The sequence below is a fragment of the Erythrolamprus reginae genome, chromosome 2 (genome assembly GCF_031021105.1).
Source record: "Erythrolamprus reginae isolate rEryReg1 chromosome 2, rEryReg1.hap1, whole genome shotgun sequence".
Classification (NCBI taxonomy): Eukaryota; Metazoa; Chordata; class Lepidosauria; order Squamata; family Dipsadidae; genus Erythrolamprus; species Erythrolamprus reginae.
The window spans coordinates 187,447,139-187,519,227 of NC_091951.1; positions in this window are offsets into that span (position 1 = coordinate 187,447,139).

Genomic DNA, 72,089 nt, shown 5'->3' on the forward strand with positions numbered 1-72,089 from the left:
TTGAGAATCTAGTATACGGAAGTTCAACACTGAATTAGCAGCATATAAGAGTCAGTGGAATTCATGCAGGGCTGGACTTGGACTGCTTGTGGAAGTGCAATGATTCCCAGCTGATGATGTATTTAACTCCACTCCCATAGATCATCCAGCTCTATTCCTACAAAACTAGATTTATTTTCCATGGATGAGATTGGCCCCACCACAAGGGGCAGAGTGAAAGTAGCCCTGTTTCCCTCAATGAACATTAGGGCTAGAGAAGCTGGATTCCTCCAGATACTGTCCTTCACAGCCTCAAGTAAATGTAGAAGACTAAAAGCCCTGTAAAGTCCATTGGTCAAATGCCACAGTAGAGTGAAAATCAACACAATGGGCACTAGTGACCTTCCCACATGCTACGCTCCCTTTAATATTTTAAATAGATACATCTTCGCTCTCAGTCTAAATAAATGAACAAATAAATAATTCAGCATGTTTTCACCATTTCTTTTAATTTTTATTCTCTAGAAACAAGAGGAATATTCTGACAAAAAGTTTATTCAGACAAATCTGTTTTTTTTGGGGGGGGGGGGGGGTAGGCGGGAAATGGCATTGATTAAATCCCCATCAGTCTCCTGACACAATAAGAAAGGGATCAATCAGTCCAAAGCAGTGGTGGGTTGCTACCAGTTCGCACTGGTCCACCCATACCGGTAGCGGAAATTTGCTCCGCTCACCAAACTGGGAGCAATGGCTGAACGGCCATGCCCCCAAATTGGTCCTCTAGTCACTGCTCCTTGAAAGCAGAGGGCAAAGAACCCTCTGCACATTCAAAATGCACACTTCCAATGCGATACAAACTGATAGGAAAGGTAAGTATCTCCGGGATCGCCTTCTGACACATGAATCCCAGTGACCGGTTAGGTCCCACAGAGTTGGCCTTCTCCGGGTCCCATCGACTAAGCAATGTCGTTTGGAAGGAACCAGGAGAAGAGCCTTCTCTGTGGCAGCCCCGACCCTCTGGAACCAGCTCCCCCCAGATATCAGAGTTGCCCCCACCCTCCTTGCCTTTCGCAATCTCCTTAAAACCCACCTCTGTCATCAGGCATGGGGGAATTGAAATTTCCTTTCCCCCTAGGCTTATAGAATTTATACATGGTATGCTTGTATGCATGAGTGGTTCTTTAAATTGGGGGTTTTTAGATTATTTTTAATATTAGATTTGTTTACATTGTCTTTTTATATTGTTGTTAGCCGCCCCTTGTCTTCGGAGAGGGGCGGCATACAAATCTAATAAATAAGTAAGTAAGTAAGTAAGTAAGTAAGTAAGTAAGTAAGTAAGTAAGTAAGTAAGTAAGTAAGTAAGTGGAACCTATCCTGGTCCAAAGTGCTGGTCTTTTGTTTATTCCAAAGGTTCCATTTTAACCCAGGAACTTAACCTAACTGTCTCCATGCAGATTTTCTAAACGTTTTCTGTGATTTGGTTTCCCTAGGGGAGGCATCTCCTTGAGAAATGGCCACGTGGTTTCCTCTCTGAAAGGGGCACAGGCAGTCCCATGTTTCATTGGGTTGAGACCTCCCTTTAAAGCAATTCATATCTTGTTTGTCATATCTTTGTTTTGCAAAGAGATAAGGAGAAGAGGGGGAACCGTTGTGAATTGCTTTTTTTTTCTTGTTTTGTTTTAGAAGGGGAGGTAAAAGCATTCCCCCCTTCCCCGCATTCCTGACCAGATGTAGGAGGAGAGTGAGGTCTGTGAGTGGGTGTAAAGGACACTTCTCTATTGGATAGCTTGGAGGAAGCAAAGACAGAAATGGTGATGCCTACGTTAAGATTGCAAAAGTCACTGTCAAGAAACATCTGGAAGGATCAGATTTCCTGTCCCTACAGTAAATGAGTAAAAGATTCCCAGGATTGAAGCTATTCCGATGGTTCTCTTCCCCAGGAAATGAATTGAAGGTTCCCAGTTCAGGGTGGAACCTTGATTTTATTTATTTGTCATTTATTTGTCAAGTACATATTGGTAGTATACAAAAAAAAAAACCATGCTGTTTATATACATGATATTGGTACTAATAAGAGAGAAACATTAGGACAGGGAATGGAAGGCACACTGGTGCACTTATGCACGCCCCTTACTGACATCTTATGAATCGGGTGAGGTCAACAGTGGATAGTCTAAGGGTAACGTTTTGGGGGTTTGGTGATGAAACAACAGAGTACGGTAGTAAGTTTCATGCACTAACAACTCAGTGGCTGAAGTCATATTTTCTACAATTGAATTTGGAGCGGTTTAATTTGAGTTTGTAACTGTTATGTGCTCATGTATTGTTATGGTTGAAGCTGAAATAGTCATTGACAGAATGGACATTGTAGCAGATAATTTTATGGGCTATGCTTAGGTCAAACTTTCCTCAGTTCTGAAACAGACTTCTTCATCCTCAATTTTTAAAGCTCTCCCACTAGTTAATATATTTCATTCCTGGACATGCCCATAACCCTCGGGATGAGCACAACTGTTTGTTTGTTTGTTTGTTTGTTTGTTTGTTTGTTTGTTTGTTTATTTACTTACTTACTTACTTACTTACTTACTTACTTACTTACTTACTTACTTACTTACTTACTTACTTACTTACTTACTTACTTATTGGATTTGTATGCTGCCCCTCTCCGCAGACTTGGGGCGGCTAACAACAGCAATAAAAACAGTATGTAACAATCCAATATTAAAACAGTTAAAACCCTTATTATAAAACCAAACATACATACAGACATACTATGCATAAAATTGTAAAGGCCCAGGGGGAAAGAGTATCTCAGTTCCGCCATGCCTGGCGGCAGAGGTGGGTTTTAAGAAGCTTACAAAAGGCAAAAGGGTGGGGGCAATTCTAATCTCTGGGGGGAGTTGGTTCCAGAGGGCTGGGGCCGCCACAGAGAAGGCTCTTCCCCTGGGTCCCGCCAAGCGACATCAGTGCTGTAAGTAGAAAAAATAAAGGAAGGGAAATGCTTTGGTTCATTCCAGCTTTAGATCAGACTCCATTATGTCCACGGAGAAGTGGAGTGGTTTTACAGCTCCTGGAAAGAAGTGGGAAGGCATCTCCCTCTAGCCCCAGCCCCTCTGAATATGAATTATAGTGAAAATTAATTTACACTTAGAAACAAATGGGCAAGAACGGGCACATGAACCTTCACTGTATATATCTTTTCTGCTAACAGAAAAAGTAGGAGAGACCGCGGCATTAACTCACACCAAATGTAGATTGTGTGAATGTGTGTGCCGCACACCAATGTACATTTATTATTATTTTATGCCTTTGGAGAAATATAGGGCCTGACCTCTGCCTGCACCCTTAGCTGCAAATCTTCTGTTATGATGGCAACCAGTGTTCCCTTGGTGCTTGAGCTGCGAGATTACGGACCATAAGTAGCCACCAATTTGTTATGCTGCTTGGCATTCTTTATTTGCAAAGCATGGTATGGAGCATAACAAATTAGCCATTCCAACATGTATGTGAAGTTACCTCCAGGCTCCTCCGCCCAGATGGAGTCAAAGGAGAGGGTGCAAAGCAAGGCCAAAAACGGAGGCACAAAGCGAAAAGGGGGTTAAGCGAGCTGTTAAAATAAAGGATAGGTCTGCTCCAGGCAGTTGTGCTTCACCTCCACAAGGTGCTTTGTAGGGTAGAGGTGATGCTGTTCACCTTCCTGAGCCAAGCTGTGCACCTCTGAGCATCTTCTCCAGCATTTGCAGGATTCTTTCCCAATCACCGGAGCTGTGAGACAAGCAGTTCTGAATAGCACAAGGTGAAATTAAAGCAGCACCCTTTGCTTTTAGAATGGGAGAGGGGCATGTTGCAAAGTAACATCAATTTGCAAGGAAGTCCTTGTAATGTTGTATAGGAATGAGGTGGAAGAGAAAGGTGGAAGAGCTGCAGACTACTAGGCTGGGCTGGAAGGAACCTTAGAGGTCTTCTAGTCTAACCCCCTGCTGAAGCATACAATTTAAGACAAGTGGCGGTCCAGTCTCTTTTTTAAAAACTTCCCGTGACAAAGCACCTCGCAACCTCTGAAGGCAAAGCTGTTCCACTGGTTAATTTTTCTCACTTCTAGGAAGTTTCACCTTATTTCCAGGTTACTTATCTCTTTGATTAGTTTCTATCCATTGTTTCTTTGACCCTCCTCCTCTTTGTGGTAGCTCCTCAAATACTGGAACACTGCTGTTATGCCACCACTAGTCCTCCTTCTGTCTAGACTGGCCATGCCTAGTTCTTGCAACCGTTCTTCATATGTTTTAGTCTCTGGTCTTTAATCATCCTAAATTACAGGTGTCATTTTGCCATCACGTGCCGTTTCATGACATTTTTTCCTCCATTCATGGAGTTGGGTTCGGTGTGACCTGCCTGTCGCCCACTAGTTTCACACTCCTAGATGCTCTTCTCTGCACTTTCCCCCAAATCAACCACTAGCTTGTCCATGCGTTTGAATCGTATGAATTACTAGTATGTATGCTATTGAATTGTCTTCAGTTTTAATTCGGATTTTAGAAATTAGTTTTTCTCTTGACTTCTTTTTATTGTTGCTGTTATTGTAATTTTATACTGTTGTAAGCTGCCCTGAGTCCTTCGGGATTGGGCGGCATAGAAGTCTAAATGAATGAATGAATGAATGAATGATGAATGAATGAATGAATGAATGAATGAATGAATGAATGAATGAATTGATTTGATTTGATTTGATTTGATTTTGATTGGATTGGATTTGTATGCCGCCCCTCTGCGTAGACTCGGGGCGGCTAACAACAGTAGTAAAACAGCATATGACAATCCAATATTAAAACAGTTAAAAACCCTTATTGTAAAACCAAACATACATGCAGACATACCATGCATAAAATTGTAAAGCCCTAGGGGGAAAGAGTATCTCAGTTCCCCCATGCCTGGCGGCAGAGGTGGGTTTTAAGAAGCTTACGAAAGGCAAGGAGGGTGGGAGCAATTCTAATCTCTGGGGGGAGTTGGTTCCAGAGGGCTGGGGCCGCCAGAGAGAAGGCTCTTCCCTGGGTCCCGCCAAGCGACATTGTTTAGTTGACGGGACACGGAGAAAGCCCACTCTGTGGGACCTAACTGGTCGCTGGGATTCGTGCAGCGGAAGGCGGTCCCTGAGGTAATCTGGTCCAGTGCCATGAAGGGATTTATAGGTCATAACCAACACTTTGAATTGTGACTGGAAACTGATCGGCAACCAATGCAGACTGCATTGTTTGCGGAATGAATGAATGAATGAATGAATGTAGTGCAGAATAAGTAGTGCAAAGTGCAGAGGCATTTTGGAAAGAGGCAGCTGACCCTGCAAAAGGAATGGGATCACAGCTAACATTTCAGAAGGTGCCTCTAATTTCTATGACTCTAATAGAGAGGGAGGAAAGACACACATTTTCAGACTTGCAAGCGTCTGTTAACGAAACCTTACAATAAAGTTGGAGCTAATACTTCTGGCATGATTCTTGTCTGGACAACCTGGTTAAGGCTGACATCATCACTTAAATTTGCCCAAGCTCTAATAAAGAAACAAAAGTCACGTGACATCATCAATGTGCTCAGCTGGGTCTATACGAGCCTTGTTGGTTCAGGTTTTTCTGCTACTTCCTCTTTGCACACTCAGCACACATATACAACCTCTTAGTTTCAACCACTTTTTTAATACAAAGAATTCTAGTTGATTTATTTTCTTACTAAGCTGCACCACTCTTGAAGTTGCATTCAATGATTGGAAGCATTCCCTTTCTTTTCAGTAGAAGTTACTGCTGAGTTTTTCCTTGTACTTTTGCTCAGGTAACTGACTACAAACTAAAATAAAGCCACGATCCTAGCTTATTCAGTAACAAGGTCCAAAGATATTTCCCCAGAAGAGCACTTCATTCCTCCACTCGAAACAGAATATCCTACGAAAACAGACTAACAATCCTGGGTCTAGAAAGCCTAGAACTACGGCGCCTAAAACACGATCTAAGTATTGCCCACAAGATCATATGCTGCAACGTACTACCGGTCAATGACTACTTCAGCTTCAACCACAACAACACAAGAGCACGCAACAGATTCAAACTTAATACGAACTGCTCCAAACCTAACTGTAAAAAATATGACTTTAACAATCAAGTTGTCGAAGTGTGGAACTCATTACCGGACTCAATAGTGTAAACCCCTAACCCCCAACATTTCTCCCTTAGACTCTCCACGATTGACCTCTCCAGGTTCCTAAGAGGCCAGTAAGGGGCGTACATAAGTGCACCAGTGTGTCTTTCGTCCCCTGTCCAATTGTCTTTCCTTTATCTCATATATCATATATATTTTCTTCCTTTCATATATCTTCTCTTCTATTTTCACTTTTATCCTTATATATATTACTTCATGTTTATTTTCTTCCTATGTATTTGTGTATTGGACAGTTGAATAAATAAATAAAATAAATAAAAGGTGAAACCTCTCTTGACTGGGTTGGATTAGGGAGGATTTGGACATATCCAGCTCTTCTGGATCCATTTTCTCCAGGGAATTTGATCTTGAGGAAAGCAGCATCCTCTCTTTAATTCTGATCACTGTTGAGACCTATTGCTATTGAAACAAAATTCAGCTATCAAGCCATGTTAAATAACATAGCCAGGGATTTCCCAAACTGGTGGAAACCCGCTGATGACATCACTGAACTGGATTGGCTGGTGCCGGTCTGTAGGCGCCGCCATCTTTTTTTAAAAAAAATTGGTGAATTTTTTCCTGTTTTTCCTGTTCTGCTGCTTGTAAAAGGGCCCTCCAGCCCACCCCCATGTTTAAACTGACCTTTATTCCTTTGCCTGAAGCACAGCTGATCAGCTCCTCAGCTATATTTCGCGTTAATTCCAGCTTAATGAGCATGTGCGGGAGCCAAATTGCATGAGGGAATGCGTGTGTGCGCAAAATGTTGCATTGTGAACCAGTGGCGAAGGTAAGTGGAACCCACCCCTCAACATAGCCAAACACAATGTTCTGTCGGGCTCTCTGGTAGACTCCTCCCAAAAATTCACAGGTACAAATTTCAGACACATACACGTTTGAAAATTCAAAACAATGTTCTTTATAATGAAAATTCACATAAACTAAACCCTCTTTTGGAATAGCAAAGAGCACTGGTCTCCAAACAAACTGGTAATTTGTACAAGTCCCTTATCAGTTCTGTGATACTTAGCTTGCAGCTGTGAGGCAATTCACAGTCCTTCTTCTTTCACAAAGTGAAACACACTTTGCTCTGGTTTAGTTTCAAAGCGGGGAAAAATCAGCACACAAAAGGTCAAAGTCAGTAAAGCAGTCATGAAACACAACGATCAGATAATCCTCCACAATGGCCAAACCCACAGGCTGCTATTTATAGCAGCCTCACTAATTACCACAGCCCCACCCAATCACAGGTGGCCTCATTTTCTTTGATAATAATCTCTCAGTTGTAGTTGCCTATGCACCGCTCTCCACATGCGTGGCTGTATCATTAACTCTTGTTCTGAATCCAAGGAGGAGCTAGATAATGGATCTTCTTCTGAGCTGTCTGCCACACTCTCCTCCTCCCTGTCACTCATGTCTTTTTGGTCAGAGGAGCCTTCATCATCAGATTCCACCAGGGGCAAAACAGGCCTGCAGCATGTGGATGTCTCCCACACATCCACAGTCTTTGGGGCAGGAGCTGGGCCAGAGCTAACCACAACACACAAGAGGAGAACAACTATTCTATTCTCACTGTTTTTCGTTTTTTCATTGTGGGAGAAGCATCCACCTCAAACATCAATACCAAGTCTGGAAGGATCATTTCAATCCTTTTTGTTTACAGAGCCCCCTCTGTTCTTCTGAGACCTTGAAATATTATGCCGTGTGGGAAGAAATAGAGCAAAACAACATCCTATGCCAAATGTCCCAGAAAGACGTTGGATTTAACTGCAATTTGATCCTCTTTCTGTTCACCTATTTAACATCGCAGTCTGTCTGGATTCACCCTGGGTGGGCTAATAAATGGTAGGTTTCATGCTGGATTTGGCCAAAGCCATGGCTTAGATTTCCCTATGGGATGGGGATATTTGCAATTTCCATTTTGTATATTGGGGGGATACTGCATTTAGCTGTTCAGTGTGGAGAGATTATACAAAGATGGGAAAGGATTTTGCACCTTCTGTCCATGACCCTTAACCACTACATGTCTGCCCTAAAAAATACCTAAACATATTCAAACTCTTAATTTATTAGTACGGAGAATACTAGTTGATTTATTTTCTAACTAAGCATGGACAGAATTTCAGTTTTCATCCGAGATTCCTGTGAGGTTGCTTCTATAATTTTCTCTCCTCTAATTTTCCTGGAAATTAGAAACCAGAAGACGGAGTTCCAGCCCTGCCTTAGGCACAAAACCAGCTGGATGACCTTGGGCCATTCACTCTCTCTCAGTTCTCAGAAGACGACCAGGCCAAATCATTTCCAAGAATCTTGCAAATAAAACCACAAAAACTAGTCCAGTCACCGGCAGTCAAGGCTAACTATAAGGGGTGCATGTGCACACACCCACAAAAATACAATACAAATAATTGGTTATGATGTTATTTGCTCCTGTAATTTTTGTTTCTATATACAGTAATGTGATATTTTATAATATTTTATACGCTATTGGATTGTTTTTCACCTTCTTGTTTGGTGGACACCTTATAACAATGAAGCCGAACCTATGGCACATGCGGCACAGATGACCACATGGAGCCCTATCGGAGGGCACATAAGGCATTATCCTATGTCAGCTCCAGCACGTATTATTATTATTATTATTATTATTATTATTATTATTATTATTATTATTATTATTTATTGGATTTCTATGCCGCCCCTCTCTGCAGACTCGGGGCGGCTAACAACAGTGGTAAAACAACATGAACAATCCAATTAATAAAAACAACTAAAAAACCCTTATTATAAAAAAACAAACATACACACAAACATACGATGCATAACTTGTAATAGCCTAGGGGGAAAGGATAACTTAACTCCCCCATGCCTGGCGACAAAGGTGGGTCTTAAGTAATTTGCGAAAGACAAGGAGCGTGGGGGCCGTTCTAATCTCTGGGGGGAGTTGGTTCCAGAGGGCCGGGGCCGCCACAGAGAAGGCTCTTCCCCTGGGGCCCACCAAACGACATTGTTTGGTCGACGGGACCTGGAGAAGGCCAACTCTGTGGGACCTTATCGGCCGCTGGGATTCGTGCGGTAGAATGTGCACATTGCCCAGCTGCTTTTCTGTCTTGGGAAAGGCTGTTTTGCTTCCCTAAAGCTCTGGAGTGTGAAAAATCGTCCAACGGGAAAACCAGAAATTCAGAAAACAGACATCTTGTTTGCCCATTGTGCTGTTTTTTGCACTCCAGAGGCTTCAGGGAAGCTTCCTGAAGCCCCAGAGTGTGAAAAACAGCACAATGGGCCAACTGGAAGTCAATTTTTCCAAAATTAAAGTTTCCCCATTTTTTCACCCTTCCAGGCTTTAGTGAAGCCTGTGCACATGCACGGGTGTGTGTGTATGTGTGTGTTTGTGGAGGGTGTTGTGCACATGCACAGAGGCAATGCAGGGGGGGGTCTGCAGGCATTGGGGTAAGGGAATGGAGGTGGACACATGTGCATACGTTAGCATACCCACACACAAACTTTCAGCACACAAACTAAAAAATGTTCCCCATCACTACCTTATAAGTCAAAAAATGTGCATGTGCCATTTTAACAGCTGGATTTTCTATTTCCAAAAATGGGAAATTGCTAATTGTTTGTTCCTGTTTTGTGAAAGTCTCAAGAAAGTTTACAGCATTTAAAAATGAGACAGTACAGCTTCTCTACAAACTAATTGTACAAGACTATAAAAATGCCAGCTTGAAGACCTTCAGAGCAGGCTGTGTTTAAACACCAGCTGCATTCTTTCTCCAACACACATTACTTGTGTGTCCCGCCCCCCCCGCCTGATAAAAGATTCTTGAAAACTCCACTTCCATGATATCAAATTTGATGAATAAACATAACAGCATGAGGACCAGCCCAAAGTATCATACCATCTTTCCTGAGACCCAAGGTGTTATGGAAGGACATAGCAGAGATTTGCATAGCCACCACTGATTGGCTAATCTAATGGCAGGAGAAATGAACTACTGTCAGTGGCCGGCTTGGTTGCTGGCAAGCTCTTAAAAGCGGCTTCCCTGCAGCCATCCAGCAATTCGCATTGGAATCCAGCTAGTTCTGAGTAGAGTGCTAAATTGCTCTTACGTCCATGTTTTCTTTCCAGTGCTATCAAGCACTGGTGACAAAGGTGGTTGAAGAAGGACAATGGGACAAAGGCATGTCATGGCATCTGCAGCCATCTTAGAAGCGAACACTGACCTGTTCCAGCTAAGCTCAAGGATGGCAACTCAAATCTTTCCCATTCCTGCCTTTTACGACCTGAAGACAGAAGAATGGCAGACATATATGAGCTATAAAAATATTGTCTTTTTACTGTTGTTAGCTGCCCCGAGTCTACAGAGAGGGGCAGCATACAAATCTAATTAATAAAAAAATATTTTAAAAAAATATTTTGGCTGCAAGTGAACACTTTCCAGGATCTTCCCTATAATAGGAAGAGGGCCCTCTTCCTAACCTACTATGAGCCGAAAATCTACCAAATGGCTCAAACTTTGGTGTCTCCCTTGGACATCAAATCTGAAGAGTCCAGAGACAAGAGGCTAACAAGACGGTTCCTTTATTTCAGCTCTTTAAGACAAGTGACATTCAGCTGGAACGGTTAGGGTCTGGGCGAGATCGAATATCTCCGAGCCGCAGTAGTTCAGGAAGATTGCCCGCTTCCGTTCGGTGTCGGCGTCCCTCATCCCGGCAGCTTCAAGGAAGATCTCGAACTTGGCCATGTAGGCGTCCCAGGAGGATTTCTCCGGATCGAAGAACTCAGGAGCCCGGCCGACTGGCAGGTTGTTCATGGTGAGAGCATGGTTCTTCCGTCCAACGTTGCCAGTGAAGAGTCCAGAGACAAGAGGCTAACAAGACGGTTCCTTTATTTCAGCTCTTTAAGACAAGTGACATTCAGCTGGAACGCGTCTGACTTTAACAGAGAACAGGCACTCCTTTTATACTTTTGCGGCTCCCGCCAAAAGAGAACTGTCAGCGTCTGAGCCAATCAGGCGCAACTTCTATTTTTACACAGCTTGCATAGAGACAGCATTTTTTACATAGGAGCAACTATTTACATAGGATTCAACAAAATCCATCTCATGAATGACCTTGAAATCAATGGTAAAGGAACAATATGTTCTCTCAGCAACCCCGATCGTCAGTTGGAATGAATTTTATCATTGCTGGTAGCAAGAAGTAAATAAAGTGCTGAATTGCTCCTACATCCATGTTTTCAAAAGGCAAAATTGTGTGTGTGGGCCATTATGTATAGGCTGTATCTGAAGGCCTCTTTCTGTTATTCTGCTTAACATACAGCATCTGGACAGAATGAAGTTCAAAGCAGAAGAGAGGATTATTCTTCTGCTGGATATATTAAAATCATCCCTGTAAGTAGAAAAATTAAATCACAGGGAACATCTGCAACAGAACTGCTATATCTGATGGCTAATTGGTTTGTTTTAATCTAGAAGAGACAATAACAGCCCTCCCCTCAAACACTCTGAAGAAGCAATTACAGTAATATTGTGAGAGCTTCAAATTTTACAATCACATGCCATTCTCCAGAGTATAAAGACAAAGCCTTAGTCTCGTGTCAATTCTTATTGTTATTTGTACTGTAATAAAAACTGTGGCTAACTTTAGTCTAGGATGAAGAATTTATTTTGAGCTGAAAATTCTGAGGGCCTCAGGAAGCATTTCAGGGTATTTACTAGGAGAGTTAGGGTTGACCATTTCAGTTGTTTTTTTTAGTAATTAGCTGGTTTCTTCTTTTTTTTCTTATGTAAAATATAAATGCTTATGGACTTAAGGCCATGTGGCCTTCAAGATCATTACAAAAATTAGAAGATACATAGGTTGACTTGATTTGGCAATGTCCTCTCTATAGACTAGGGCAGTGATGGCGAACCTTTTTCTTCTTGTGTACTAAAAATGGGAGTATGTGCATGTACTAACATGCACCAGCACACAACCCAACCCCACGTGCATCATACTGTGTATCCATTGGGCCGTTTTTCACCCTCAGGTTTCCCTGTGGGCAAACCGGAAGTTTCCCCAACAGGCAAACTGGAAGTTCAGAACAACAGACTGCCAATTTGCCCATTGGGCCATTTTTCACACTCAGAAGGCTTCCCTAAAGCCTCCGGAGTGTGAAAAATGGCCCAACGGGATCACTTTGTTTTTCTGAACTTCCAGTTTGCCCGTTGGTCCATTTTTTGCAATCCTGAGGCACAGGAGCTGACATAAGGCAACATCTTGTATGCTCTCGGATGTTGTTCCATGTGCCACCTGTGGCACATGTACTATAGGTTCGCCATCACAGGACTAGGAATTAGACATCTGTATCCCTCCAGAAATCACACTTATCCCCCCCATTCAGTATGGCGACTAATTGGGGATGACAGGAGCTGGAATTCAATAACATTTGGAGAGCTATAAATCCTCAATCTGTACTGTATTGTGAATTGAAAACTGTCCAGGCCACAGTAGTTGGTGTAATTGTCCTCACCTGTAACAGTTGTTTTAGTGAATGTTCAAAGTTACAACAGAATTGAAAATAGTGACTTATGACCAATGTTCCCTCTAATTTTTTTTCCGGTGTGGGCGGAAAAGTATAGTGTCTGAGCGACTGGGTGGCATAGAAGTATAAATAAATAAATAAATGAATGAATGAATGAATGAATGAATGAATCTTTTCTTTTTTATTAAAAGAAATTAATAATTTAAAAAAACCAAAAATCCATTACTATTAAAACTAAAACAACCAGCAAAACTATTAATAAAAACAGGTGAGGGCTGGTTTTTTTCCTCTGTTATTATTTAAGTGCTTTTACCATATGCTTTAAATCAAGAGTCAGTTCTCTCTCTGTTTCTATCTCTTTCCTGTCATTCTCTGCCTCAATCATTTTCTCATTTCTCTTTTTTTCTCCCCTTTTTTCTATTATTTCTCTCTCTCTTCCTTCCACTCTTCTCTCTCTCTCTTTCTTCCTCTCTCTCACTCTCTTCCTTCCTTTCTCATCTTTCTTTCTTTCTCTCTCTTTCTCTCTCTTACTTTCTTCCTCTCTCTCACTCTCTTCCTTCCTCTCTCATCTCTTTCTTTCTTTCTCTCTCTCTCTCTTTCTCTATCTTGCTTTCTTCCTCTCTCTCACTCTCTTCCTTCCTCTCTCATTTCTTTCTTTCTTTCTTTCTCTCTCTTTCTCTCTCTTGCTTTCTTCCTCTCTCACACTCTCTTCCTTCCTCTCTCATCTCTTTCTTTCTTTCTCTCTTTCTCTATCTCTCCCCCTCTATCTATCTCTCTTTTTCTCACTTTCCCTCTCTTGTTTTCTTTCTCTCACTCTTTCTCTCTCTCATTCTCTCTCTCTTGCTACCTCTTTCTCTCCCCCCTCTTTCTCTCTCACTCTCTTTCTCACTTTCTCTCTATCTTGCTCTGTTGCTCTCACTCTCGTTCTCCAGAGGCTGGTGAAAGTGATTTACAATGTCGGGCGAGCTGGCCAGCGCGTGCTCTCCCCATCTCCCTGCCAGCCGGCGCAGAACATTCAAAATAAGAAAACCCGAGAAAAGCGCGAGAGGGCCGGAGGCACCATGGAGAGGCAGGGGCGGCCGCGGCTCCCTTCTACTGCCCACGCCTCCCCGCCTGCCCCCCCGCGGGCTGGCAGGGGGATGGGGAGTGCGTGACTGAGGAAAAGGGTGCGCGCGGGGGTATTTTGGAGTGCGCGCATGCTCACGCGCGCAGCTTACGGGGAACAGTGCTTATGACTGTTGTTCCCACTTATGACTGTTACAGTATCCCCATGGTCATGTAACTTACATTCAGACCCTTGGTTGTATTTATATGCAGTGTCCCAGGGTCATATAAATCCAATTAAATCTAAATCTAAATGTGGGGTCACCATTTTGCAACCTTCTGACAAGCAAAGCTATAATGGGGAAGACAGATTCACTTAACAACCATATTATTTACAACCATGTTAGACTTAACTGCAACAACTTTCATAAATATGCTGCTGAAAAAAATAAAGGGAACACTTAAACAACACAATATAACTCAAAGTAAATCAAACTTCTGTGAAATCAAACTGTCCACTTAGGAAGCAACACTGATTGACAATCAATTTCACATGCTGTTGTGCACTTTCAACATTGAACAGAACAAAGTATTCCATGAGAATATTTCATTCATTCAGATTTAGGATGTGTTGTTTGAGTGTTCCCTTTATTTATTTTTTGAGCAGTATACAAGAATAGTCATAAAATGGAGCAAAACTCAATTAACAACTGTCTCACTTAGGAACAGAAATTTTGGGCTCAATGGTAGCTGTTAAGTTGAGGACTACCTATATAGGATGGCTCAAGATGATACATAAACAGAACCATTCTCTTCTTGTCCAGTCGGCAAGAATGTGCATTCCTCCACCGCCAAGAGAAATGCTGGAAGCTAGTTTATTTTGCACGCAAGCAGGGGTGCCATGTTCACTTACAAACGGCTTTGCATTAAAAGTCAACCTTACTTAGTCTCTGGGAAATTAATGATTGCCAAATCCAAAAGGTCTCCTATATTTGAGTAGTCACTTGGCGTCTTGACAGGGCTGCATAGAAAAGAGAGGTAGTCAAATATGACAATTGGCTTGAAATATGTAGGCATCTAGCCTTCTGTAATATATGGGACTGCATTCCCTGTAAAAATTATTTATTAGGAACTTTTAGTTACTGAGTGGCGCTGTGATTTAGTGTACAATTGCAGCATTTGCCTCTGGGAGTCGAACCCAGGGTTCTAATGCAACTCGTGAGACTGAACTTAAGCGACGCTAAAAAAAGTTACCGAGGCTGTCTCAGCTCGCTTGATGATGAACCATAAAACTGTCATAACCAGCTTAAATCAAGACCTCTTGTGCAACGGGATTTCCATAGGACATCATCCCACCGTGTGTTTTAGAGGGTGAACCACAAGATGGAGAGGGGTGGGTGAGAAGCACTTAGGTCCGCGAGGGTGGGGAGGAGCAGAGGGAATTAATTCCACTCATTTGGAGTATCAGTTCAAGGGGCTGCAACCTCTAACCCAGCAAGGGAATCTGCTTACCTTCCCTACCAGTTTCGAAGCACCCCAGCCGCCCCGAGTCTTCGGAGAGGGGCGACATACAAATCTAATAAATTATTAAATTATTATTATTATTATTATTATTATTATTATTATTATTATTATGTGCATTTTCACCCTTTGCACTTGTGCAGAAGGCTTTGTGCATGCGCAGAGGGTTAAAAAAAAGAAAATGGTGACATCCAGGCAGGTGGGTGGAGCCTCGTGCTGCTGCCGCTACCGATTTTTCAAACCACCCGCCGTTGTCGCTATTGGTACGCCTGGATCAGGCCAAACTGGTAGCATTTCACCCGTGCTCTAACCCAATGGGGAAGTAGATCAACATGAATGTTTATATTGGGGTCTTAAATTGCATTTTTATTATTGTATTTTTTATAGTTGTATGCTGCCCTAAGTTTATTTGGAGAAGGGTAAATAAATAAATAAAAATAACATCTATGCCTGCAAAATAGCGGCAGTTCTTGACTTACCATGGCTTGTCTTGAAAAATGTGACTTAGGACCGCTTTTTATAGTTATGACATAGAAACATAGAAACATAGAAACATAGAAGATTGATGGCAGAAAAGAACTCATGGTCCATCTAGTCTGCCCTTACACTATTTCCTGTATTTTATCTTAGGATGGATATATGCTTACTCCAAGCATGTTTAAATTCAGTTACTGTGGATTTTCAGCAAAATAATATTTTCTCACGACCTTTGTGGCATCCGCACGATCATGTGATCAAAATTCAGAGGCTTGGTGACTAGTTCATATTTATGACCATTGCTGTGTCCCAAGATAGTGTGATCACCTTTTGACGACTTTCTAACAGTCAATGGTGAAGCCATATTCACTTAACACCTAGATTGCTAGATTATCAACTCCAGTGAATCGGTTAACAACTGTGGCAAGAGAGATCATAAAATGGGACAAAACTCACTTAACAAATGTTTTGCTTAACAATAGAAATGTTGGGTTCAATTGAGATTGTAAATCAAGGACTACCTGTCAATCCATGGGATTAAGGATAAAAAGTGCGAAACTGATCAACGACCTAACCCTTATAGACTTTACTGAAGACCAAGTTGAAAAAGCATTATGTGACCTTAAACCCTCTCTATCAGTTGGACCTGACAATCTATGTGCATACTTCTAAAGAAAGATCCCTTCTGCTCTAGCAGAACCACTGAGCATAATCTTCAAAAAATCCTTTAGAACCAGCACACTTCCTAAACTATGGTCAAAAGCTATGGTCATTTCCGTCTTCAAGAAAGGTGACCCCTCTCTTATCGATAACTACTGACCAATATCACTATGCTGTTTCCCATGTAAAGTCATGGAATCAATTATAAATCAATCAATTACTCTCCACCTAGAAAATAATAATCTATTCTCTAACAAACAATTTGGATTCAGGAAAAAACTATCCTGCAACCTGCAGCTTCTCCACTGCAAAAACATATGGACAACTCAACTTGATCAAGGAAAATCTATAGATGCAATTTATATTGACTTCTGCAAAGTCTTCAATTCAGTGGTCCATGACAAACTACTTCTAAAAGCCTATGGCATCACAGGATCCCTACACAGATGGATTACAGCATTCCTGTCAAACAGACAAGTGGTTAAAATAGGAAGTACCATATCTACCCCGGTCCCTGTGAAAAGTGATGTCCCCCAAGATAGTGTACTGGGACCAACACTCTTCATCCTCTACATAAATGATATTTGCAATCACATCTCTAGCAACTGCATTCTCTTTGCCGACAATGTAAAATTCTCCAACACCACCGATAACACAGCTATTCTCCCAAAAGATCTAGACTTTGTCTCTGATTGGTGTAACACCTGGCAGCTCCAAATCTCAACCAGCAAATGCTCTGTCCTCCACATCGGTATAAAGAATCAGAACTTCAAATATAAACTGAACAAACAAAATCTTGCAAATAACCCCCACTCAGTAAAAGACCTTGGAATACTAATATCAAATGACCTAAGTGCCAAAGCCGACTGCAACAACATCACCAAAAAGGCCGGCCGAAACGGGGAGGATGGAGTCTCCGTGACATCAAAGCCCCAACCCCAGAATCCCCTCGTGGGATTCCCCACCTCCTTTTGCTTGCAGTGCTGCAAGCAAAAGGAGGTGGGAAATCCCATGATGGCATTCACCACTCTCCTCCCGGGCAGCAGCTTTTCACGGTGTTCGGCCGAACGCTGAACCCGAACTTTGCCTGAACTTCACGCCGAACCTGAACTTTACCCGAACCTTTAAAAAAAGTTTTTAAAAAGTGCTGCTGCTGTTTGGGTTCGGGTTCAGGTAAAACTCACCCGAACCTCACTGCAAAGTTCGGGTGAGTTTGCCAAACCCGAACTTCCTGAACTTCACCCAGCACTAGTCATGAGTATCAGACAGTTCTTTTATTTCAATGGGTTATTTCAAGAAGGATGACCCACGCCATTTGACAGATGATTGGTGGCCAGATATAGCTGAACAGCAACTTGATTCAGTGTCTGCTGCCAGCAGGACAAAGGCCACCAATTCCTTTCTTCCTGCAATGGAGGCATATTCCAGAACCAGCAATATATGAGGGACACCAGGGAACCAGCAATATATGAGGGCTCTGCTCCTTCACACGTTTTGGTCCTTTGTCCTATAGGATGTGGATCCTATAGGATGTGGACCTCTCCAAGTATCCTCCATGCTGCTTTCATTCTGGGCTAGCCTATAAGCAACCCTGGCAAGCAGCCTTTCTGAGTGTAGCTTGCTTCTGCCCTTCCTCTTCAACCCATCCGCCTCTCTCCGCAACATAGTGGGGCTCTAACTTGCTTTGACTGCTCTCCATGGACCCTCTTTAATCGAACCTATTTTCTTCTTATCAAAGATAAGAAAATTTAAAGTCGCCGAGAGCGAGACTGTAGATCTTGCCGAGGTTGCCATACCTGTTGTATTTCTCCCTTTAATCGCAGAAATGATGTTGTGTCACTAATATTTTATGTTGTGCTCTCCTCCTCCTTCCGCAGAGTCTGTAGCATGTAAGGAGATATAGCCACAACCCGAGATGCCACCAGGACCAGAAGCAAGTTACTGAAAAGATACTGATTCATTAATGAGTTTTCATAAAACATATTATGATATTATTTTCTTTGGGCCTCATTATGTGAAAAAATAGGATTTGGTAACTCCATACCTGTGTGGGAGTCAATATCAGTAGCGGATTCCTACTAGAATAGTAAAGGACGCCGCACTGGTAGTAAAAGTTGAGTTACGCATGCACGTCCAAGCATCTCATGTTGGCTTGATCAATCTTTGTTCACAGCATCCTGACTGACCAGCAGTCCTACAGTATCCTCACTCTCCTGTTCATCCATGGGTAAGTATATTTGTTACTTCGATGGCATGCACAGCCTCTGATGCATAGAATAATCTGTCTGCCTTTGCTTCAGTAGAGTGTCTTTATGGCCATTCCATTCACTGCTTTATCCCATTTGATTTCATCTAATGCAGGCAGTATTTATCCCAAAAGCTACTTAACTGGAACTTAGCCTTCTGTTATGGCTATCTCACTCAAGCTGGGACTGAATAACCTAACTAGGAGTTATGCTTCTTTGCTTGGCAAGACACTAAGTCACAAATGGATTATTATCTGAAGGCTGTTTCACATCAAAGCCGTGTGCCCCCAGCATCTACAGGTGAACACCAGAAATATGAGGGGGAGATTCCTGCCTCTGGAAGTACATGCTGTGGGCAGTCCATCACACAAGGGTCAGTTGCAATGGATGTGGGGAGTGCTCAGGATTGACTCAGTGCTGGCAATGACTGGCCAAGAGAGGGATCTTAGGTTCATGATGATTGACTCCATACTACTTCTGTTGTGGTTAGCTCTGGCCCAGCTCCTGCCCCAAGGACTGTGGATGTGGGGGAGACATCCACATGCTGCAGGCCTGTTTTGCCCCCGGTGGAATCTGCTGATGAAGGATCCTCTGACCAAGAAGACATGAGTGACAGGGAGGAGGAGAGTGTGGCAGACAGCTCAGAAGGAGATCAATTATCTCTCTCCTCCTTGGATTCGGAACAAGAGTTAATGATACAGCCACGCATGCGGAGAGCGATGCATAGGCAGCAACAACTGAGAGATTATTATCAAAGAAAATGAGGCCACCTGTGGCTGGGTGGGGCTGTGGTAATTAGTGAGGCTGCTATAAATAGCAGCCTGTGGGTTTGGCCATTGTGGAGGATTATCTGATTGTTGTGTTTTGTGACTGCTTTACTGACTTTGACTTTTTGTGTGCTGATTTTTCCCCGCTTTGAAACTAAACCAGAGCAAAGTGTGTTTCACTTTGTGAAAGAAGAAGGACTGTGAATTGCTTCACAGCTGCAAGCTAAGTATCACAGAACTGATCAGAACATTGTTTTGAATTTTCAAACGTGTGTGTGTCTGAAATTTGTACCTGTGAATTTTTGGGAGGAGTCTACCAGAGAGCCCGACAGAACATACTTCATACCAGTATGTGGCTGCTGTGAAAAAAAGTACATTTCATGTTGAGATCATTGGAGAAAGAGAGCGTATACATAGATAAATGATACCTAAGAGCCACAGTCGCACAGTGGTTAGAGTGCAGTACAGCAGGCTACTTCTGCTGACTGCAATTTGGCAGTTCAAATCTCACCAAGCTCAAGGTTGACTCAGCATTTTACATCCTTCTGAGGTGAGTAAAATGAGGATCCAGACTGTTGGGGGCAATATGCTGACTCTGTAAACTGCTTGGAGAGGATTGTAAACAGTGAAGGGCTACCAAATTTTTTACTACCACACTGTGGGCATGGCTTATGCAGGATGCCCTACATTTTCTTTCAACACCTTTCAGTGCGAATTGTGTGCTCTGGGGTGGAGCTCCATTTTCGTTACCCCACTGCATTCCCCCCCATCCAGGCAGTAGCCCATCCCTGGTTGTAAAGCACTGTGAAGCAGTATATAGTAGCTATTGCTATTGGAAGCATCGAGTATGAAAGACCATTTGTTGCATTGTCCTTTAAGTCAGCTGGAGGAAACACAGATGTGCTCTTGGTAGAGGTTTCAAAACCCTGCTTCAGTCCTACAAATGCTGGAATCTAGAAGCATTCAGAGATTGCAGGGAATTCCTAGTCAATGCCTAGAGGAAATGACTGGTCTTGCTTCGCTTTCCAAAGACAAATTCTATTGCTTGACGTCGGTGGCCATTTTAGAGACTAGACCTGTCAGAAAATAGTGCGAAGTCACCAAGCGACCATTTTGAAGGCCTGTGAAAAGTAACAGCGGCTAATTCAAAACGCCAGAAGTGCAGAATTCAAAACGCCAGAAGTGCACCCAGTGGCACAAGGAGCTCGGGGTGTTCATTTGAAGGGCCTAATTTTGGGGCAGGGCACTGCCTTGGGGCAAAAGCTTCTCCTTCTTGGAGAAGAGAATTTTAGAAGAGCTGTGCGTGCGTGTGTGCACTTACACTTTATATAGTAAATGTATATTTTTGTGTGCCTGTGTGTAATATGTATGTACACATGTGGTATATATACATAGAATTAAATAGTATATTTTGCATGTTCAGTAATAGTAAGGGAAATTGTATCTCTTTGAGGTGAGGAGAGGCCAGGCACCCTAACCCTTTAAGACAGTCATATGACCTTTAAGCCACCCCCCCGGTCACATGATCGTCAAGCCACTCCCACCTGATCACATAGTTAGCAAGCCACACCCACAAAATAAGCCACACCCACAGTGTGGTAGTACATTTTTTTGCAGCCCTTCACTGGCTAAGGTGGTAGTAGCACTCACAGTCTCCCGGTTTCTAAACCAGGAGAGCCTTCCTAACCACTAGACCAAAGTGACAGCCCCCTGGTACTTATTTATTTATATTTTTTGTATCTTGCTTTTATTATTATTTTTACCAATAACTAAAAGTGACGAAGATGTCCCACGCACTTTCCTCCTCCTATTTCTCTGAGATGGGTTGGGCTGAGAGAGACTGACTAGCCCAAAGTGACATAGCTCACTTTCGTGGCTAGAGTGGGATTTGAATTCTATTGTATTTCAACTTCCATTGTGCATACAGTTTCCCAAGAATGATATATACTTCTGGGTTGCCTGCTTTTTTAATTGAGATTTTAAATTTTCTCAAATTAAAAGCTTGAATTAAAGATTGTAATGAAATAATCTTTCAAAAAGCAGTTTAATTTACACATGCTGTATCCCCAGCAATAAAGGAACAGAGGGAAGCAACCTAACGTTGCAGCAGTATTTGTGAAACCTCATTACGAAGATGAAGCCACTTGGGCAAAATAGGTCATTTGGGTCTTTTTCAGGCCCCTGTTCGCAGACCAAAAGAAGGCAACCCGTACTGGGGTATGCAGTACTGTATCACAAGGAAGCGAGCCTGAGCCTACAAGGAGTGCATTTCTGAATTATTAGGTACTTGTTATTAATTAGAGGTACAGATGGCCTTTCAGCCGTAATAACTCCCATAGCTGTTTACAACGAAAACAAATTAAAACAATTCATAATTAAATCAATGTTTAAAAATTACAATAATCAGATTGCACTAACAGAAGGCGGCCCTGGGAATGTGCAATGCTCACTGCCACTTCCACTAGCAGCCTTTTAGAAATTCTGCCTTCTCCTTTCATATCCTTCCTCCCAGTGGTCAGTATTGGAGGACTGAGCCAGGGAGTGGCAAGGGGGGAGGGAGTAGGAAGACTAAAAAAACGAGATTTTTTTTTTGGTTATTTGTTTCTAGCTGCGACCTCACAGCTCTTGCTTTTTCATGCTATAAGGGCATTTTAAAAATTCAAGAAAGCATGGACAACTGCGGACAGTTGCAATAGGCTCTTCATTATCTCCCCTCCCAAAATTTTAACACCAGGGGCCAGCTTTGGAAGTTATCTGCATAGCTAGAGGTATAACAAGCAGGAAGAGGGAGATTGTGATCCCGCTACATAGAGCGCTGTATATAGAGCGCTGGTGAGACCACATTTGGAATACTGTGTTCAGTTCTGGAGACCTCACCTACAAAAAGATATTGACAAAATTGAACGGGTCAAAAGATGGGCTACAAGAATGGTGGAAGGTCTTAAGCATAAAACGTATCAGGAAAGACTTAATGAACTCAATCTGTATAGTCTGGAGGACAGAAGGAAAAGGGGGGACATGATCAAAACATTTAAATATGTCAAAGGGTTAAATAAGGTCCAGGAGGGAAGTGTTTTTAATAGGAAAGTGAACACAAGAACAAGGGGACACAATCTGAAGTTAGTTGGGGGAAAGATCAAAAGCAACATGAGAAAATATTATTTTACTGAAAGAGTAGTAGATCCTTGGAACAAACTTCCAGCAGACGTGGTAGATAAATCCACAGTAACTGAATTTAAACATGCCTGGGATAAACATACAGTGGTACCTCGAGATACGAGTTTAATTCGTTCCGGACCTGGGCTCTTAAGTCGAGCAGCTCTTATCTCGAACGACTTTTCCCCATAGGAATTAATGTAAATAATTTTAATTGGTTCCAGCCCTCAAAAAACTCACAAAGTTAGTCTAAATTATGCAGAAAGACATGTTTTTAATGAAGAAATGTACATGTACATATAAATGAATAATGAAGTTTCTTTCACTTAACTTGTAAACTTTCTTAAACTTTTAAATTTACATATGTTCAACTTCTCTGCCACCCAATCCTGTAGGACAGAGGTCCCCAACCCTTTTTGCACCAGGGACCGGCTTTAAGCGATCAAGAGAGGAATGGGTGAATGAATGGACGGAGGGTGGGAAGGAAGGAAGGAAAGAGGGAAGGGACAGGAACAGAGGAAGGAAGCAAGAAAACTTATGAAAGGGGAGAGTAAGAGAGGAATGAGTGAAGGGAGGGAGGGAGGGAAGAAGGTGGGAAGGAGAAAGAAAAGAAGAAATAGAGGAATGGAAGGTAAAAGAGAGAAAGAAAAAGAGCAAGAAAGAAAGAAAGAAAGAAAGAAAGGGGGAAGGGACAGGAACAGAGGAAGGAAGCAAGGAAACTTATGAAAGGGGAGAGTAAGAGAGGAATGAGTGAAGGGAGGGAGGGAGGGAAGAAGGTGGGAAGGAGAAAGAAAAGAAGAAATAGAGGAAGGGAAGGTAAAAGAGAGAAAGAAAAAGAGCAAGAAAGAAAGCTGCAAGCACCCCCCCGAGCCCCCCAGGCCGGCTGCAACCTTTTAAAACACGCGCGCCGCTTCGCAGCTGTCTCCTGAAGCCGAACGCGGAAGTTAGCGTTTGGCTTCAGGAGACAGCTCCTTGGCGCTTGTATCTCGAATTTGGGCTTGTAAGTAGAACAAAAATATCTCTCCCCTCCCAGCTCTTATCTCGAGTTGCTCTTAAGTAGAGCAGCTCTTATGTCGGGGTTCCACTGTATATCCATTGTAAGATAAAATACAGAAAATAATATAAGGGCAGACTAGATAGACCATGAGGTCTTTTTCTGCCGTCAGACTTCTTTGTTTCTATGTTTCTATCGAGAGGCTCTTCACTGCAGGGTGGATTTTAGAAACCACATGCTAAGCGGTGATTCTGGACATCGGTTTTAGGACGGTATCCAGTCTATCTCGCCTCCGTTTCCCCCGTCTGCTTGTGTGCAGAGCCTGCAAAATGTAGTGCATTGAACACAAAGTGCAGAGTCATCCACAAAGTCACCTTCCGCATAAATTGTTTCACCGAGTGATTTTTTTAAAAAATAAAAATAAAAAGGTTGACATACCAGTCATGGAAATATAACCTTAATGTGCTATGTTTTTCATCGCACAGCTAAAATACAAAAAAACAAAAGCTTGCTTTTCTCCCCGTTCTTTCTTTCGTTGGATTTTTAAAAAACAAAACATAATTCCCGCATCGTCTTCTCACAAGGGAGGACATTTAACATTTTGCAACACCCAAGGAAAAGTGCAGTGCAAACCTAACCTCATTTGTAGTTTCCTCCCATCATATAGATTGGGCACAGAGATTTCAGGGGGAGGGGGAGGAGAGGGGAGGGGTGGGGAGGTGGGGCATAGGCTGTCCCCAGCTGTTCAGCATTTGCTTGGGTGAGGCCGAGGGGGGGGGTCTGTCCCCAGAGTCATTAGACACCAAAGGACACCTCGCCCTCATCGTGTTCCATGCAGCAAATCCTATGTTAAATTTAATTTAAAAACCATCTTTGCCTTAAATTTCAAAATAAACCTTCTGTACAATAATAATGATAAAGCAGGGAGCCGGCACTCTGGACAGGAGAGATTTTTCTTGTTGACACCAAGTTTCCGATTAAAGGCAGGCAAACATAAATCCTTCTTCATAATTGCTGCACTTGGTTCACTTGCATCCCTTAGCAGAATAGATTTTGCATTCTCCCTTTTTCTCTCCCACCCCCCCAAAATGAACACACTCACGCAGATCGCGCCCCGTCCTAAAAGTACCAACCTACACGGCCTCAGCCCTTTCGAGAGCAACTGAACAACCTCTTATTCTCACCGAGAAAGAGGAATGGGAGAAGCTGCCATGCTTTGATACTGTGCTGTTACCCCCCACCTTTTTTTTTCTTTTTCTTTTTGGCATTGTGCAAAGTAGCTGTTCGGTACCAATCGCCTCAGCAGCCTTCCCTAATTGGGTGTCTTCCATTTGGGAAAGGCAGATTGAAATCAAATCATCTACCTCATGGTGTCATTGAGGGCCAATTCCGGGTTGGGTTTGATCTTGGGGTGGAGCTGGGGGCGTGGCCAAGGTGGGAGGGGCCAGCTCAATGTCATTCATGTTGGAGGAGCCAGCGTCCAAGCACCCTCCCGAACTCCATTTTCACTGGCAGAGAGTTGCAGGAGGCCACTGCAGCCAAAAACAGAGCTGGCGGGGGGGACATGCATGGCCCTCCCAAGCTTCATTTTTGCTGGCAGAGGCACCATTGGCCGGTCCTCAGCTGTTTCCAGGACCTCCGGACACCCTCCTGAGGCCAGAAATGGCCCGTTTCCCAACTTTACATGGGTCATTTCTGGCCTCCAGAGGGCTTTCAGGGTGGGTGGGGAAGGCCATTTTCACTCTCCCCAGGCTCCTAGAAAGGCTCTGAAGCTTGGGAAGAGTGAAAAATGGGTGTGCCATCTTGTGCCAGGAGGTGGGGGTCACATGCACATGCACATGCACAGGCCTTCCAACATGGAATTATGGGTGTGGCCAAGCATGCGCATGTCCCCCCTTTTGGCATGCGAATCGAAAAAGTTTCACCCTATACCATTTCAGACAAATGGTTGTCCAGTCTTTTTAACAACCTCCAGTGTTGGAGTACCCACAACAGCTGGGGTGGCGCAGTGCTTAGAGTGCAGCACTGCAGGCTACTTCAGCTAACTGCTAGTTGTAGTTCAGCAGTTCAAATCTCACCACCGGCTGAAGGTTGACTCAGCCTTCCATCCTTCTGAGGGGGGTAAAATCAGGACCCAGATTGTTGGGGGCAATGTGCTGATTCTATAAACCGCTTAGAGAGGGCTGTATAAGTCTAAATGCTATTGCTATTGCTAACATCTGGAGGCAAGTCATTCAGCTGACTGAATTGTTCTCATTGTTGGGAAATTTCTCATGACTTCTAGGTTGGAACAGGACTAGACTGCTGGACTTAAAAAAAGAAGGACTAGACTGCTGGAAACTAGTATTTTAATTTTTCCTTCATGTGCCCTTCTAAATACCTGCAATTATTTTTTAAAAAATTAAGATTTTTTTAAAAAATCCCTTGCAGTATCACTAAACTCTCAAAGCTGTAACAGTAACATCTGTCCAAAAATCTTTTTAAGGGGTTGAAAATATGTCAGTCAACACTTTCAACTGCCATTAAAAAGCTAAGCCTTAAAGGAGCCATGGCTCCAAGGAGAATGCATTCCACCCTTTGGGAAGCACTTTGGAGAAATGACGTGGTCTTCATTGTGTGTAAGGAAAGCTCAGTTGCAGGAAGAGGCAACAGGTTGTGTATTCAGAGACCACCACAGTAGCTGAGAACTGCATCTTGTTTATTGAAGAAGGAAACAACCCGCACAAACCCTGAGGTAAAACAACCCTTTTTATACCCTCAGACATTTGACAGCTAACCAATAGAAAACAGTCTCCAAGGCGTTCCACCAATAGGAATAGATGCTCTAACCTTCTCTTTGCTGCCCCCTAGCAGTCACCCGGACATTACGCCTGAGATTGGGCAGTGGCTGCAGCATCCAAGGAAAGAGCCCGTCCCCTAAAGAAGAGAGCAAAGGGGAAAATGGCTGCACTCTCTGTGTGGTGACTGAGAGATCCAAAGCAGTCTGTTTCTTTCAGATGCCCTGTGGAAGCTCTTTGCGCCCCATTGAGCAGAAAGGGAAGGCCGAGAAGCCATCACTACTCTCAGCAGCTGCTTCAGCCTCCTCCACCTGACATTCCCAGGAAGGGCAAAAACAGGGAGGAGAAAAGATGGGTGCTTCCAGAGTTGGCTGTTGTCATAGCAACAGGCCCAGCTCTAGGAAGCCGGACAAACGTGGTTTTTCCACACACACACCCAGGACGTGCTTCTCCATTGTCAGCGCAGGGGCTTTTGTGCTTTCCCAGCAGTCCTTGCTGAATAGGTGCGAGTTCATGAACCTTCCCGGCGACGGGAAGAAACAAACAAATATTTGACCTTTGACCTCCCAGTGATGTCTCTGCGCCCCTGACGGGAGAAAAACCTGCCCTGACCGTGAACAATGATTTTATCTTCTTTGTTCTTCCTAGCTGGTCACATCCACAATTCCACAAATATATATTTTAAGCAATTCCAAATGAACCTGAGACATGGAGCGCTGGTCAACCCCACCCCTGCCTGTTCGTCTTGTGGCACAGCCAAAGTGCAGGACACCCGAGAGTGTCATTTTTCTCAGTTAGGCCTTCTAAATTGGCCATCTGTCAGTTTATTTCTTTCTGCCGCTCTCTTTGGCCACATCTCTTTAGCACATGTATTCATTGGTCATTTCTTTTTTAACTCCCAAGAAGTTGGCTGACACATGGCTAATGTAATTGAGTCCTCTGGTTCTGTATTTTCCTATAGGGAAAAGAAGAGAAGAGAAAATAGAACACAAAAGAACAGAATAGAAATTTATTGGCCAAGTGTGACTGGATGCACAAGGAATTGTGTCTCCGGTACATAAGCTCTCAGTGTACAGACAAGTAACAAGTGATCAATCATGATCATAAGTCATGATAAATCATATAACATGATTATTACTTGTAAGTCACTCAGAGTCACCTTTTAGTGGAGATGGATGGCATAAATATTTAACACGCAAATAAATTACCTCTGATATATTTGAATAATCCATTTTAGTAATCATTTTAACAATTACTTTCCAGTTCTCATAGCTCAAGATGAAAATCTGACAATGTGTAGGCATGGCTTTCCAAAACCATATCTATTACACTGGGGAACAGCAATTTTGTTGTCTTAAATTTGTGACCTGTTTTCAACTAACCTTTGGCCTCTGGATCCAAATATAACCACAGTTTTTGTCTATCACATCAACTACAGGATACCCTCAAAAGTCAGACAAATTGTGCATATAAAGAAAAGTAAAGTTAAAACTTACCAAATATATTGTTTACAAATAATATTTTTATTCATACAAAGGCTATAATAGTTACTGCAAGTTAAATTGTGTTCATACAAATAATTGTTTTTTTATCGAACGGTAATGATACATATTAAGCTAAAAAAAATTGCTTATAGCTTTTTCTGAAGTGTTTAATCTGTGAGCATTCTCCTTTGATATAGTCAGCCATCATACGTATAGCCCATCTACCTTGATACCGTACCTCCATGACCTTCAAATCTTGATGGAATCACCCAACCTGCTCATCACTGACTGCACCAAGATTTTCTGGGAAGTTAGCAAGGTGGCTATGTAAAAAAAATGCAATTTGATGCTCATGTCGCCTAATTAATTATATTATATATATATAAGGTGTAGAGAAAAAACTTGACGTGGTAAAAGAAAACTAACTACAGTTTTGAAACCAGCATGCCTAATTAAGTATATAAAAAACCTCAAAAATCAAACTCAACAGAAATTGTGTTACAAATTGTTCCCCAGTGTTAGAGGTCTACCATTATGGATTCTGAGTAGAGTAGAGTAGAGTAGAGTAGAGTAGAGTAGAGTAGAGTAGAGTAGAATAGAATAGAATAGAATAGAATAGAATAGAATAGAATTCTTTATTGGCCAAGTGTAATTGGACACACAAGGAATTTGTTATTGGTGCAGATGCTCCCAGTGTACATAAAAGAAGAGACATTTGTCAAAAATCATGAGGTACAGCACTCAATGATTGTCATAGTGTACAAATAAGTAATCAGGAAACAATCAATATTGATATAAACTGTAAGGATACAAGCAACGAGTTACAGTCATACAGTCATAAGTGGGAGGAGATGGGTGATAGGAACAGTGAGAAGACTAATAGTAATAGTAATGCAGCCTTGGTGAATAGTTTGACAGTGGTGAGGGAAATATTTGTTTGGCAGAGTGAGGGCGTTCGGATTAAAAAACTGTTCTTGTCTTGATGTGCAGTGCTCTATAGTGTCATTTTCAGGGTAGGAGTTGAAACAATTTATGTCAGGATGTGAGGGGTTCGTAAATATTTTCACGGCCCTCTTTATGACTCGTGCTGTATACAGGTCCTTAATGGAAGGCAGGTTGGCAGGGATTTAATGAAGATTTGAGTGATGGGGGCCAATTGATCAACACAGACTTTTAAGCAAGAAGGAGTTATCTTGTCTGGGCCTGGTGCTTTTCCCAACTTCTGTCTGTGAAATAGATCTTTCACTCAATGGAAGAGTTGAAAACCAGTGTAAATTATAATAATTTGCCTTTAATGATTAAATTGGTTCCGGTTGTCATGCAGTTTGAAGTGGAGAGTTCTTCAGAGTTTTGAATCGCTTATATCAAGAGTTTCTCAATCTTATCAGACTGAAGATGTGTGGCCTACAACTGACAAAATTTCCCAGCCAGCAGAGTTGGCTGGAGAATTCTGGGAGTTGAAGTCCACACATCTTCAAGCTGCCAAGGTTAAGAAATATTGACTTATGTTCCTGATAGCAGAGAGAGATGTATTTGAACAAAAAGGAGCCCTGGAAATAGCAAAAGCTATGGTGAGGAGTAAAGTAATATACACAATGGGCAAAAGCTGAGAAAGTCAAACTTTTTCAAAACTCCATCTGAACAACAACAATAGCAGCCTATAGAATTATCAGAATTACACAGTTGGAAAGGACCCTGGAGGTCTTCTAGTCCAACCCCATGCTCAGGTATATACCCTATCATTTCAGATAAATGGTTGTCCAATCTCTTCTTAAAAACATCCAGTGATGAAGCATTCATTCTGGAGGCAAGCTGTTCCACTGGTTAATTGTTCTAACAGTGGGGAAATTTCTCCTTAGTTCTAGGTTGCTTTTCTCCTCGATTAGTTTCCATCCATTGCCTGTTATCTTGTCAGAATCAAATGCCATGAAGTTATTACAAACAGTCCTAAGGATTTAGTGTTTTTTAAGGTGGCACCTTGTCCTTCTTTGAAAGAGATGAAGAAAATTGAGTTTCCTCACATCATCTTAATACTAATGATAGAAGGAAAATTAAGCTGAAAACAGTGCCAGATCGAAGGCCCTTCCTTTGCCAGCTATCACAGCAACTCAGATCCAAGTCTCTCCACTCATGGTCCAATACAATAGTTAGAAATTAGCAGTCATAGAAATAAATTCCCTATTTAATGCTTTATTTTTGTTATGAGTGTATATATGTTATCATCTTCTTAGTATTACTATTATTTCCTTTATAGAATCACATGTATATACATTCTGTAAATGTTGTATTGTTGTTTTGTCTTTTTTCTGTTTTTTTTAAATGTATATAATTAATAAAGTATTTTTAAAAAGAAAAGAAATAAATTGCCTGATTCAGAGCCTGAACCTACAATGTCCATGTCTTTAGTTAATGAATATTATGCAGAATGCATATCCATTCTGGGAACAATTTGTCCATTACATCCACTAGCTTGTTTCAACTTTGGTACAAGTAATGGAAAAAAAGAAGAAGAACCTAGCCTGTGGGGACAAACCTCCATATGTTCAGAGTCATTTCTGAACAATCAGAAGTGCTCTGAGATTACGTCATACTGGAGAAATAAACATACTTTTTCTTTCCCTGTAGGCACTCACATAAGCATTTTGAATCACGTGCTAAAAACCTAGTGCACTTCCGTATTACTTAGAAAATAGCTATAGTCTACATATTAATAAATATTACCAATTTCCTCCCTGCGTGTATCATAATGGAAAATTTCTAACAGGCGTTCTCAGTGAGTTGGTCCTGCTGAGTTTAGTTTTGGTGTGCTTAGACAAAAATTACAGTATAACAAACAAATCAACTAAAAGATCAAAATCAGCCCATGGGGAGTGGGGGAAGATTATTGCACATTCAGGCTGGTGTTTCTGTCCTTGTTCTCAGGCTAACACTGCGAGACCTGAGCTGCCTTCCTTCTATAAATACTGGTGGCTGGGTGTGGTTTGATGGCTCAGCAATTGCCTGCTGTGTAGAAACTTCCTGGTGAGTCAGTGGGGTAACAATTGGGGTCGTTGATGTAGCTGAGGTATGCTGATTAGTTAATGGTTGTAGATTAGGTTGTAGATTAGATTATATATATACCCATAGTAAAATACATGATGAAGGTTATAGAGGAGATGCTCATAGTAAAATATATTTATGAAATAATAGAAAAGAAGATATAGTAATAGAACATATCAATGAAAGAATAGAAGAGATATAGGAATATGTCTCTTATAGGAGATATGATATAATATATAATATAATATAATATAATATAATATAATATAATATAATATAATATAATATAATATAATATAATATAATATAATATAATATAATATAATATAATATAATATAATATAATATAATATAATATAATATAATATAATATAATATAATATAATATAATATAATATAATATAATATAATATAATATAATATAATATAATATAATATAATATAATATAATATAATATAATATAATATAATATAATATAATATAATATAATATAATATAATATAATATAATATAATATAATATAATATAATATAATATAATATAATATAATATAATATAATATAATATAATATAATATAATATAATATAATATAATATAATATAATAATAATATAAGAGATATAGGAATATATCACATGGATGCATGCACGTACACAACACACACACACACACACACAAAAATAAAATCCAAGAAATGATAGTTGTGTGATAGAACAATTCTTCTTGCAAAAGGCAGAATCTGCATCTCTACGATTTGGAAGGACTGAAGGAGAAAAAGGACATGGCCTAGTGCAGCCAACGTGATTGGAATTCCAGTCAGGCTTAGCAACTGGCAGACAGGAAGAGCAGAACCATTTATTCTTAAACAGCAGGTATTGAAAGGGCTTCCCTTCTTTCAGGAGATCAAAAAGCAGATAAGCTCTCCTGCATCGGAGGAGGGAAGCTGAGTGCCACACGCTGGATAATCCACTTGAGATGCAAAAACTTCTGAGGTGGTTTCAACCTTTGCCCTTAAAGGAAGAATCGGGACATTTCATACACGAGATTCTTCCAAAGAGTCTGAATCCAGGCCTGGCTGGGTTTGACATTCGCCTCTGCTATCAGGAAGACAATATATTTAATATTTAGTGATACAATATTACGCAGGCAGAAATATCAGCTTCCTGCCTTGATTCATTACTGCAGATTACAGCAGGAGATATTGAATCGATTCTGAAAGTCATGGTAATTAGAAACTACTCTGAATATCATGTTAAAGATATAAGTGCAGCATGCCAGGCCTCGGATGCTCCAGATGTACAATAAATCCCATTATCTCAAGTCAGTATGGACAGCAGTTAAATATGATGTACATTATAGTCTACAGCAGTGATTTCTCGGAGGCTTACATTTCTGGAAGGCTTGCATATGTTCTTTTCACACAGATCTTCACAATTTTTGCAGGGGGAAGTGGCTGCTTTTCCTTTCGTGCTGATGCAAATAGAATGGAATAGAACCTTGGGAACTTTAATGGATAAAATCCCAAGGAAAAATTCAGAATTCCAGAGCAATGCAATGTAACACTCTTCCCCACATGTTAAGCCAGTTTTGATTGGCTGGAAAGGGTGCTTAGGAGGGGTGCATGGTTTTTGAGTCACAGCTTTATAGCACATCAAAACAATGGTTCATCCAGTTTTGTCTATAACTTCCTTCCCAACTTCATTTCTTACAAATTCCAGAACTATTTATTTGTTTGTTTGTTTGTTTGTTTGTTAGTTTGTTTGTTTGTTTGTTTGTTTGTTTGTTTGTTCGTCCGTCCGTCCGTCCGTCCGTTCATTCATTCATTCATTCATTCATTCATTTGTCCAATACACAAATACATAGGAAGAAAAATAAACATGTAGTAATATATATAAGGGTAAAGTGAACTTAGAGAAGAGGATATATGAAAGAAAGAAAATATATATGATAAGTGAGAGAAAGGAAAGACAATTGCACTGGGGACGAAAGGCACACCAGTGCACTTATGTATGCCCCTCAATTTCTAACCATCTTTGTTTTGAATGCCTCCAGAACTTAAATGTATCTATGAACCTAGAATAGAAAGAGCAACAAAGATGATACGAGGACTAGAGGCTAAAACATATAAACAACGGTTGTAGGAATTGAATATGTCTAATGAAAAGAAGGACTAGGGGTGACATGATAGCAGTGTTCCAATATCTCAGGGGTTGCCACATAGAAGAAGGAGTCAGGCTATTCTCCAAAGCACCTGAGGGTAGGAAAAGAAGCAATGGGTGGAAACTAAACAAGGAGAGAAGCAACTTAGATCTAAGGAGAAATTTCCTGACAGTTAGAACAATCAGTGGAACAGCTTGCCTCCAGAAGTTGTAAATTTTCCAACACTGGAAGTTTTTAAGAAGATGTTGGATAAAAATTTGTCTGAAGTGATGTAGGGTTTCCAGCCTAAGCAGGAGTTCGGTTAGAAAACCCTCAAGGTCTACACTACACTATTCTATTCTATGTTATGCTATGCTATGCTATGCTATATTAATTGGCAGCATTTCTTCAACCTTCATATATAAATATTTTCTTGAATGATGTAAATAAAATATTATAGAAGGAAACCTATGTCAGTTTTCTGTAACTTTAGAAGGATCAATCCCTATGTGTGTATATGTACATGTATATGTATATATTGCTTGCAAATAGCAAATACCACATCTGGCTGGCTCCACAGTGGGATGGAAATGGAGATTTTGAGTATCCTTCCCCTGCCACATCCACCAAGCCATGGCCACAGAACCAGTAGGGAAAAGTTTTGAATTTCAATACATATATACTCCCTTTTCCCGCTACTGGTTCTGTGCTGTGGCTTGGTGGATGTGGCAGGAGAAGGATACTGCAAAATCTCCATTGATGTCAGGTTAAAATGGGGTGAGAGGGAAGGGAAAGATTGGTTATGCAGATGCTGATTAAATAAGAGATAGATTACACATTGTGTTTATTGAGCCCCTTGAGATTGCCTGCAACCTTTTGAAGTATATGAGTTCAGCAATTTTTTACTCATGGAGGAGTTAAGATCCTATTTTTCCAAAATCAGACACTTTCAGGTGTGCTAAAATGTTCTCCAAGTTGATTTATTTATTTGTTTATTTGTTTGTTTATTAGTTTGTTTGTTCGTCTGTCTGTCTGTCTATCTATCTATCTATCTATCTATCTATCTATCTATCTATCTATCTATCTATCTATCTATCTATCTAATCTATCTATCCAGTGAAGGGCTACCAAAATTTTTACTACCACACTGTTGGTGTGGCTTATGCAGGATGCCTTGCATTTTCTTTCAATATCTTTCAGTGCAAATTGGGTGGTCTCGGATGGAGCTCCATTTTCTCTACCCTACTCATTCCCCCCCCCCAATCTGGGCAGTAGCCCACCCCTGTATCCTATTTTTCCAAAATCAGACACTTTGAGGTGTGCTAAAAATGTTCTCCAAGTTGATTTATTTATTTGTTTATTAGTTTGTTTGTTTGTTCGTCCGTCTTTCCGTCTTTCCGTCTTTCCGTCTTTCCGTCTTTCCGTCTTTCCGTCTTTCCGTCTTTCCGTCTTTCCGTCTTTCCGTCTTTCCGTCTTTCCGTCTATCCGTCTATCCGTCTATCCGTCTATCCGTCTATCCGTCTATCCGTCTATCCGTCTATCCGTCTATCCGTCTATCCGTCTATCCGTCTATCCGTCTATCCGTCTATCCGTCTATCCGTCTATCCGTCTATCCGTCTATCCGTCTATCCGTCTATCCGTCTATCCGTCTATCCATCTATCCATCTATCCATCTATCTATCTATCTATCTATCTATCTATCTATCTATCTATCTATCTATCTAATCTATCATTTTTGTATGCCACCCAACTTCCAGAGGACTCTGGCCTGCTTCCAGGGAATAAAAAGAATTCATAAGAGCAATATAAAAGCAATATAAAAACAATGTAAAACATTATAAACGTTAATAAACCCAACCAACATACATACCCTCAATCACATAATCGTAGTAAACTAGGATCCATTCACTCAACAGTTCCAGGCTTGCCGGAAGGCCGTTAAGGTGGGAAGAGTGCGAATCTCCAGAGGCAGTTGATTCCATAGAGTCAGAGCCCCCACAGAGAAGGCCCTTCCCTGCAAGGCCCACCAACTGACATTGTTTGGCTGACGGGACCTGGAGAAGGCCGACCCTGTGGGCTCTTATCAGCTGCTGGGACGTATGTGGCAGAAGGCGTTGACATGTTCTGATATTATTCTACCCTTGGTTGTGGTCCTGATGACAAACTTATGTCCATTAATTGTTCTGTGTAAATGGTTTGCCATATGCAGTATTCAGAGGAGCATTGCCAAACAGATTTCCACTGGCTGACAGCATGTACAATAAGGAAGATGTCTAGTCTAAATAATCTTTTTTGATAGTTTTACTTCTTTTACGTTAAGTGTCTTTAAAGTGTGGTCCTACAAGCGCTGGAGGGAGGGTCCCCCAAGACTCTCTTAAGCATCTGCAAAATCAAAAGTATTTGCCAGTCTACATTGAAAAATAATACAATATTAAAATCCCATCAAACAATCATGAGAAGCGGTAGTGGCAGCAAATGCATCGGTTTTAATTTTTAATACAGCACATGTCAATAAATATAACCCATACGAATGAAAACTCTTTTGGAGTCCTCCATAAATTTTAAAAATGGGAAGGGAGAAGGGAAAAAATTCAGAAACAGTGTTCTCAATTAAGAAAAGCACAACAATGCTCCGTAGGTACATGAAATCCAGAAAACTAGCACTGGCCAAGGAATTTCTGATTTTCTTTTTGTTTAAAAAAATACTTTATTGATTATTTACATTAAAAAAGAATGGGGGGGGGATTTCTGATTTTCATTGCTATTTGTAAGCAGGCTCTGAACAATTTTTTCCAAAATAGCTCCTCCTAGTGGCTCTTCTGCTGCTCAAAACCTCACCAGTGCAGGAGGAGTGAACACAGATCAAATCTCCGAAGCAAGGGCTACTTTGGAGATGAAGTATCTGAAACTTAGAGATATCCATTCCCTCCGAGAGAGGTGGGAGACGTGAAAATGAGGGACATCGATTCCAATCCTTGAAGCACGTTACTCAGCTGTAAAGGATGACCCTTTAAAATGAGAAATGTTCCTTTAAAGAGGGAATATCTGTAACCACAAAGAGGAGCAAGCAACGTACTGGCCGACTGCTAGAGAAAAAAGGCATAAATCGTACAAAAGAAGGGTAAAGTATAGACTAGTCAAATATTCTGATTCATGTCAGAAACTTAATATTTCCTCTTTTTAGGAGTAGGGATGGGAGAGCTTCTCCCCAAATTTTATCATTGTCCATGAAGGCAAAAACAAAAAACAAAAAAACCACCAGTTGCCAGATGAATAAAAACTTGCACAGGACTAATTTATAAATCATGCTGAGTTCAGAGCAAGCTGCTAGTAGTGTGTAATGGCATGTGAGAAAGACCCTGGGAAGCTGGTTGAAGAGATGCTGACTAGAGAATGGTCAGATGAGAGACAGCATAGCCTGCACCTCAGAGGTGGTATTCAGCCGGTTCTAACTGGTTCGGGTGAAACTGCAGCGGCCATTTTGAATAGTTTAGAGCAGTGTTTCCCAACCTTGGCAACTTGAAGATATTTGGACTTCAACTCCCAGAATTCCCCAGCCAGCAATTCTGGGAGTTGAAGTCCTGATCTTCAAGTTGCCAAGGTTGGGAAACACTGGTTTAAAGAACCAGCAAATACAACCTCTGATTGCCCTCGTCCTCCAACGCCAGCCATTCCCTATCCTATATTCCCTTTGTTTTAGCTCAGTTGATTCTCACAGCAGAGCAGAATACCTGCTTCAGCTGTGCTAAACAGTGGCTCTGCACACCAGCGCTGACACCGAGGATGATCTTTGAGGGCTGCTATGTTTTCAAGCTGCACGTCTGAGCCAAGTGCAAGTATGGTAGGTTGTGTGTATGCACAGACAAGGAGTAGATGATTAAAGCACATTTTTGGTTTTGCTGGGCAAACCAGTAGAAAAATTATGTGAATCCCACCCAGTGGTGAAATCCAATGTTTTTTACTACCAGTTCTGTGGGTGTGGTTTGGTGGGCGTGGCAGGGAAAGGATACTGCAAAATCCACATTCCCACTCCACTCCTGGGGGAAGGATATTGCAAAATCTCCATTCCCATCCAACTCTGGGGCCAGCAAGAGGTGGTGTTTGCCAGTTCTCCAAACTACTCAAAATTTCCGCTACCAGTTCTCCAGAACCTGTTAGAACCTGTTGGATTTCAACCCTGATCCCACCCCTGCTGCAGCTGCATAGCAGGTAGAGCAAGGGCTGACAAGGGACCCTTCCCTAAGTTCTCAGGCTATGAAGGTGACGGCAGAAGATTTATTATTTTCAGACTTGCAAGATTCTGTTAAACTAGCTTTACAATAATGTAGAATTAGTTTATTTGTCCTGTCTAGTGTACCCGGTAAGGCTAATGCAATATTTCAGAAAAGATAGACCAACTATCTGAAAAAATGTCTTTCTGGTTTGATTTTCTGCTTTCAACACACTCTGGCTCCAAGAATCTTTTTTGTTGTGGGAACAAACACAATGGGTTAATGCAATGGTCAGTGGTCAAATGAAAGGCTCAAATAAAAGACAACCGCAATCTGTGAAAGGATAGTACAGTACAGTGTTCCCTCGATTTTCGCAGGGGATGCGTTCCGAGACCGCCCACGAAAGTCGAATTTCCGCAAAGTAGAGATGCGGAAGTAAATACACTATTTTTGGCTATGAACAGTATCCCAAGTCTTCCTTTAACACTTTAAACCCCTAAATTACAATTTCCCATTCCCTTAGCAACCATTTAGATTATTACTCACCATGTTTATTTATTAAAGTTTATTTTAAAAACATGTTTTTTAAAGGCAGACGAAAGTTTAGCAATGACATATGATGTCATCGGGCGGGAAAAACCGTGGTATAGGGGGGAAAGCCGCGAAGTATTTTTTAATTAATATTTTTGAAAAACCGTGGTATAGACGTTTCACGAAGTTCGAACCCACGAAAATCAAGGGAACACTGTACTTCTCCGGGCCTCCTCCGGGTCCCGTCAACTAAACAATGCCGGTTGGCGGGCCCCAGGGGGAGAGCCTTCTCTGTGGCGGCACCGGCCCTCTGGAACCAACTCCCCCTGGAGATCAGAACTGCCCCTACTCTTCCTGCCTTCCGTAAACTCCTCAAAACCCACCTTTGCCGTCAGGCATGGGGAAACTAAACATCTCCCCCTGGGCACGTTGAAGTTATATATGGTATGCTTGTATGTGTGTATGTTAGTATAGGGGATTTTCTTAAATTTATAATATTTTAATTAATTGGATTGTATTGGATTGTTTTTCACTTGTTGTGAGCCGCCCCGAGTCTTCGGAGAGGGGCGGCATACAAATCCAAATAATAAATAAATAAATAAATAAATAATTCAATTCTGTTCTCTAATAGTTATTGGAATTCTGGATTCCGAATGGGCTAACCATATTGGGATGATTCCAGATTTAAGTAGCAGGGGTGCCTAAAGTAGCCACATTTTTTTCAATGCAGTTCTTCACACCATAGTGGCCATGAAATTGGCAGTGTCAAAATGCAGTTGGCTTCACTGAGATGCTTTGCTGTCACTCTCCAAGGTCTCATCTGACAGTTATAATTTTATTTATGCATTAGGTTTAAATTCTGCTAGTTAAATGAAACTTCTTCCTATGGAACTGTTGGATGAGGTCCAACAGAAAAATGAAGCAATGCAGACAATTTTGCTTTTTGAAGATTTTCTTCCTTCCTCCCTCCCTTCTCTTTCCCTTCCTTTGCTTCATAAGGTTTTTTGCAAGGAGAGGTCTGCATGAATCTTCATAGACCCAAAGTACATTTTTAAAGGTCAGCACAACCCTATTATTTTTATTTAAAATCTGGTCTTCATGCAACATAAAGGAAAGTGTCACGCATTTCAGGTCTACGCCAAGAGTTTGTCGTTTTCTTCCACTCAATTGTGCCCTCCCAATCTTTTATTCTGATTCAGCTTGCTTAGAATTTCTGCAGGGGAACATGGCTATTATTATGTCCGTGTCATTATTATTGTTATTGGTTTTTTTAAAAAAATAAATTTTATTGATTTTATAGGTTTACAAAAAACAAACATATAACAGTGCACAGTGCATGTGCCCATCACTAAACAACACACACACACCGTCACCCCCACCACCCCTATAGGAGGATTCAAAGACTTTTAAGTTATTTGTCTATCTATTGATCCTTGGCTCTATCTTGAACACTTTTTTTACTAAAAGAGTGATTGTAGTTTATTTTTCGTATTTACATCACAGATTCTACTTAACATATAATCTTTTACCTTGTTCCATCGCACCATCAGCTTATTATTGTTATTGTTGACTAATTTTTAGAAGAAAGAGATAATATTGGTCATATAGAAGGTAGAAAAATGAAAAACAGTAAAATATACTGTAGATGATTGGACAACAAATATGCAATATCATCCAAGTAGCATATTCCTTCTAATGTTGTAGGATACTCCCTGTATATCATATACTGAAGATTGACACACTTCTGTCCAGGATCTTAATAATAATAATAATAATAATAATAATAATAATAATAATAATAATAATAATAATAATACAAATCTAATAAATAAATAAATAAATTTATTGTCATTGTCAAAACAATGAATTGTCATTGGCAACGAAAGTCGTGTGACACCCAGAGACCAGTCCTACCATACATAAAATTAGAATAGGTAAATTTAAAAATAGAATAAAAAATAGAATAAAAATTAGAATAAAATAAAACAAATTCCCCACCCTGAACCACTCAACCGAGTAATATTGTCCAACAGTTCACTGATGGTGACCCTTTAGTTCGTTGTTAAGTGCCAGTATAGCTCTGGGATAAAAACTATTCAGGAAACGTGTGGTCCGAGTTCTAGTTGTTCTGCATCTTCTGCCAGAAGGCAACAGTTCAAAGAGATTGTAAGCAGGATGAGAAGAGTCTTTGAGAATGGTATGCACCTTCCTAGAACAGCGAGATGTGAAGATGTCGTCCAGGGCGGGTAGCTGGAGCCCAATGACAGCCCATCTTGACTGAAGATCCTTTCTGGATGGTCATGTTCTTCTACTGAGTGCACACTTCAGGAGGGACATACTTGGAACAGAGAGGGAGGAAAATGACATCCACCTAGCCTAGCCACATCAACCAAAACAACATTAGTGTGTGATGGGATGACAAATGCTGCAACCAAAATGTTCATGATCCAATGCGGCAACTGTGTGCTACCTTCTAAATGACCAGAAACAGGAAGTTTCCAAAGTAGCGATCAAATTTTGTGCTTTTGCAATGACAACCAAAAGTTACTGAAGCTGTTTGGGCACGTTTTGCCTCAAGTACAAAATAGGTTTTGACTGGATATTTGTATTCTTTATTCAGTCTTTTGATTTCCTTTTGGCCTAGGACCATAAGTTTATTTGAAACAGGTGGCTTGCAATATAAATTAGATAAATGAATAAATACTGATGCTCAGCTGTGCTGGTGTGTAATTGGTTTTTTCTGTGTTTAATGACTCTTGCCTCCTCATCTCCTGGATTTCAGCCACCCCAACAGGTCTTACAAGGTTTAAGTGAGGAGTTTGCAACTCCTCCCACTCAGTGGCGGGTTCTGATTTTCCTCACTGCCAGTTCGCTTCCTGGTGAGCCACGTGGGCACGCACGCATGTGCAGGGCTAAAAACCCAGCTTCTGCGCATGTGCAGAAATAAAATATAGCTTTTGTGCATGCAGAGAAGCAAAAAAACAAAACGAGCCAGTTAGGGAGCATGGCGGGCCTGGACTGCTGTTGGTTCTGGTGACCCAGACCGACAAGTTACTACTAGTGATGGGCAAACCGAACCCGCACAATTCGGGTCTGTACTGAATTTTGTGGTGTTCGGTATGCTGAACACGAACCCAAAATGTTTTTAAACTTCGGGCAAAGTTTGGGGTCGCGTTCAGCATTCGGAGCTTTGACATCACCGGCAGGTTGCTAAGGATGCCAAGGTGATCACTTCCTGGATTCCATGGAATCCAGGAAGTGATCACCTTGGCGTCCTTAGCAACCTGCCGGTATACGTGATGTCAAAACTCCGCCCCCAAAATCTCTTGGTGGGATTCCCCGTTTGGGTTCGGTTCGGGTTCGGCCAAATTTTGCATAAAGTTCGTCCGAACTTGCCGAACCCGAACACCATTGGGTTCGCCCATCACTAGTTACTACCAGTTCCATAGAATTGGTCCAAACCTGGAGGAACCTACTTCTGCTCCCACTTTAGAAGAACCATCCCAAGTATGGAGGGGTTGCATTCAACTAAGCCAATGCATACAGCACTGTTAGGTGCAAAGAACCAGGAATAGAATAGAATGGAATGGAATAGAATAGAATAGAAAATAGAATAGAATAGAATAGAATAGAATTTTATTGGCCAAATGTGGTTAAATACAAAAGGAATTCGTCTTTGGTGCATATGCTCTCAGTGTACATAAAAGAAAAGATAAATTAATAAAGAATCATAAGGTACAACACTTAATGGTAGTCTGGGTAAAAATAAGCAATCCAGTCATTTTAGGAACCAGTCAATAAAAATTGTAAGGATACAAGCAATATAGTTACAGTCATACAGTCATTAGTGGGGGGTGATGGGTTATGGGAGTGATGAGAAGATTGAGCATGTATTCATCAGCATGTGATAGGAACAGTGAGAAGTCTATTAGTAATAGTAATGCAGCCTTAGTGAATAGTTTGATAGTGATGAGGGAATTATTTGTTTAGCAGAGTGATGGCCTTCGGGGGAAAAACTGTTCTTGTGTCTAGTTGTCTTGGTATGCAGTGCTCTATAGCATCGTTTTGAGGGTAGGAATTGAAACAATTTATGTTCAGGATGCGTGGAGTCAGTAAATATTTTCACAGCCCTCTTTTTGACACATGCAGTATGCAGGTCCACAATGGAAGACAGGTTGGTAACAATTGTTTTTTTTTCTGCAGTTCAAAGCATGGGAGAGTTTATTACTGCTACCTACACATAAGAGTCTGGTCAACTAACTATCAAGGCTACAGTGGTGCTAGATAAGGATCAATTCATGGGAAGCCGGACTTGGGCCTCTTGTGGCTGTGCAACGATTCCAAAATGATGACATGTTTAACTCCACCTTCTAGCCCAGCCTGCTGATTTGCTACAAGCACAAAGTTAAAGATATGGAATGGAGGTTCAGGCCATTTATTTTGTTCTCCTCTGGCATGAATTTGGAGCAGAGGAATATTTGTTTCCTGATGTTGTGATTCAGTCTGAGGCTCCTCAGGGAACGGCTGGCATTCTGCCGGCTCCATGCTCAGAGGGGGAGGACGAGGAACAGCAGGAGGAGGAGGAGGACCAGGCAGACGGGGAGGAGGAATTGCAGGCCGAGGAAGAGGCAGAACAGCCTGAGACCCCTGGGGTGGAGCTCTCCTCAGCGAGTAGCCTGGAGTCCTTAGATGAGAACGCACAAGCCATCATCGATCTCAGGCAGAGAAGAGCAGCACAACGAAGGGGACAATTAGCCAGGTATTACCATCCCTAATAGGCAACAGCTGGGTTTGGGTGTGGTTCTCCCCAGAAAGGCTGAAAAGGCAGGCCCGCCCTTCCTGTATTGTGGAGAATTATCTTTTGGGAGTCCTGTGACCTTGCTGCAATCCTTGGCGTCTCTGATTCTGGCTTGTGGCCTTGAAGGCTGAAACCTTGGGGGAGGCGTGAGTCTTATTCTCTACAGTGGTGGGTGTGCCAGCAAGAAGCCTGTTGTATTGTCTGGCCGTCGTGACTCTTCTGTGAAGCCTCATAGCATCCCAGTGTGTAAGAACAGTTTTTTCTCTGTGTTTGTGTTCAAAAATATAAAGTGACTTTGCGTTTTACCAGTGTGTCTGGCTGCTTTTTTCAGTTGGTGCTGAAGTCTGGGGGCACCCAGACAGAACACCTGAGGACCTGCAACCATAGTTCCCTCTAAGCTGAGCAGTGAGCAATCGCTCACTTAAAAATCATCATCAACTCAGAGTTTTCCAAACCTGCCCAGAAGCCGAGAGGGAAATTTTATTATTATTTCTGTGCCGCCCAGTCCCGAAGCGACTGCCGCTCAGACACTATACTTTTCCGCCCACCCCCCCAAAAAATTAGAGGGAACACTGCCTGCAACAGCTCCAAAATGAAAGAACGATTCTTCACTCTTCGTCCATTTGTATTGTAGGGTTGGCAGTAGTGAAGACAAAGATCATTTTCAAACCACTTTTGAAGGACTAGAGACTGGAAATAGCGGCCAGGAACAAGTGCCCATTAACAAACTAAGAAGAGTGAGTGATGTTCTGAGCGGGTTTGTCTTAAAAATGTGTTTTCCAAAAGCATTCTAATGAAATTGCTTTTGTTTCCAAACAGATGCATTGAAGGAATGACTATTGACCATCATATGTGTGTTCCCTCTGTTTTTAAAATCTCTGATGAACAGATTGCTCCAATTTGTATTGTCTGAAAACCTGCAAAATCTGTTTGTCCAGAAACAATTATTGGTAAAAGAAATATATGTCTGGATAAATTGGCTGTAAATCCTTTCTCAAGACACTTTTCATTCTCTTAGAAATGACTGTATAGTACAGAATATTCATAGAGCTGGGGCGTGTGCTACGTGACTTTGTTCAACATATATTGTTTTATCCATCTTATGGATATTTGGGAGATATTAAAAAAAATCCTCTGTAAGTTCTTGAAAAAAAATCAATTTTAAAACCACTGTAATATTGAAGTATTGTTAATGTTAGCAGAAGCATAACAGAAAACAGACACTATGGAAAGCAATACCTGGGCACACTTTGTTGATGTAGGTATTTGGTGGCAATTATAATGAAAAGCAGTTAAGAAACATAGAAGATTGACGGCAGAAAAAGACCTCATGGTCACGGTCTGCCCTTATACTACTTCCTGTATTTTATCTTAGGGTGGATATATGTTTAAATTCAGTTACTGTGGATTTACCAATCACATCTGCTGGAAGTTTGTTCCAAGCATCTACCACTCTTTCAGTAAAATAATATTTTCTCACCTTGCTTCTGATCTTTCCCTCAACTAACCTCAGCTTGTGGCCCCTTGTTCTTGTATTCACTTTCCTATTAAAAATACTTCTCTCCTGAAGCTTATTTAACCCTTTAAAATATTTAAATGTTTCGATCATGTCCCCCCTTTCCCTTCTGTCCTCCAGACTATACAGATGAACTTTTCATGCTTGAATTTGTGCATCATGAATCTGTACAACCATGCGATCCTTGACTTAGATCCAGTAATGGGCAGCTAAATTTTTTACTGCCACACTGTGGGTGTGGCTTATTTTGTGGGTGTGGCCAGCTATGATCATGTGACTGGGTGGGAGTGGCTTGTCGGCCATGTGACCAGGTAGGAATGGCTTGAACGATCATCATCGTTTAAGTGAACTGTTATGTCCTCGTCTTACAACCTCACCAGTGTCGCTCTCTGGGGTGACAATTTGCTTCACATTTTCCACGCTCTCCTTCCTGGGTCGCCCCCTACCTCAGGCTAGGTAGATAGGTGAACGGGTGCCAATCAGCTGTTGAGAAAAGATGAGGGAGGAAATAGGCCCCCTGAAACTCCTGCCGGTGCTGATCTCCCTGCCAAGCATGAGGAGGAGGATGGGAGGAGGGATGGTCAGCTGGAGCCGGACACACAGCTTCATATATGTTGTGAGCCGCCCCGAGTCCTCGGAGAAGGGCATATAAATCCATTAAATAAATAAATAAATTTCCACTGGTGGAACTGCCCACCCCTGCTTACAACTGTTCATTTGGCTACCATTTGAAGTTACAACGACACTGAAAAAAGTGATTTACAACCATGTTTTACACTTACGATCATTCTAGCATCCCCATGGTCACCTGATCAAAATTCAGACGCTTGGCAACTGACTCAGATTTATGACGGTTGCAGTGACCGCAGGTCATATGATCCCCTTTTGCAACCTATGGGAAAGACAGATTTGCTTAACAACTACGTTACTAAGAACCACAGCGATTCACTTAACAATTGTGGAAAGAAAGGTCCTAAAGTGAGCTTGATGCTGTACAAAGAAAAAGTACAGGTATTTGAAATAGAATAACAGAGTTGGAAGGGACCTTGGAGGTCTTCTAGTCCAACCCGCCTGCTTAGGCAGGAAACCTTATACCAACTCAGACAAAAGGATATCCAATCTCTTCTTTTAAAACTTCCACTGTTGGAGCATTCACAACTTCTGGAGGCAAGCTGTTCCACTGATTATTTGATGATTTGGCAAATAGCAAGAAGCTATCAAGATGTCCAACGAGCTAAAATTTTGGGGTGGTACCGAGACTCAGTGCCATGGAAACTCCTAAAAAAGAATTTGAGACCTGATAAGCATTTTCTACAGTGAAGTCCTCTAAAATTAATGCAAGAGTATTTAAAAAGCCAAGGGAGGTTGCCACCTCCCCATTACTGGTCATTTACAGTACATTAATCTCCTAATATACATTAACCAGAAGGCTGAGGAAAGTTTCCATCCACAAAATGGTGATCGTGGAGGACATAGCCTGGTACGGAGTGCCAATTTACCAGTATTAGCAGCTATCAACTTATCTAGCCCTTGCCAAGGATGCTCTTTATCCCCTTCCCCCTTTCTCCTGGTTCCTTTCTCCCCTTAGGAACACTTACAGAACATAAGGTTAGATAAGCGTATTGTATGAATATACCCACACAGAGAACAGATATTTTATTTTATTTTATTTTATTTATTATTTTATTTTATTTTATTTTGTTTTGTTTTGTTTTATTTTATTTTATTTTATTATTTTATTTTATTTTATTTTATTTTATTTTATTTTATTTTATTTTATTATTTTATTTTATTTTATTTTATTTTATTTTATTTTATTTTATTTTATTTTATTTTATTTTATTTTATTTTATTTTATTTTATAGGATTGTAGTTTGTATAAGCATAACATCAGTAGAAAGTAATGATAATAGAAGACAATAGGACAGTACGACAGGGACGGTAGGCACTATGGTGCCCTTATGCACACCCCTTACAAACCACTTAGAAACAGGGAGAGATCAACTGTAGACAATCTGAGGTTAAAGATTTTGGGGTTTGGGGAAGAAACCACAGAGTCAGGTAATGCATTCCAGGCATTGATCACTCTATTGCTGAAGTCGTATTTTCTGCATTCTAGCTTGGGGCGGTTTATGAGGTTTGAATCTATTATGTGCTTGTGTGTTGCTGCGGTTGAAGGTGAAGTAGTCACTAACAAGAAGAACATTTTGATATATGATTTTATGAACTACATTTAGAACAGATTGGAGGTGATGTATTTGTAAATTGTCTAATCGCAGTATTTCAAGTCTGGTGAAGTAAGGTGTTTTGTTGCAAGAGGAGGAGTAATTCATTGTTTGAAAGAGAATTCTGCACTAAACAGAACCTTGATCTTTCTTAGCAAGACTAACTCATAGTTGCCAAGCCAACTATGAGATATTTTGTTTTTTTCTCACCCATCCGGTAGGCTTGCAATTTGCTTTAATGACACTCGAAGCCTGTCACCAGAGGAAACCGCCTTGCTCTGCTTTAATGGCAGGGCCAACCCTGGATGGCTGCTCGCCCTGGGGAAAGCTAGGACAGATGGAACAGCCGGCTTGTGACTTACGGTACATGGCATTTGGTGGGACAAGATGGATGGATGGCATAATCTCAGCTGCCACAACAAGGAAAGATGCCACCGCTGCATTCACGGAACAGTCTTCTGATATTGGCCAGTAAGATACCTTCTCTTCCTGCTTTCCCAGTTTACAGGTCAAGCAAGGAGAGAGGATGCGTCTCATCTGGATACACACCTTCCTGCTTCTGCTACCTTTGGAGTTCATTTGAACTCTCCCTCCCCCACCTGCCCTCCCCTAAATATCAGCTCGCCAGCGATGGCCTGACAGATGGAGAGTCCTTGCTACTGGCTGCTGAAGGCACAGGCGATCATTTCCCTTATCAGTACCCAAAAACATTGCCTGTAAATAATGCACTCACTGAAGAGCCATTGGCTGTTTATTTATGGAGGGAGCTCAGTTATAGATAGCAAGAGTGGCTAGAGGAGCATCTACTCTAATGAGCTGAACTGTGCGTGGGTGGACATGAGGGTTGCAGCATCAGTTCTACCTGTATTCTCTAGAGCAGTGTTTCCCAACCATGGCAACTTGAAGATATCTGGACTCCAACTCCCAGAATTCTCCAGCCAGCGAACACTGGCTGGGGAATTCTGGGAGTTGAAGTCCAGATATCTTCAAGTTGCCAAGGTTGGGAAACACTGCTCTAGACCAATGATGGTGAACCTATGGCATGGGTGCCACAGGTGTCATGCGGAGCCATATCTGCTGGCACTTGGGCTGTTGCCCTAGCAATGTTTTAACATGCATTTGTGTGCTGGCCAGCTGATTTTTGGCCCACATAGTGGCTCTGGGAGGGCGTTTTTGGCTTATAGGGAGCCTCCAGGGGGATGGGGGAGGATGTTTTTACCCTCCCCCAGCTCCAGGGAAGCCTTTGGAGCCTGGGGAGCATGAAACATAAGCCTACTGGGACCCCCAGAACTTGGGAAACAGGTCTTTTCCGGCCTCCAGGGGGCCTCTGGGGGGGATGGGGGAAGCAGTTTTCACCCTCCCCAGCAGTGATGGGCTCCTACTGGAATGGTCAGGAACGCAGTGCCAGCAGCAAAATTTGGAGCTCCCCCCCAGAACACCCAATTTGCACTGAAAGATGTTGAAACGAAATGCATAAGCCACGCCCACAGTGTGGTAGTAAAAATTTTGGTAGCCCATCACTGCTCCCCAGGGATTGAATTATGGGCGTGGGCACTTGTGCACTTTCGGCACCCGAGGGAAAAAAGGTTCGCCATCACTGCTCTAGACCCTGGTGCAACCTGTAGTGGCAGCTAACGCCGAGTAGAAGCCAAGGCTAGAGAGATTTTTTCTAGCGCCCGTGCTGTAATCAGATTTCTCATTTCCTGCAAGTTTTATTTCCCCTCCAAAGAGGCTTCTGTTCCTTAATTCAGTCTCGGGGTGCTTTAAAATTCCTTTTCGGTTCTAAAGTTAATGTTATTGGGTTTGTTGTTTTCCATTTGCTTCATTTATAGCCTGCCGTTTAGAGCAAAGCTCCCAAAGGCAGCTTATAGAAAGCACTAAAGCAAAATCACAATTAACAACAGAGGGCTTTCCCCAGCTGCACAATGCAAGCACAATGCAAGCATGGCCTGACCACATTTTTTCTTTCTTTCTTTCTTTTTTTTTCTGTTGCATTCCGTGACTTTGCTTCAACCCATCCCCAGCCTGCAAGCACAAGACGCTTATGTTGCTTTTCTTTATCTGCAACCAGGTTAAGGTGGTATCTTTTTATTTGTTTGTTTATTTGTTTATTTGTTTATTTGTTTATTTGTTTGTTTGTTTGTTTGTTTGTTTGTTTATTTGTTTATTTGTTTATTTGTTTATTTGTTTATTTGTTTATTTGTTTATTTGTTTATTTGTTTATTTGTTTATTTGTTTATTTGTTTATTTGTTTATTTGTTTATTTGTTTATTTGTTTATTTGTTTATTTGTTTATTTGTTTATTTTACTTATTTACTTACTTACTTACTTACTTACTTACTTACTTACTTACTTACTTACTTACTTACTTACTTACTTACTTATTTGATTTGTATGCCGCCCCTCTCCATAGACTAAGGGCGGCTTACAGCAATAATAAAAACAATGTACAACAAATCTAATATTTAAAATATCTAAAAAACCCTTATTTAAAAAGCAAGACATACATACAAACATACCATGCATAGACTATATAGGCCTGGGGGAGATGTCTCAATTCCCCCATACCTGATGGCCAAGGTGGGTTTTGAGGAATTTACGAAAGGCAAAGAGGGTGGGGTCAATCCTAATCTCTGGGGGGAGCTGGTTCCAGAGGGTCGGGGCCGCCACAGAGAAGGCTCTTCCCCTGGGTCCCGCCAGACGATATTGTTTAGTCGACGGGACCCGGAGAAGGCCAACTCTGTGGGACCTAACTGGTCGCTGGGATTCGTGCGGAAGAAGGCGGTCCCGGAGATTTCTTACTCTGACCCTGCGGCAGACTCAAGATGCGTGACACCTACTGGGCTCTTCCGCTCACTTTTTTGGGAGGAAGAATTAGGTGGCTGGGAAAGAGAAGTGTCATAGCCACTAACAACGTTTCACACCAGTGTATTTTCTCCTGGCTCAAAGACAGGCAGGGGCAACTCGGCAGTGGAGAACAGCTGCAGGTTTTGTGCGCGCTGTCTTTCTTTGGCTGTTCCCTTTAACTTCAATTGAACAGGGGTCTCCAAACTCGCCAACGTTAAGATTTGTGGACTTCAACTCCCAGAATTCCACAGCCAGCCATGAATTCTGGGAGTTGGTCTGCTGGTCAGAAAGTTGGAAAGTTTCGGAGACCCCTGCAGTAAAACATGAGTGGTTAGACTTAGTCTCTCACTGGGAAATGAGGCAACTAAGAGAAACACCATCCAAATTCCACCAACTTCTAAAATAATTGTGACTGTGATGATAGCGATTAGTTGTAGAGATAACATTCTAAAATAATTACGACTCAGGCTGAGTAGCTATAAATAGATATAGATACACAGGTAAGCATATACATTCCTAAACGCCTGGGTGGGGTGTGTACTTTTTGTGTGAAGGGCTTCCAAAAATGTTAATACTGAACACTAATGAGATTCTCACTGGGACTGCTCACCCAAAGAGCTTTGTGATGAAATCAACATTTGGCCCCAGACCACTAGGTCTGTGTTGTGTTAAATCCAGCATTGAAATAAAATATAACAGGGAAAATTGAATTGTTCAGTCTGTTCTCCAGTCCCTTCTATCTTCTGCTTGCAGTAATACCGGCATCATGAATTAATCTCCAAATACATCACACAGCAGTGCACCCACTCACATACATATTTATTTCACAAAAGCCACATAAAGGCACTACATTATTAACTTTAAAATAATCTATTATTTTTGCTATCACATTTGTCCTTAGCACTGATGATGCTACCTAGTTAATGAAACATCTCCGAGAAAACAACCAAGCTCAGAAAGCACCAAGAAAGCACCTTATTATTACATTTATTTTTTCATTTCAGTTTACACTATCTCTATACTTCTGCAACATGGATGGAGTAATTGGACAGTGTTGCATTGGCTTTTTGGTTGGGTTATAAGAGAGTGTATTATCTGTGTCCATGCTTTAAAATAATTTTAAAATAATTTTATTAAAATAATTTTAAAATAATTTTATTAAAATAATTTTAAAATAATTTTATTAAAATACTGTAATTTTAAAATAATTTTATTAAAATAATTTTAAAATAATTTTATTAAAATAATTTTAAAATAATTTTATTAAAATAATTTTAAAATAATTTTATTAAAATAATTTTAAAATAATTTTATTAAAATAATTTTAAAATAATTTTATTAAAATAATTTTAAAATAATTTTATTAAAATAATTTTAAAATAATTTTATTAAAATAATTTTAAAATAATTTTATTAAAATAATTTTAAAATAATTTTATTAAAATAATTTTAAAATAATTTTATTAAAATAATTTTAAAATAATTTTATTAAAATAATTTTAAAATAATTTTATTAAAATAATTTTAAAATAATTTTACTAAAATAATTTTAATAATTTTAAAATAATGTTATTAAAATAATTTTAATAATTTTAAAATAATTTTATTAAAATAATTTTAATAATTTTAAAATAATTTTATTAAAATAATTTTAATAATTTTAAAATAATTTTATTAAAATAATTTTAATAATTTTAAAATAATTTTAAGCGTTCTAGATAAAGAATCCTACTGTTGGCCATCCAAAAGTTGCAGCTATTTTGTCTTTCTCTCCTTAGCAGATTTTCTGTGATGAGAAGGAACAAAATGTAGCAATGGAGGAAACACCATAGCATTATAAAATGGAAGATCATCTAAAAAGGGTGGGGAGAGGAATTGCGTAATAAAATCCTCACCTGGAAGCACTTTCCCTACATGATGTGCAATGTTCCTACTGATGAATAGGATCAATCATAGGACACATCCAATGCCATCATCCAATCCAAAGTATATCAACAATAAAATTGTGGTGTCTGTGCCTCCAATTATTCCTCTGTTTCATTAATAATGAAGCCTGCAAGAGGCCTATTTCATTTCATTTTATTTTTATTATATTTTATTTATCAAACATTAGCAAAGTAGGTACAGGTAAATTGGGCAATAGGACAGTAGAACAGGGATGGTATTATTAAGGTGCAATATAATTAAAGTGTAAAGTATAATTAAGGGGCAGTGATTGGTGCATTTCTCTGCTGGCAATCGAAAGATCTACCAATCACTTTCTCCCACATAGGCTAGGAGGCGGGAGCTCAGGAAGAGGCAAATTTTGATAGGGCTGAAATGGTTGGTTGGCCATCTGTTGGAATCTAAAATGGCGGGAGATCTCAGAAAAATAGGAGAAGCTCTGCCCTCCTGCTTTAATAGGAAGGCCTACCCAATGCCATCTGCTCATTTTCTATGTGGAGAATCTAAAGAAACAGAAGTAAACATGCTACTCCCATATCCAGCTCTGGACTGTCCATAGTTGCAACAAGAGGACCCTCTCATTTCATTCAGCATGCTTGTGGAAACAGGTTGTAGGTGCTGTGTTGGCTGAAACAGGGGAAATCTCCCAATTCGTTCATTTCTGCGCCACTCATGGCCTGCTGATATGCTTTGCAGTTCAGATCTTCACAGAACAAGTTGGCCGCCATTTTCAGACTTTTCCTGTAGTGGTAGAGTTTCAGCTACTCCGCATCCCCAACATGCAACCATTATTCATTGAAGGCATTCGAAGAATGAAATGGAAAGATGGGCTCATAATAATTGAAAGTGGCCAGGTTACACCTCCTGCCATGTCACCACTCAACAGCAAGAGAAGTATAATAGATCAGGAAGATTGCAAGATGCATATTGGAAGAAGATGGAAACCAGTAGTTCAGAAGAACAAGGTATCAGCTAACCTTCGTTGTACTCTAGGGCAGTGTTTCCCAACCTTGGCAACTTGAAGATATTTGGACTTCAACTCCCAGAATTCCCCAGCCAGCAAATACTGGCTGGAGAATTCTGGGAGTTGAAGTCCAAATATCTTTAAGTTGCCAAGGTTGGGAAACACTGCTCTAGGGGGTCAGGAGTGAGACAATGTTTGCACTGAACAGAGGCCACCCTCAAGGAAGAAGACCCTGATGTTGGGAAAGATCACAGGCAAAAGGTGAAGGGGACAGCAGAGGCTGAAATGGTGTCAGGGGTCCCCAAACTTGGCAACTTTAAGACTTGTGGACTTAAACTCCCAGAATTCTCCAGACCTCAACTCCCAGAATTATCCAAAATTCTCTGGAGAATTCTGGGAGTTGAAGCCCACAAGTCTTAAACTTGCCAAGTTTGAAGACCTCTGGGATAGATGGTGTCATTATGAAGACCTGTGGGATAGATGGTGGGCATGGGTTTAGCCTAACTGGAGGACATAGTGGAGGATGGGAACCTGACATGTTGTGGTTCTTGGGGTCACAAAGAGTTGGGCATGATTTAAGGACTGAATAACCACAAAACAACAACCCTGAGAAATGTCTGACTTCAGTAAGGCTGAAGTCAGGAGAACGTCTGAATGTCCCCTGTGTTACTTTCTTCACAAAGTTGTTCAGAGGATAAAACAATGACAAAATGGGACATCAGGATCATTTTATTAACTCTGCTGAAAAGCCAGCTTCATTAGGCTCCCCCTTAGAAATGTATCACGTATAAAATAGAGGAGACCATTTATTAAATTTATGAAGTCATGCCTCAAGGTGGACCGTTTCTTCAACTTTGTCCTACTTTTTTCCCCAATTTAAAGCATGTGGTTTCTTTGGTTTCAAGTTAGCCTGGAAGATATTTTTTTTCAGTGACAAGAAGTGATTGAAAGGGTATAAATACTCACACAAGTTGTTGGTAAAACTGTCTTGAAAGAGAGGAAGGAAGGAAAGAGAGAGAGAAATGGGGAGGGTGTAGGAGAAATGGGCCCAAACAGAACAAGAAAAATCTTTTGAGTTTTCCCTAATCTCCCTTCTCCCTCTCTCTCCCCCTCCCTCTCCCTCTCTCCTTTTCTCTCCCTCCCTCTTTCTCTCTCCCTCCCTCTCTCTCTCCCTCTCCCCCTTTCTCTCCCTCTCTCTCCCTCCCTCTCCCCCTTCCCTTCCCTCCTCTTCTCTCTCCCTCCCTCTCCCCCCTCTCCCTTTCTCTCCCCCCCTCTTTCTCTCTCCCTCCCTCTCTCTCCCTCTCTCTCCCTCCTTCCCTCTCTCCCTTCCCTTCCCTCCTATTCTCTCTCCCCCTCCCTCCCTCTCACCCCTCTCCCTTTCTCTCTCTCTCCCTCCCCCTCTCTCCCCTCCCATCCCCTTCCCTCTCCCTCCCTTCCCCCTCCCTCTCTCCCTCCCTCCCTCCCTTCCTCCGTTCCCCTCTCTCCCCCTCTCTCTCTCCCTCTCCCCCTTCCTCCCTCTCTTTCCCCCTCTCTCCATCCCTCCCTCCCTCTCTCCCTCCCTCCCTCCCGCTCACCCTCCTTCTCTCCCTCCCTCTCTCCCTCCCTCCCCCCTCTCTCTCCCTCCCTTTCTGTGTTTGCTGGCTCTTTAGTCAAGGTTACCCTTTTGTTAAAGATGGCATGGAATACTTTCTGATCAAATGATGACCTGGCTTGCCTTTTGCCTGCTCTGCTAGGATGGAAAACTATCACCTGTAATTATGCATCATTGCAGGGGAGTCTGGCAAAGGATTTGAGGTGGACTCACTACAGTGAGTTTTGTAAAGGACACAGAGCTTGAATGGAAGGGCAGGTGAATATCATTTGATTAACTTAGTTGGGGGAGGAAGGCATGGCCGGGTTCCAGTTGCTTCTTTCAATCACCACACTGGGAGGGGGGGGTTTCCCCCCTCCAGTTGCCAGAACTTAGGTTTAGCCCAAGTGACCTTTCCTATTTCTACAGCTCATTTCCTTCTCATCCACTTCATATCTACAAGTATCATTTCCTCCGTGATCGCATTGACAGTAGGAAAGAGAGGGAGGGCAACCAGGAAACTTATCCAGCAGGAAGGACAGTCAAGAGCACTAATAGGTGAGAGAAAATACACCTAAGAGCTGCAGGGCTACAATGGGATATAATAATAATAATAATAATAATAATAATAATAATAATAATAATAATAATAATAACTACTACTACTACTACTACTATTATTATTATTATTATTATTATTATTATTATTATTATTATTATTATTATTATTATTATATTTGTAGGTCGCCCCTCTCCGAAGACTCAGGGCGGCTCACAACAGCATATGCTCTGAAGGCAACACAGCATTTGCTCTGAAGGCAACACATTTTGTGTGGAAATCAACAGTAAGGAGGTAAATTTGTAATACAGGTTCAGGAAATAGAGGCTGCTCGATTTAGGTATGAACTGCAATGCCCCCTAGTGGCCGGATCCATATAGAATCTATGCCTTGCACACCAGGTTTTTTTCATTGAAACAGACCCAGCCAACCTCCTCATCTCTGGAAGGTTGAACTTGTCATGGCGTGTGTGCCTGTGTGTATTATGCACATCTCTCACCATCATTTGGGATAGACCACATCATGGAGTTTGAGCAGAAATTCCTTGAAGAAATCAAGTACAGAGGCTGTATCCAACTTTGAGAAAGATTTTTTTAAAAACTACCTTATATATTTGAAGTTGGTGCAAGATTGCTGGTTGGGTCCCCTCCCCCCCATCAAATACAGCTTTACAGCTGTTAATACAGATCCAACATTCCACAAGGGGGGAGATTTTTCTCATCAGTGCATGCTAAGTGAAATCTCTGTGTCAGAGAAAAGAGTGATAGCTGTTCACTAAGGCACTAAGGCAAAAGACTCTACAGAAGCAGCTAAGGAAATCACCAAGTTGCTGGACACAGAAGCCTCCCTACAATATACTGATTTGATCCCAACTATTACATTATTTGTATTTGCTATTAAGTTTCTTGAATTGTGCTGGCCAAAAAAAAATAAAAAATCTACAAATGCTTTTCAAGGTCAAATCTGAGCCATGGTCGAGTCTATGTTTTATATATACTTATATATGTATATACTTAGGACTACTATACCAAATCTGCAAAAATCCAAAGGACCACTTTGAAAGAGACTAGAACAGTGAGGGTGAAGCTATGGCACGGGTGCCACAGGTGGCAGGCTGTTCTGCCTGGCTTTTAGCCACCCTCCAAGCCATATCGAGAGGGTCCACAACTTGGGCGTCCTCCTCGATCCACAGCTGACATTAGAACACCACCTTTCAGCTGTGGTGAGGGGGGTGTTTGCCCAGGTTTGCCTGGTGCACCAGTGGCGGCCCTATTTGGACCGGGAGTTAATGCTCATAGTCACTCATGCCCTCATCACCTCGAGGCTCGACTACTGTAATGCTCTCTACATGGGGCTACGTTTGAAAAGTGTTTGGAAACTCCAGATCGTGCAGAATGCAGCTGCGAGAGCAATCGTGGGCTTCCTCCAATATGCCCATATTACACCAATACTCCGCAGCCTGCACTGGCTGCCAATCAGTTTCCGGTCACAATTCAAAGTGTTGGTTATGACCTATAAAGCCTTTCATGGCATCAGACCAGAATATCTCTGGGACCGCCTTCTGCCGCATGAATCCCAGCGACCAATTAGGTCCCACAGAGTGGGCCTTCTCTGGGTTCCGTCGACAAAACAATGTCATTTGGTGGGACCCAGGGGAAGAGTCTTCTCTGTGGCAGCCCCGGCCCTCTGGAACCAACTCCCCTCAGAGATTAGGAATGCCCCCACCCTCCTTGCCTTCCTTAAACTACTGAAAACCCACCTATGTCGCCAGGAATGGGGAAATTGATTCCCCCTCGGCTCTCTCACTTTAGGTATGGTATGTTGAGTTGTGTGATGGTTCTTAATAAGGGTTTCTTAATTGTTCTGTTTTTAACATTGGATTTGTAGACTGTATTGTATTGGTTGCTGGGAGCTGCTCTGAGTCGTCAGAGACAGACGGCATACAAATCTAATTAATAATAATAATAATAATAATAATAATAATAATAATAATATCTGCTGGCACATGAGCCATTGCCCTAGCTCAGCTCCAATGTTCATGTCTGTGCTGGACAGCTAATTTTTGGCTCACCCAGAGGCTCTGGGAGGGCGTTTTTGGCTTCCAGACAGCCTCCAGAGTGGATGGGGGAGGGCGTTTTTACCCTCCCCGGTTCTAGGGGACCCTTTGGAGCCTGGGGAGGATGAAACACAAGCCTACTTGACCCACCAGAAGTTGGGAAACTCTGGTGGGTCATGTTTCTGGCCTCCAGAGGACCTCCGGTGGGGAGGGAAGTAGCTGTTTTCGCCCTCCCCAGGCATTGAATTGTGGGTGTGGGCACTCGCGCATGTGCGATAGTGTGTGTGCATGATCTTTTGGCACCCGCGGGGAAAAAGGTTTGCCATCACTAGACTCAAAGCTCCTAATTCGTTGTTGCCATCTAGTGGCTATCCAGAATTCTGCAGCCTAGGAATGGTACACCTGTGCATATCAAAGTCCCTTGTTTCAATCTAGGCATTTTTATTGAAAAAATGTGGGCACTAGGTGATCATCTTTAACCAGCCTTTGAAGAAAATACCTTCCAGCATATAGTAATGTTGGTTTATTTCTCAGGTACTATTTGGAACGCTGACAGCGAAACAGACACAATAGCCTAACTTGGAATACAGTACCTTCTGGTAGTTTCACAAGCATAATAGATACTTTCAGCACTTTAATTATTTTTTTAAGAGCCAAAGAAATTGCATTCTCAATGGCTGATGCTGGTTGTTTCGTCTGCTTGTTTTATCTCCTTTCATTTAAACAGCACCCAGGGTCCAAAATTGACTGCTTTCATTCTCTGTCTGCAAGTACCTTGGTAACTCATAAGTGGGTTTTTTTGAAAAAAGAACGGCTATTTAGAGCTGAAATGAAACTCAAAATGCAAAGCCTGGGATGGTTTCTTTGGCAGCCGCTTTGCAGATGATACATACCTTGAACTATGTCCAAAACCCATCCACCGCAGTGATGCAGTGTGAAGTCACAGAGAAGAAGGAGAGAAATTCCTTCCCTCGCATCCCTGCAACATCCCCCATCACCACCACCTTCAAAAAAAAATCTGGAACAAACAAGAAGCAATTTATCAAGGCCGAGAGAAGCAAAAAAGAAGGAGAGGAAATCCCAGAGAATATTAACCTAATTAGAAACATCATTAAAACACAGGCTTGAACTTAGCCCAATCAATTGGGGGGTTTTCCCCCTAGTAGTAAAAAAAAAAAAGCTTTCTTAGAAAAATGCCTGAAATCCTGCTGATTTTCCCCTACACACACATACAAACAAAAAACAAAAAAACCCACACACCTTACTCTTAACGTCTCTGGTCAGCATAGCTGGTCAAAAGCCATTAATGAAATGGAATTTCCCAGCTGCACATATATTTCGACAAATCATACGTAGTGGCTTTGGCTGAAACTGCTCCAACTCTTCTTTCTTATTTTTTCGGGTATAAATTTTTTATTTTCTCCACCATAAAATAAAAACAATACATAACTATAAACACTACAACGATGCTTATAGTCAAACATTTATATATTAAAAAAATATTTTTCTTATTAATCATTCATTTGAACTCTCATTTGAGAGTTCTATAAAATGTATACAACATTGTAAATTATAAACCTCTAACTAAAAACCTTTCCCCTAGTTTACAGTAAGATATTACATCAACATAAAGATTAACAAAAGCTCATTTATCCGAATCTTAATTCAAACTTTCATATTACCATTAACAGCTTCTCTAATAACTCATAGAGGTTCTATATATGTCTAATATAAAGAAAACTTCTCATAATACAATACATAATTTAGAAAATGAAATTCTATATGTTTACGCTAATAATCATAACTAAGTTTTGTGTTATATCACATGATTTTGTATTATATCACATGCATCATGTACCACATGATTCTTGACAAATGTATCTTTTCTTTTATGTAAACTGAGAGCATGTGCACCAAAGACAAATTCCTTGTGTGTCCAATCACACTTGGCCAATAAAGAATTCTATTCTATATAGAATTCTATTATATAGCGCTACCACCATTTCTTATTTTTTGCCATCTGGCTTCTATTATTTAACTCTGATATTCTAGTCTCTGCCCCCCAAAAATAGTTAATTATTAAAACATGAGTATATTTTAACTTTCTATTCAATCATAAAATCTTCTTTGAAGGCTCAGCTTAAAAGCCTCCCCCCATTCCCAACAAAACTTTCCCTGGAATTATTTTTATAAGAAATGTCCCCATGATCTCACATAATAATAATAATAATAATAATAATAATAATAATAATAATAATAATAATAATGCATGGTCATGGCTTACAAGTGGAACACTCAAAAAGGAGACAGAAGGACTAATACTGGCGGCACAAGAACAGGCCATTAGAACAAATGTTGTCAAAGCCAGAATTGAAAAATCAACAGACGATCCAAAGTGCAGACTCTGTAAAGAAACAGATGAAACAATCGATCACATACTCAGCTGCTGCAAAAAGATCGCACAGACTGACTACAAGCATAGACACGATCCTGTGGCACAGATGATCCACTGGAACTTGTGCCTGAACTACCATTTACCAGTGGCAAAGAACTGGTGGGATCATAAGCCCGAAAAAGTGGTCAAAAATGAGCAAGCAAAACTACTGTGGGACTTCCGACTTCAGACTGACCGAATTCTGAAGCATCACACACCAGACATTGTGATCACGGAGAAAAAGAAAGTATGGATCATTGACATCGCAATCCCAGGAGACAGCAGAATTGAGGAGAAGCAGCTAGAGAAATTACTGAAATACGAAGATCTGAAAATCGAGCTGCAACGACTCTGGCATAAGCCAATGAAAGTGGTCCCAGTGGTACTTGGCACGCTGGGCGCAGTGCCAAAGGATCTCAGCGGACATTTGAAAACCATCGGAATTGACAAAATCTCCATCTGTCAATTGCAAAAGGCCGCTTTACTGGGATCGGCAAACATAATTCGCCGCTACATCACGCAGTCCTAGGTGCTTGGGAAGCGCCCGACTGGTGATGAAATACGAAATCCAGCATAGTGATCCCGTTTGCTGTGTTGTACTGACATAATAATAATAATAATAATAATAATAATAATAATAATAATAATAATAATAACAACAACAACAATAATAATAATAATAATAACAACAACAACAACAATAATAATAATAATAATAATAATAATAATAATAATAATAATAATAATAATTTATTAGATTTGAATACCGCCCCTCTCCGAGGACTTGGAACTTAGTTTCCTAACACATGTGTTTGCATGTTGTGTGATGTTTCTTGGGTTAAAATAAATAAATAAACAAACAAGGGACACACAGATTGGGTGCCGGAAGATGAAACCTGGGGAATCCACCCTTTGCTTTCCTTTGCTTCTCCCACATGAAAATTGTAATGGAAGAAGTAGGGACAGTCAATTTTATGCTGGCATTGTTTTCCGCAGGCTGTTGGGCTGGTAGATTACACAAAGCCATCTGCCTGTATGGCCTGAATCAACAGAAAAATATACCTGCTTCAAATTGACCAACCGTATTGCCAGTTCCTATCCTGCATCAATTTCCTCCGGCCTTTCCTCTTCTCTAAAGTAACAAGTGACAAAGCTTAAGCCTTTTTACACACACAGAGGCTGACCTTCAGAGGTGGGCTGCTGGGGGTTCGCAGGGCTCCAGGACAGGGGTGGATGGCTCCAACCGCTGCTACTGGTGCAACGTCCTTTGCTGTCCCAGTAGGAACCTGCTATTGGTTCGGGAAAACCTCTAGCTAAAATTCTCTGCAATTTGGAGAACCCCCAAAATACCACTCTTGGCTGGCCACGCCCACCACGCCCCACCCATGTGTCCCCATGCGATCTGTTTTTGATGCAGGTAAGTGTAGGGCCAATGAAGGGCTACCAAAACTTTTACTACCCCACTGTGGGTGTGGCTTATACAGGAAGCCCTGCATTTTCTTTCATCATCTTTCAGTGTAAATTGGGTGCTCTGGGGTGGAGCTCCATTTTCGCTACCCCACTGCGGTTCCACCCCCTTAGCCCACCCCTGTGCAGGACACACAGAGAGGTTTGGGAAGGGTGCAAAACGGGCCTACCGGACGTTCAGTAAGGCTCCAGAAAGCCTCCAGAACCTGGGGAGGGCAAAAACATCCCTCCAACGTGATGCAGGAGGCTGACTAGGCCACGCCTACCATGGCCACGGCCACCCAGCAACTAGGCAGAGGACCTCTTAACTAAAGTTTTTGAAGCCCACCTCTGCCGACCTTCCGTGATGCTGGATGAAGGGATAAAAAGCTGTGTACAGCTAAAGACAAGTTAAGGTGGTCTCTTTATGGGGCTATTCCTTTCTTCTATTCCTACATCTCTCCTTCTATTCTTTCATTGATATGTTCTATTACTATATCTTCTTTTCTATTCTTTCATAGATATATTTTACTATGAGTATCTCCTCTATAACCTTCATCATGGATTTTACTATGTGTATATATATATATATATCCCCACTAAAACTCTTGTTGTGTATTGGACTAACTAACTAACTGAATGAATGAATGAATGGATGGATGGATGGATGGATGGATGGATGGATGGATGGATGGATGAATGAATGAATGAATGAATGAATGAATGAATGAATGAATAAATAAATAAATAAATAAATAAATAAATAAATAAATAAATAGGGACTATATTGGGGAGACATAGCAGGGCATGTTTTTGCCAGTGGAGGAATGCCCCCCCCCCTGCCTGCATCAGCCTATACCTTGCTAGAAAATTCCCTGGGGAGGTAGAACTTGGCTACCGTCCCTGCAATGGTTGCAACACACTGTACTTTATTCTGCACCATCACCAAAGTTGCCCCAATTTCAATTATTGCTTTATTTAAAAAGAGATCAAGGCAACTTATGAAAAGAAAAATGAAGCAAGGTAAAGGGTACACTTAACAGAGAGATACAATCTTTTTCAAAGATCAAAGGATGTAATTGGTTTACTTAAGGAGACTGTGTGAAAATGTGCCTGCAGTGTGGTATGATAGAGATGTGTAAGCAAACATCTGGAAGGCTTTATAGCCCTAGATTTCCTCCTCCTCTTTCTCTCTTTCCCAGCCCCTGCTTTTGAAATCTCTGCTCCCCAAAATTACCTTCTGCCTGGGAGTACACAACCCACAAATATGAATCTCTAGATCCTAAAGATCCACCCCAATTATTCCCCTTTGCTCAACAGCTTACAAGTTAGCATTGTCAAAATCTGAGGAAGGGTTGCAGAGGAGAACTACTGCCCTTTCGGTAATTTTATGTTGGGGGCATCATCATCAACAGTGATCTTCACAAGCCGAAGGGGACCAATTGGTGGTGGGGAAATTAGCCATGTAAGAGTATGTGCAGAGGCTTCCAGAGGAGCTTGGTAGCTTCGGCTTTGGGACTTGGGGCATCTCTACACATGAAGAGTCCCTACGACAGACATTCACACTGAAATCATGGAGAATGGCATCAATAGCATGGGTTGTTAGAGAAAGAGGCTGCCCACTCCCACAGGAATCACCAGCTTCTGTTAATGCCTTCTGTTAATGCCTAAGGAGAATTATTATTATTATTATTATTATTATTATTATTATTATTATTATTATTATTATTACTATTACTATTACTATTACTATTACTATTACTATTACTATTACTATTACTATTACTATTACTATTACTATTACTATTACTATTACTATTACTATTACTATTATATTATATTATTATTATTAATTTATATTATTATTATTATTATTATTATTATTATTATTATTATTATTATTATTTATTAGATATGTATGCTGCCCCTTTCCGAGGACCCGGAGCGGCTAGAACAAAGGTCCAAGTGGATGGTTCTCCCGACAGAAGGAAACCAACCATAGCTGGCATGGAATGAAGCCATGGTGGCCCATGTACACAAAAGGGCCAAGGGTACAGTACAAGCTATTGCCTCCCCTTGCTGAATGTTATAAGAGTATAAATTGTTAGACTATTTCAAAACAGGCAAGCAGTGAAATTCTCCATTTAGCCTGGAGACCTTAGGTCAGTGTTGGCAAACTTTTTCAGCCACAAGTGAAGAAATGGGGGTGCACGTGCTTGCCAGAAATAGGAAGAACAGCCGAATACAGGCAAATACATGCATGCCAGAACCTGGAAGAGCAGCCTCCCGGTGAGTACATGTGTGCCAGAAACTGAAAGAGTAGCCTCTGGGTAAATACATGTGTGCCAGAACGTGGAAGAACAGTGGTCCGGTGAGTGTGCATGTGCCAGGAACTGGAAGAGCAGCCAAACGGCAAATACACACGTGCCAGAACCTGGAAGAGCATCCTCCTGGTGAGTACATGTGTGCCAGAACCTGGAAGAGCAGCCTCCTGGTGAGTACATGTGTGCCAGAACCTGGAAGAGCAGCCTCCTGGTGAGTACATGTGTGCCAGAACCTGGAAGAGCAGCCTCCTGGTGAGTACATGTGTGCCAGAACCTGGAAGAGCAGCCTCCTGGTGAGTACATGTGTGCCAGAACCTGGAAAAGCAGCCTCCTGGTGAGTACATGTGTGCCAGAACCTGGAAGAGCAGGCTCCTGGTGAGTACATGTGTGCCAGAACCTGGAAGAGCAGCCTCCTGGTGAGTACATGTCTGCCAGAACCTGGAAGAGCAGCCTCCTGGTGAGTACATGTGTGCCAGAACCTGGAAGAGCAGCCTCCTGGTGAGTACATGTGTGCCAGAACCTGGAAGAGCAGCCTCCTGGTGAGTACATGTGTGCCAGAACCTGGAAGAGCAGCCTCCTGGTGAGTACATGTGTGCCAGAACCTGGAAGAGCAGCATCCTGGTGAGTACATGTCTGCCAGAACCTGGAAGAGCAGCCTCCTGGTGAGTACATGTGTGCCAGAACCTGGAAGAGCAGCCTCCTGGTGAGTACATGTGTGCCAGAACCTGGAAGAGCAGGCTCCTGGTGAGTACATGTGTGCCAGAACCTGGAAGAGCAGCCTCCTGGTGAGTACATGTGTGCCAGAACCTGGAAGAGCAGCCTCCTGGTGAGTACATGTGTGCCAGAACCTGGAAGAGCAGCCTCCTGGTGAGTACATGTGTGTCAGAACCTGGAAGAGCAGCCTCCGGGAAAGTACACACGTGCCGGAATGTGGAAGAACAGTGGCCCGGTAAATGCGTGTGTGCCAGGAACTGAAAAAACAGCTGACTGGCAAATACACGCGTGCCAGAACCTGGAAGAACAGAGGCCCAGTGAGTAGACGTGCATTAGGAAGATGATCTTCTGGTTTCCAGCAGGGACATTCATGCTGGTCCCCTGGCTCTCTGTTTTCTGGTGCACATGTGCATGTATGCGTGTGCAAAGACCAGCTGGCTGGTGCATATGCATGTGTGCCAGAGATTGGAAGCATGTGAAAGAAGTGTGCCCACCCCACCTCTGAGAGCAAGCCAGAGCAGCCCCCCTGCCCCTCCTGCCAAGTGGCCACTTCCTGTAGGGTGCACCTCTTGCCCCAGGGCAGGGCAGGCATTCCTCCTGCGAAGACGCAGCTCCCGCCCAGCCCTGTCGCTCCAGAAGAGCAGCAGCGGAAATGGCAGTGTGAAGGGTAGGAGCGGCCGGCCGGTCCCCACAGCCGCTCCCCCGCCAGCGAGACAGGTCCTCAGTGGCGCTTCCATGCACAAGGAGCTGTGCTCTCCCTCAGCCTTCCTGGGGAAGTTCCCCTCCCCACCAGCACCTCCTCCTCCTCCTTTTGGCTGCTCCAGCATCCTGGCCAGAAGTGGCAGTGCAACAACCACTGACACAAATACACACACACCACCTCTCACACCCGATGGCAGGAGCAGCGGGCAGGGTGGACAGACACCCAGCCAGTAAATGCTGCCTTGCTGTCCTGTGCACCTGAGCCGTCCAGGCCCTCCAGACCATGGACATGGGTCAGTGCTCTGGGCTGGAGGGCTGGGGCCATGCAAGAAGTCCATTCAGGCAGGCAGGGAGGGAGGGAGGGAAGCCACAGCCTGACCGTCCTAGCTGACAGCTCAGCTCCCCTAGGAAGCCACCACCAGTGTCCCCTCTCTGCGTCCTTGGGCATGTGAGCTGCAGCCCGTTGTTCTCCTGAGTTCCAGCACCCTGAGACCAGCTCGTCTTCATGCATGCGGGAGCACTGAAACCGGAAGGGGAAATACCCAGTGTGCATGCGGGCACCAGGGAGATGATCTTCTGTTCTCCAGCGCACGCATCCCCACAAGATCGGAGAACAGACCTTCATCCTTAGTCATTGAATAAAGTTTGGGTATAAGTACGTGATGGTGAAGTGGCACACAGACAGTGTTGGGCTGTTGCCCCCACAGCGGGGGAAGCAGTGGGAGTAGTAAGTTTAAGCACTACTTATTGATAGTTTTTTTTAATGTACCTTAGTATGATCCTTAATGACTTTTTAAAAAGGAAATAATTAAATAGTATGCTTTTACCCATAAACCCTTTTTAATCATTATCTAGAACTGAACTTTTATAGCAATTAAAGAAAATTGAGCTACTTGCCTAATCTGTTATCATACGGAACCTTGTGAGTTCAGTACAAAGCCTTAAAATGTTACTGTGCTCCTCAACAAATAATGCTGTCTATCATTTGTTCTTTTTTGCGGCTATTCAAATAATGTGACTCAATCATCCGGAAAAAAGAGTCCAAACACTTATTTGAATACTTATCTTGGTCGGTAAGAAACTCCCACCCAGTCACATGACCTTTAAGCCATGCCTGGTCACATGCCACTCCCACCTGATCACATGGCCAGCAAGCCACTCCTACCCAGTGACATGACCATTAAGCTACATCCATACAATAAGCCACGCCCACAGTGTGGTAGTAAAAAATTTTGCAGCCCTTCACTGCACAAAGAGCCATTTTTCCAAGCATGCAAGTAGTTGCTCTTCCGGTTCCGGTGCACAAGCAACTGGCGACTGCTCGCATGCCCAGAGAGATGGCTCTGGATGCCACTTCCAGCATGCATGCCAAAGATTCACCATCACATCCTTAGGTCTGTTCAATCCTTATTTAAAATGTATGGAAACAATGTGTGATCTCCATCAGCATATCGATACAATAGGGGTGTGGGGGGGGGGCACATCCCAGTGGCAAAGCCATAAGCCATGCATACAAAAATGCCAGGTTCAATCTATGACATCCTGGACATAAATTGTTTCAACTCCTACTCTCAAAACGTCGCTACAGAGCACTGCACACCAAGACAACTAGAAACAAGAACAGGGGTTTTTTTCCAAATGCCATCAACAAATAATTCCCTCAACACTGTCAAACTATTCACTAAGTCTTCACTACTATTACTACTAATTTTTTCTCATCATTCCTATCACCCATTTCCTCCCACTTAGGACTGTATGCTGCTTGTATCCTTAAGATTTTTATTAATATTGATTGTTTCCTTGTTGCTTATTTGACCCCTATGACAATCATTGTGTTGTACCCCATGATTCTTGACAAATGTATCATTTTCTTTTGTGTACACTGAGAGCAAATGCACCAAGACAAATTCCTTGTGTGTCCAATCACATTTGGCCAATAAAGAATTCTGTTCTATTCTATTACTATTCCTAATATATCCAAGAGAAAAGCTTCTACCAGAGTTCCAACAATGTTACTGACCTTAGGGGGAAATGGGGTATTTCTCCAATAAGGTAATTCTTCTATTAAGATTGCTTTTTATATTGAGGGTTTTTAATTGTTTTAATCATTGGATTTGTATTGTTTTGTGATGTGAGCCACTCCGAGTCTCCGGAGAGGGGCGGCATACAAATCAAATCTATCAATCTATCAATCTATCAATCTATCAATCTATCAATCTATCAATCTATCAATCTATCAATCTATCAATCTATCAATCTATCAATCTATCAATCTATCAATCTATCAATCTATCAATCTATCAATCTATCAATAATGGAAAACTGATGCCAATAAAACAGGTTGTATATATTGCAACAATCTTTCCCCAGCACATATCACAGGAACTTCCTGGTTCATATGGAATGATTGATGCTGGCAGGAGCAGAAGTCATAAAATGATGGTGGCAAGAAATTTCCATGCCCAGGATCAGAACATTCATTCATTTATTCCAGTTGTATCTGCCTCAAATAGCAATGGTTCTCTGGTTTCTTCCAAGCCTAAGACGGGTGGAAAACAGGGGTGGGCAACTGCCCAGATGGGGGAGGAAGGCAGTGGGGGTAGCGAAAATGGAGCTCCACTCCAGAGCACCCAATTTGCACTGAAAGATGTTGAAAGAAAATGCAGGGCGTCCTGCATAAGCCACGTCCACAGTGTGGTAGTAAAACTTTGATAGCCCTTCACTGGTGGAGAAGCCAGAGATTGAACTTGGGAGCTTTATGTATACTGCAGGAGCTCTACTACACTCTTCTCAGAAGAGATCTATGCTTACATATGTCTTCATCTTACAAGGGCTTTGAATGTTAGCCCATAGATTTGACAGGTAATAGGCAACCAGCAAAAATGGAATAATTGTTTATTGTTTGTCTTTCATCCTTGACTTTTCAATTCCACAGCCACCCCACCTTTCCGCCCAACCGATAACAAGGTAACACTGATGACCACATCCATAATGCATAGGACTTTGCCTAATTCTGTATATCCATAATCTGATTGGACAGGAGTATTTTAAATGAAGCAATAATGTTAGCAAAAACTTCAGAAGACAAGGATTTAGGGCTAGTGATTTCTGACAGTCTCAAAATGGGTGAGCAGTGTGGTCGGGCGGTAGGAAAAGCAAGTAGGATGCTTGGCTGCATAGCTAGAGGTATAACAAGCAGGAAGAGGGAGATGGTGATCCTGCTGTATAGAGCGCTGGTGAGACCACATTTGGAATACTGTGTTCAGCTCTGGAGACCTCACCTACAAAAAGATATTGACAAAATTGAACAGGTCCAAAGATGGGCTACAAGAATGGTGGAAGGTCTTAAGCATAAAACGTATCAGGAAAGACTTAATGAACTCAATCTGTATAGTCCGGAGGACCCAAGGAAAAGGGGGGGGACATGATCGAAACATTTAAATATGTTAAAGGGTTAAATAAAGTTCAGGAGGGAAGTGTTTTTAATAGGAAAGTGAACACAAGAACAAGGGGACACAATCTGAGGTTAGTAGGGGGAAAGATCAGAAGCAACATGAGAAAATATTATTTTACTGAAAGCGTAGTAGATTCTTGGAACAAACTTCCAGCAAGTGTGGTTGATAAATCCACAGTAACTGAATTTAAACATGCCTGAGATAAACATATATCCATCCTAAGATAAAAAATACAGGAAATAGTATAAGGGCAGACTAGATGGACCATGAGGTCTTTTTCTGCCGTCAAGTCTTCTATGTTTCTATGTAATTATTGGTATACAGATTACCCACTTGCCCTTGCATTGGGTTTGGTAGGTGAATAGAAATGGCTTAATTGAGTGTATTCAGTAACGAAGTGTGTGCAGCCCTTCTGAGTAATATCATATTTGTCCTTCTGAGTAAAATCCCCAGGAGTGCAGCAGAGTCTATACACCCTGTAGAAAATTCATGCCTACAATCTGAGTTTCACTCAGCACTTGGAAGCGTTAAGGCAACGAGGAAGGCATTTTCCTCTGGGGTTTTCTGTGTTGAATTCTTTCCCTTATGTGGCTTGGATCAACCATATTACAAACAAGATATCCCTACATATTCCTATAGTAATATGTAGTATTTGTAGTAATACAAATGGTCCTCGTCTTACAACCTCAACTGAACACAACGTTTATGTTGCTAAATGGGAAATCTGTTAAGTGAACCTCACCCTGCTTTGCAGCTTTTCCAACCGCTGTTAAGTGAATCACTGCAGGGGTTAAATTAGTAACACAGTTGTTAAGTGAATCTGGTTTCCCAAAGAACTTTGCTGGTCAGAAGATCGCAAAAGGGAATCGCATGATCCCGTGACGTTGCAACCATCATAAATATGAGTCAATTGTCAAGCATCCAAACATAGATCACATCACCGTGGGGAAGCTGCAATATCATAAGTATGAAAAATAGTTGTAAGTCGCTTATTTCAGTGGTGTTGTAACTTTGAATGATCAATAAATGAACTGTTGTAATTGAGGACTACCTGTACAGTGTTCCCTCGATTTTCGCGGGTTCAAACTTCACGAAAAGTCTATACCACGGTTTTTCAAAAATATTAATAAAAAAATACTTCGCGGGGTTTTTCCCCATACCACGGTTTTCCCTGCCCGATGATGTCATATTTGTCTGCCTTTGTCTGCCCTTAATAAACTTTAATAAATAAACATGGTGAGTAATAATCTAAATGGTTGCTAAGGGAATGGAAAATTGCAATTTAGGGGTTTAAAGTGTTAAGGGAAGGCTTGTGATACTGTTCATAGCCAAAAATAGTTTGTTTACTTCCGCATCTCTACTTCACGGAAATTCGACTTTTGCGGGTGGTCTCGGAACGCATCCCCCACAAAAATCGAGGGAACACTGTACTCAGAAATGGGGAACAAGAGCCAACAAAGAGGGGAGCATCTTTGAGGATGGGCTCCCAAAGAGTTTTGCCAAATATGCACTTTTGCACTCTGGGGATAGAGAAAAAATCACAAAAATGCTGGCAGACAAATAACTTGAAAATGTTCCTTGTGTGGAGTTCATCCTTCATCTTATGCCCCCCCCCCCCCCCTTAAGATGCTTCAAGAAACTGCAGTAGACTTTGCTGGTCATAGAAACCATCTCATTTTGCAATGTTCAAAGTGACTTGGTCTCATCCCCCCCTCCCCGTCCCCCCAAATTGAATGTTTTCCCTGTTGTAATTGCTATTCAAGAGGTCTCCTCCCTGTTGTAACTGCTACTCACAGAAGTCTCCTCCCTGTTGTAATTGCTACTCACAGAAGTCTCCTCCATGAATTTAAATTTATCCTTGAGCGATTACAAAAATCAATCTAGAAGATTTCTTGGATGAATACCTCTTAATTTTAAATCATCTTATTATTAAAGGATGGGTCTAAAAGGGATAACCTTTACTTGCCGGAGAGAGAGAGGGGGGATGAAGGGAGGGCGAGAGACCAATAGAAAATGTTAAAATTACAAAGCTAATCCGTGTGTGAAGAGGCACTTCACGCTGCTGTCCTGATGCACACCAAACCTGGCTAAAAAAATTCCCAGCTGTTCTGAACTCTTTGTTCTCCCGCTCCCTTCTTTCCATGTTCACCTCTGCCTATATAGTCCAGGGCTTTCTTGCTGGTTTGGCTGCCAGCCAAAGGTTGGTTGTTATTATTTTTTTTTACTACTGCTATGAAAGGTTTTATAGCATGTTTTATAACCTGCCATGAACACTCCTTATAAACAAAACAAAAGTTGAAATAAATACTGAAGACTGTCGGAAAAGGGGGGGGGGCGTGCAGAGCAGAACTTAGGCTGCCTTTAACTTCTGCCTTTTGTCAGTGGATAACAACCTTAAGGTTATTTCACTTAACTGGTCTTCTGAGTGAAAAAGTTTCCGAAAGCAAAGCCCCCAAGGTGCTGTGATTAAAGAGGCCCATAAACTGGACTAAAATGAAACCAAAACAAAAGCTTCGGTTGGAAACTAAATCGGAGGGGTGAGGATGGGGAACGTACCTTGCTTTCTACTTCCCTAAAAGATAATCAACCAAAAACCACAAGAGGGAAAGAATTAACAGAGGAAAATAGCTTTTCAGGGTCAGCCTCCCCAATGCACAGACTGAATTGAAACAGTATCTCCAGAAGCAGATTTTATTATTTACGAGCGGCTTAATGTACGAATGCACGTAACCTCAAGCAGTAATGGGCAGCCAAAGTTTTTACTGCCACACTGTGAGTGTGGCTTATTCTGTAGGTGTGGCTTGATGGCCACCAGTGTCGCTCTCTGGGGTGACAATTTGCTTCGCGTTTCCCATGCTCTTCTTCCTGGATCGCCCCCTGCCTCAAGCTGGGTAGATAGGTGAACGGGTGCCAATCAGCTTCGGAGGAGGAGGATGGGAGGGTGGGATGGTCAGCTGGAACTGGGTGCACAGTTTCATTTATGTTGTGAACCACCCCGAGTCCTCGGAGAGGGGCGGCATACAAATCCATAGGAAGAGCCGTGCTGAATCAGGCCAAAGCCCATCGAGTCCAGCATTCTGTGGCCCACCAATTGTCCATGGGGATCTTGAGCAGAAAGAGAAGGCAGAACCCTCCCTTTCCCTTGACCCCCAACAAATGGTACCCAGGGGAATCCTGCCTGCCTCAACCAACATAGAGGCAGCACATGGACATCCGTTTCAATAACCACCGATACACTTGCCATCCATGAATCTGTCTAATCCTGCCTTGAAGCTATCATAGCTGACAGCTGTCACGACCTCTTCTGGAAGTGAATTCCATAAACCAACGACCCGCTGGGTGGAGAAATATTTCCCTTCGTTTGTCCTCACTTTCTTACCTATGAGCTTTAGGGAGTGCCCCCTTGTCCTAGTATTGTGTGATAGAGAAAAGAATTTTTCTCTATCCACCTTTTCTATCCCATGCATGATTTTATACACTTTGATCAAGTCACCCCTTAAATACCGTCTTTCAAGGCTGAAGAGACCAAGGCGTTGCAACCTTGTTTCATAAGGGAGGTGCTCTATTTCCTTTATCATTCTTGTTGCCCTTTTTTTGCTATTTTGCCCTTTTGATATTAATAACCCCCTTAGTCCTTTACTTCTCCTCTGTTTTTCTTTTGCCTCTTTTGTGATTGCCCAATCAGTGCCGCTTTTGGGCAGAGATGAAAATACGGGATCGAAGAACAGTCTCTACTTACTATCTCACACTGCTTCTGGGCAGTAAGTTGGTTTGGAATTGGGGGGGAGGCAGGGAAGGCAAAGATGAAAGTGAGAAGAAGGGGGAGGATTTTGTCGGAAAAGGCCTGGCTCAACTTCTAAAGGTCAAAGGGCCTCTTTCAGACCATCATGCTATGAAGGATGCTAGGAGTTGTGGTTCAAAAATAGCCGGAGAAGACAACTAGTTTGGTTTAGTGGAGAAGGCACCAGGCTGGAAAAGTGAATTCTAGTCCTACCTTAGGCACAGAGACATCTAGATGTTCTTGGGCCAGTCACTCTCTCTCAGCCCTAGGAAGGAGGTAATGGCAAACCACTTTTGAAAAATCTTGCTATATCATCACCTATCTATCTATCTATCTATCTATCTATCTATCTATCCATCCATCATCTATCTATCTCTATATCTATCTATCTGTCTGTCTCTGTCTCTGTCTCTGTCTCTCTCTCCCTCCCTCCCTCCCTCCACCCACCCACCCACCCACCCACCCAATGAAATGAATGAAAAAAAGCCTGCAGAGACTTAGAGTTGGAAAAAATATTCTTTGCAGAGAGTAACAATGAAAGAACCTGCAAGGTAAGAGCCCCAAAGATCGTTAGCACCTAGTTAGGGCTGGAAAAAAGCTTTGGAAAAAACTACATTCCAAATTTTCAGCCTCTTTTAGGGAGAAAAAAAGGTGTGTTTTATACTCTGAAAAATATGGTAATAAGTGTAACCTAGTGAAATCTATGCTTTGTGCTCTTCAGGAGTTCAGGCAATACAGTACTTACAGGTCCCCCCTGGCCTTGAAGCTGGTGAATTATCACAATATTAGGGGCTCAGCAGGGAAGGTCTATCGAGTTTAAATGGCTTGCTTAAGACTCTTAGCATGAGTCAAGGAGAGCTCTGGGAACTGTCCGTAGGTATTTGGGCCTTCTGGTTTAAAAGCCCCTTCCTCGCTTTGTTTCACGTCCCTTTCGGATTACATAAAATGCCGGGCTTATTATTCAGGGGTCCTTTGGCATCACCCACATGCCTGAGTGAAAAATGTGCTGTGTTAAAGCCTAA